We start from the raw sequence: 63,183 nt of genomic DNA, 5'->3' as shown, positions 1-63,183 counted from the left end.
CCCATTTAAGAAAATTTCATTACTATATGTAATTAATAAGAATATTTATAAGAAAAATTATAAATTTAGAAGAAAAAGCAGCTTTACAAGTTGATTTTTTTATAATACTTTTTTTAATTATGTGCATTATAGCTGTCATTAATAAAAATTTCCCTACCACATGTAATTAATAGGAATATTGATGAGAAAAATTATAAATTTAGAAGAAAAAGTGGATTGTTGAGGTCTTATATTAAAAATTAAATAAACCCTTTATTTAATTTTTATATTTAGAATCGAATATACCATATTACAATTGATTAGGTTAATGGTGAAGGCGTCTTGAATTTTTGGACTTCCATTCTAATATTTCAAAGGCATGCACGTTGTAGAGCTTATGAAAGATGTCTATGTTCAGGCACCATGGCAATATTTGAACTCAATCCTTTACTTATTCATTAACAGCCATTCCTATATTTTCTGTTTTACTTCTTTTAATTACTACTTCCACTCCTTAATATAAGAACTAGATAACTAATTTATAAATATTAAAAAATTAGTTTAGTTAGTTATTTATAATAAATGTGTATTGTCTTCTTCAAAATATTTTGTTAATCATATACATTAGAATAAAAACCTTTTGACATGTGTAATTTCCATAAAGACTATTTTGGGAGAAAAATAAATGAATATGGGAGACAAAATATATTAGAGTATTATTAAGAACTAAATCAAATTTTCAATTAATTCTTATATTATGGCTATCTTTTGTTCTTGCGATGGAGGAGGAGGAAAGAGTGGTGCTGATGGAGGAAACATAAACTGTGTCTGCCATGTAACTATTGGAATTGGCTTCTCTCTTTATTTTAATTAATTTATTTTTCTCTTTTTACTTTAGTTATGAATTATTCAAATTAAATTTAGTAGTTTAAATTTATTTATACTTTTTTCATATAAATTCAAAATAATGATTTTATAAAATATTGAATTTCAACAGTTAAAATTATAATGAATGGTAAGGAAAATGAAAATAGAGGGGTAAAAAGAGTAAAGCAAAGAAAAGAAAACCAGTTCTGTGATTAAATTCGGTCACCGAGAATGAATAAGAAAAGATGAGAATAAAAGATTGCAAAAGATAAAAATAAATCGCGTGAAATTAATGTAGACATTTTAAATTTATATTTATTTAAATAAATATAAAAACCACAACTTTTTCAAGATTTTAATTAGGTAAACATTGATCCGTTTCCATGCATTTCATGTCATTCCGTATATAATTATAAATACCAATTCCACTAATGATCCCTATTTTCTACTTCTCTAATCCTTAATATAGGACTTAATTGTTAAATTAATTTTGATCTTAAATATAAGACATATTTCTCATATTTATCCACTTTTCCTAAATTATCATACTCTCTCAACCATAATCAAGTAAGTGAGGAAGGGAGGATATTAAGAAAAATGATTATAATGTTTTAGAAAAAATATATCATATTTCTTATAATTAACTAACTTACCTAACTTTATTAATATAATTAAATTAGTTAAATAGGCCTCATATTAAATACTAGAGGAGGAGTATTGTTTTGCTTCTTCTACAATTTGCAAATTTTTTTGTATAGCTTATATAATTTTTTTAGTAGATATTTTGAATTGATATATTTCTGTCATTTAAAAGAAAACCTTTTTCTTTGCAAATTTTTGATTACTTTATTTTTTGAGCGAATTTTTAATATATTTTTTGTAGAATTTTTACCGTAATTTCTTATATCCCAAATATGTTTGGTTTTGAAATAAAAAAAAAAAAAAGAGATGTCCGGTCTCGTTCATAACATGATAAGATATTATTAGAATAGGAAAGAATACGAGACAGAAAGGCCGTCTTGTTCTAATTATCTCACAAACATTCCTAATTGAGATTCTTAAATTTATATTTATTTAAAAGCATTAACTTTGTGCATTTGCCAAGCCGATCACAAACTGACACAATGAATGTAACATTCTTTGCTAAAACACAAAAGCATACAAATGAAATAAGAACGTTGAAAAACAAATAGGAAGCATAAGAAAATAAGAAAAACCAAAGATGTTTAGTCCAACCAAGATCTTGCCTCGATATATCTCACATTTTCATCAATAAAATTTTCAACGAGCGATTGTTCCGTATATACTTACCAGTTCCACGAAGGAAGGAGGAAAGAGTGGTGGAGTCTTGATGTAAGTTGGGTCAAAGAGAAGGACATAGAAAAATGGCGGGAATATAAAGTAAACCGTGTGGGCCAGGAAAATGCAAAGCAGTCACCTTTCCCGTGGCCATGCCATCCTCACTTTTGTTTGCTGGTACAATAGTCTCTGGAAAATGCTGCATTCACATTGTAAGTTGCGTCCAAATGGGACAAAAAAAAACTAATACTCTTTTTATAGTAAACATAAAATCTATTTTATGATATAAATTATATTACAAAATAAGTCTTATATTTAAAATCAAAAAAAAATATACACATAGAGACGCACTTATATGAATTTAAACACATCCCTTTCGGGAAGACGAGGAGTGAGTGGCTGCCTCTTATCTGATCTTACGCGCAAAATATGTTTTTTCTTTAAAAAGACAAAACGGTATGCTTTTCAGGAAGAAGAAGAAGAAGACTTAATGGTAATGGATGAATTAATACGTATACTTTTTGACGGGCCCGCATCCATTAAATAAGTTTAAAGGATTCCATCACTTTAAAGCATCTTCCCCACTAAGTCAGCAAGTCACAATTCATCAAAGAGGACACTACTGCTATTGTTACCTCATCTTCTTCCTTCTTCTCAGGCATCAGATCATCCCTGTATACCTTCCAAGAACTTGAGTAAGTAACTTTCTCTCTTATTTACTTCATTCGTTTCAGAATTTGAATCGGGTTTCTTTGTTTCTCTTCATTCTTGTTTCGCCTAGTTTCGCTTTCATCAGGGTTTCCATATTCAAAGCATAAGACACACCCCTTCCAACTATATTTGTACTCTCTGTCGCGTGTGTAGCCAATCTAAATTGTTTGGTTCGTTTTGATATATATTTATTTTTGAATGAATGGTCTAGTTGGTTCGTATAATTGTTTTTGGAATCTATCTATGAAGTCGTTTGCTCAGATCCTACCATGAAAATCCTTCACCAATAATTCACTCCCGTGCTGGCCCTGAATCTCCAACTATGAGTTCCATCTGATGGAAGATGCTATATTCTTCCAAAATTTCACAAAGTAATCCATATCCACGAAAATTGACACTATCAAACAAGGAGAAAGAGGCTATTTGATTATATGGAAATTGTCAAGAATAAGGGGAAGAGAGAATCCCATAAAAAGAAGCTTGAAATTACTAAATTTTAAATCAAGTTTGGTTCTCATACTTTCTAATAGGTTTTGACATCAATTGATTTGCAAGTAACAACATATTTTTGTTAGAAAATTCCTTATTCAGGATCTTTAAGAACAAGAACATTTACAAAGTTGGTCCTTGACCATAATTTTTCTTCCTTTCTTTAATGCATTGTCATGCCCATATCATACCACAAGGAAAAGTCTTTGCAGGTGTTTATAGTTTTTCAATTTTTATTCCAAGCTTAAATGCGAGCACTACTACAAAAAAAAACATTTAATGGTAGTTAAAATGAGTTTTTTACAATGGTTTTGAGAGCAACATCTATGCTATCGACGTGAAAAGTTTTTTTTTTAGTCTACCTTTTTCCTGTTGATCAGGGAACGAGAGAACAAAGCCTCAAAGGAAAGGGTCTAAAAATCAATTAACCAATAATCTCTCACTAGTTAAAAGCATTCTGATGGAGCAAACGTAGATTCTTTTTCGCCGAATAGCACCATTTAGCTTCACCTTTAGCCACCAGATCGAAGCCACTGAGATTTAATAAAGATAAAATCAAAGACTCAGATCTGATAAAATCAAATACTCAGATCTGATAAAAATCAAATCTCTTCAAACCCAGATTAAACATCATATTTTTAACCAAAGAAAATAATCATATCAAACCACAAAAACTATGAAATCTATAGAAAGAATGGAGGTGAAAAACTCACAAATAAGAATGAAGAGGATGAGGCGATGGCGATGGCAACAGCGATAGTGACGGTGATGGAAGAACATGGTGGAGATGATAGAAGCAAAGGATAAACGTCAACAAAGGTATGAGGAGGGAGAAAATTGAGTGAAGACGGTAATAGGAGATTATGAGCTCTAACTCTGAAAAGTAAAAACTATCGCATGATGGATTTTAAAATTTTGATAGATTTTTTACAACGGTTATTTAAAAAACCGCTGTCAAAAGTATTTTTTATGGTGGTTATTTAAAAAATCACCGTTAAAAGTATTTTTTACTGCGGTTTTTAAGAAAACCGCCATAAAAAATATGCTTATAATTACAGAAATACCACCGTCATATTTTTTATAGTGTTTTTTCTAATAACTGCCGTAAATTAGCGTCGTAAAAGCTCTTTTTTGTAGTAGTGGAGTAACATAATAAATTTGACATGAAAATGAACTATGGTCCCATTTGGCGTAAAGTATTGGGAATGAGATGTGAGAATTAGAATTGAGATTTAGAAAATACATTAAAAGATTGTTTAACGTGAGTGATTGATTGTTATGTAAGATTGGACAAATCCATGTGGGTGAAATTAGGGAATCTGATGTGAGGATTGCTTGCTACTTAAGATTTGGCGCATGTAGGTGGGACTGGGTGGTATTTCCTGATTCCATATGGGTTTGCCTCTTCTATACGCAGCAAACAATTACTCACATTAAACACGTTTTAATGCATTTTCTCAGTTTCAATTCCAATTCTTATCTCTTGTTTTTAATATTTCATATAAAACGGGACCAATGTGTTTTTATTAGTAAGGGAACATTTCAAAATTTCTCCTCATATAAGTTTTTATCTGTTATTTCTTAACTGTACGTAATTTCCAATTTCATACCATCTGATTAACTAATAATGGTGTCAGTTTTCGTTCTTTTTTTTCCTTTCAAAAGACGGTCTTCCTGTACAATTCTCAAAGTTTGTTATGCTTTAAAACAATTAATTTATTTTCATGGTCCTTGCATGATTAGGGTCCACATGTTTCGAGTTAATAGAAAAGGAAGAAACTAAAGATGTCTTGACTAAACATTTTACCCCAGTCTTGGATTCCAATGCTTTTTGAAGACGAGAAGATTTCAGTCAACTCCCTCTAAACCAACTTATTCTCCAACAGCCCCCAGAAGATTATGAAACTTCATTCCACCCTTTTTGACCAAAGTGAAATTAAATGTATGGGTGCAAAGACCATAATGCTCTTGCATTATTACTACTACTACTACTATTGTTAGTCTTTTAAAAAAGATCAACCACCGTCGGAGTTCTAACCTTCAACAATCGGCCGTTAGAGTGTCATTGGCTGGTCAACAGCTGGAGCTCTAACCTCTGACAGCTGGCCATTGAAGTGCCAGTGGCTGGTTAGAGCTCTAGTTGCTAGAGAATTTTATTTTTGAAATAATTGGTCAAGGGGAAATTTGAACCCGTGATCCTTTGGTATACGAAAAAGATTATGACAACCAAGCCATCAATCCATTTAGTCATATAATGTAAGAGAAATATATATAACAAAACAAATACAAGTGTTCAACTATGAATGAACAACTAAAATAAGACAATTTACAACACAAATTAGACAATTTACACGAAGTATAAGGGAATTTATAACTCTATTTGTGGTTCAATGGAGAGAAAAGTTAAATGTTAAGGATTGCATGAACAACTGAAATAAAATAATCTACGCTACAAATTAGGTGATTTACAAGAGGCATACGAGAATTCACAACTCCATTTGAGGTACTGGGGAGAGAAAAATTAAGTGTTAAGAATTGCATAAACAAATAAAATAAGATGATTTGCAATGAAAATTGGTGTTGCCCCACTCTTTAATTAAACTTTATAGATGATAATTAAGGTGGAGTACAGAGCCAATCATATTAATAAAATTTACCCTTAGTATTTTAGTTGTCAAGCTTAAGTTGTGCTTCGTCAATCCAATTAATTCCAATCCAACACAATTGAAATTTATAAGGAAAAGAAATACGTACATAAAATTATAAATAGCAAGCAATAAAAGAAATAAAATTGCTTCGATCGTTAGAGCATTAAGGGGTTCACAATTATTTCTTTAACTAACTACAAATCAATTAGGCCATTCACAAGAACCTATTTTTGTCTAATTTTTGTTGTTAATTATCTTGTATGTTGTTAAGAATTTCCATATACCTCACATAAATCGCCTAATGTGTATTGTAAATTGCCCTATCGTAGTTATTCATGCAACCCTTGGAATTTAACTTTTCTCTCCACAGAACCTCAATTAGAGTTGTGAATTCTTGTGTACCTCTTATAAACACCTACTTTGTGTTGTAAATTGCCTTATTTCAGTTGTTCATGAAATTCTTGACATTTAACTTTTCTCTCTATAGAACCTCAATAGAGTTGTGAGTTCCCGTATACATATTGTAAATTGCCGAATTTGTATTGTAAATCACTTTATTTTAGTTATTCATGCAACCCTTGACATTTAACCCATACACGGGCATAATGGTCTTTTCACCCATAACATTTACTTTCATTTTGGTCAAAAGGGTGGAATGAAGTTTCAAAATCTTTGGAGGCTGTTGAAAAATAAGTTTGCTTAGAGGGGGCTGACTGAAATTTTCCTGATGAAGAATCACATTAGACAACCATGCTTTTCTGTTTTTCAAGTAAACTAATTAAAAGTAGTTTTGCCCAGAGGAACACGGCTAAAACGGTCAAATGAGAAAAACTTGAGCTGATAATTTCATTCTTATATTCATAAAATCAATCAAGAAAAACAAAATAATCAAAATTAAATAGGTATAAAGTACTTATAGTTTAATCTAATATTCTTCTCAATTTCTGCCTTATTTAATAATAAAAATGCATTTATATATAGTTGAGAATGCACTTTGGGATTATACTTTCCCTCTCTAATCTGTGCAAGAACCTATGTTCTATCTCAGATTGGGTTTAAAGTCGGTTCACAGTCTGATGGTTGTTTTTATATTTTGAATGGTCTAGCTTCTGAAGTATCACAATGGCACTCAATGATCAAGAAGTTGGATATTCTTCAAGCTATTGCCGTTCAAATAGAAGACACAAGTATGATGTGTTTTTAAGTTTTCGAGGAGAAGACACCCGTAAGAATTTTGCAGACCACTTATATGCTGCTTTGTGTCACAATGGACTGATAACCTTTAGAGATGAGGAAGAACTTGGGAGGGGAGAAATTATCAAACCAAGTTTGCTTCAAGCAATTGAAGAATCTTTGTCAGCAATTATTGTTCTCTCTGAAAACTATGCTACATCCACATGGTGCTTAGATGAACTCCTAAAGATCCTTCATTGTAAGAAAGAGTTAGGCCTTCATATATTTCCAATCTTTTATGGCATAGATCCGTCTGATGTTCGGCATCAAAAAGGAAGTTTTGCAAAAGCCTTTGAAAAGCTTGAACAGAAATTTGCACATGACAAAGTGAAGGTACAAAGATGGAGGGATGCCTTGAGAGAAGTTGCTGACTTGGCTGGATGGAGCTCTGAAAATTGGTATTTTCTATGACTTCAAAAAATTATCATGACTTTGGGCTACGCTTAATATTAATGTTATTATTCTGTTATCTTTTTAGGTATGAAACGAAACTCATTGAAATAGTTACTGAAAATGTGAGGTCAAGAATAGTTGATCACCCACAATTCGATTCAAATGATGAAGGTGTTGATGATGGACTTGTTGGAATTGATGAGAAAATAGCAGATTTTGATTCATTTCTAGCGAATAAATCGGAGGAAGTTCAATTTCTAGGAATATGGGGAATGGGAGGGTTAGGCAAAACTACTCTTGCTAGAATTGTTTATGAGAGAATACACAGAAACTATGAAGTTCATTTATTTCTTCATAATGTTAGAGAGGAATCTGTAAAAGATGGTGGTTTAATTTCACTGCAACAAAAACTTCTTTCCCGTTTGAAAAAATCAATCAGAATGGAAGTGTGTGACTGTTATGATGGAAGAAAGCTGATAAGAAGAATGTTATGCAGTAAAAAAGTTCTACTTGTCCTTGATGATGTGAGTGACATAAGCCAACTTGAGAATTTGGCTGGAAAGGAAGGATGGTTTGGCAAAGGGAGCAGAATAATAATAACAACTAGAGATCAACATGTGTTATTGTTGCATGGTGTAGTTTCTCAGTATGAAATGAATTTCTTAAGTCACGATGAATCCCTTCAACTTTTTATTCAAATAGCTTTCAAAGGAGATCAGCCAAATGAAGATTATTTGGAGCTTTCTAGAAGGGCGATTAATTCTGCTCAAAACCTTCCTTTGGCAATCAAAGTGCTTGGTTCATTTCTTTGTGGAAGAAGCATACCAGAATGGGAGAATGCACTCAAGAAGATTCCTTTAGATGGCCTTTTTGATATACTTAAAGTGAGCTTTGATGGACTGCGAGATAATGAGAAGAATATATTCTTAGATATTGCTTGCTTTTTCAATGGCTTGCGCAAGGATGATGTCATACAGATTTTAGAAAATAGTGGTCTTCACCCAATAATCGGAATAAGAACTCTTATTCAGAAATCATTGGTAACTGAAGCTAAAGGGCGCTTGAGGGTGCATGATAGGCTTCAAGAAATGGGCAAGGAAATTGTTTTTCGCGAATCAACCAATGATGCTGGCAATCGTAGTAGGATATGGTCCTTGGAGGATGCTAGTCTTGTGCTTAGAAATATGAGGGTAACACTCTCCCCCTTTTCTGTGATTATGCATTATTAATTTAGTAATATATTCCGTGCATTTTTCATGTTATTATTAGGTTGATTGACTTATTGTTTTATATATAGGGAACTGAAGCAATACGTGGTATAGTGGTACAATTTGACAAACCAGATGTCATATATTTGGAACCTAAAGCCTTCTCAAATATGAGTAATCTCAAGTTACTTATCATATCACATTCTTCACATGACCAATTGAATCTTCTTCATGGACTTAACTGTCTCCCCAATTCACTGAAAGTCATAGATTGGAAGGAGTATCCTTTAGATTCCCTTCCAGGTCAAACTCAATTTGATGAACTTGTTGATCTCAAAATGCAACACAGCAAATTAAAGGAACTTTGGAGGGGAGATCAGGTAATTAAGGTCCTTTGCTTAAATTTATTTGTCTATGATTTATTGCATGCGTATCACTTGCTAGTTCTTGGTTTTTGAAGGCTTTTTTTTTTTTTTGGTTCTTTGCAGTTTCCACAAAGTCTAAAGTTCATTGATTTGAGTCATTCAACAAACCTGATGAGAACATCAAACTTTGATAGAACTCCTAATCTTCAAAGATTAATTCTTAAGGGGTGTACAAAGCTTGTTGAAGTTCACTGCTCTTTCGGGCAACACAAGAATCTTGTCATTGTTAATTTTAAAGGTTGTAAAAGTATTAAAAACCTTCCAACCAAATTGGAGATGAATTGCTTAGAGACATTTATTCTCTCTGGTTGTTCAAAAGTTAAGAGGCTTCCTGAGTTTGGAAAAGGTATGACATGTTTATCAAAGCTTAATCTAAAAGGGACTGCTATATCCAAACTACCTCAATCATTGGTCAATTTGACTGGTCTTGTTATATTGAATTTAAAGTATTGCAAAAGCCTGGTATGTCTTCCAAGTGATTTTAAAAAATTGAAAGCTATAAAGAAGATCAATATTCGTGGCTGCTCAAAGTTGTCAAGGCTTCCAGAGAATTTGAATGAAAATGAGGCATTGGAGGAGCTTGATGTGGGTGGGACTGCTCTAAAAGAAGTGCCTTCGTCCCTCAATAATTTGAAAGTATTATCTCTTAGTGCATGCAATTCTTCTGCACAATCATCCTCATGGAATCACTACTCTCTTCTCAAGCGGGCATTTAGACTTCAAAGGCCTTCAAGTTCAACTAAGTTTTTGTGGTCTCCATCTTTTTCAAATCTATCATCTTTGGTCGAGTTACATTTAAATGGTTGCAATCTTGATGATGAATCACTATCCAGTGAAATAGGCAATTTATCATCATTGACAGCATTAGGTTTGGCTGGAAATAATTTTGTTGAAATTCCTTTGAGGTTCATTTCCAAACTTCGAAAGCTTGAATTTATTTATTTGAAGGATTGCCCAAGGCTTCGGTCTTTGCCTCAACTTCCAGCAAACCTGTCAGTGATACATGCTGGTGATTGTCCATTATTGAAAAATTATGTGTGTTCACAGCAACTATGGGAATTCACTGAGGAATTTGAATATCAGGTTTGTTGTAGTTCTCTTCACTATCATTTGTTTCACATCAGTCATTATAATTCCATAACATCCCAAATTTTGTTGTTATAGACTTCACGCCGATATGAATTCTCATCAGTAGACGGATATAAAGTTTACACTTTCAGTGACATGACGTCTGCATTTGTGAGACGGAACGAGTCACAAGTTGTGAGTTATTTGAATCTCTTGAATTTCTAATTTATTTGATTTTCTTATGTGACTATTTCTTACACATTAATTATTATACATCTAACATGAATAATTTTCATCACAGGATGACTTCTTCCTGCAACCGACTCGCATATTAACTATTCCTGGTAGTGAAGTGCCATCATGGTTTCACAATCAAAGCTATTTTTGTGCGAAAGATCTCTCATTTGAGGATACTCCAACAAATGTGTCATTCATAGTAAATAAGCCTGATTCATGCTGTTCAAGTGAATGGTGGGGCATAGCTGTATGCCTAGTGCTAGAAAATGATTCGGAACATGCAAACTATGATGATTTTGCCGTACTTGGTTGGACTTATAGAGTTTCTGAAGGTGAATATCCAAATTCATTCCGTCTTTACGCCACTTGTGCGCAGTCCAGATTTCGCCACCAACTATCTATCATTTACATTCGTTTTTCCTCATTTATTGTGGAAAAACCACTTCAAATGGTTTTTTTCATAGCGGATGAACCAGAGGAGTCACGTTTGAAAATAGTGCAGTGTGGGTGGCGCGTGTTGTGTAAAGAAGATGTTGAGAGATGGCGAAACACAAGCAGTGACGAAGGCTGTAGTGTCAGCACTACTGATGATAAGTTCATTGATGAATCTAGATGATGAGTTTGATGATGGAGTGCCCAGCCCTTCCAAGCAATGAGAAAAGTTGGAACAACCACTTGACATTGAGCTCAAACAAAACGGAGGCATGCGCTTGCTACAAATTAAATCTTTTATGCATATTTATTTTTCATGTTATTACATTTTATTTAGTGGCTGAAATTGACATATGCACCTTCCTTTTTGTTGTGCATTGTTTTCACTCTTGTCAAATTATAATTCTCATGCATGTATTGTAAAGTCGGCGGAGAAAAAAAAAACGAGAAGTTATGCCAGTCTACTATTTAATCAAATTATAAGACGGACAAACCATAGGTGTTCAGATATTGTTTATAGGTTTCAATCTAATCCTAAAAATTAATAACAGAATATTTTTAAATTTTAAAATTATATGCAAACAACAATTAATAATAAAAGATAACAATTAAATTAAAATTAAAATTAAGTATTCCTTAATAGTGCTAAACATCTCTGAAATAGTTAAAAATTGTCATATTGTGAATTTTGGGTTTAGAAGCTCAAGAATAAACTTGATTTCAGTGGGCTACTAAACCTAATTTAACAGGAATTCTAACAATACCATGAAAAATAAAATCATTCGTACTTCACAGGACTAACCGACTAAACAGTAGATTAAATAAAAATGAAATAGGTCATATTTAAAAGTTAAATTTTCAGGTTATCATCTAGTACACGGGAAAATCTGTAAAAAAAAAAATTGAATATATAAAATTCCAATTCAAACGGCTAAGGCTTAAAAATGACACAGAATGAAATGAGGCATGAATTGGCATTTTGAAAATATTATAAAATTACCTATATGCCCTTTTGATTCGCGACACTGCCGTGTTCCTTTCTTCAGGGGATGTTCAGATCTCTTTTCCTTCCTGTGTTTTTTCTCTCTCAGAATTCTGCCATATATGTTTGGCGCAGAATGTTGTAAAATTTGTACAACATTTGAAAGCAGAAAATGCCCAACAATCTGAAGTCGAGATATAGAAAGATCATTACCCTAGCTGCCACAACGCTCGCAAGGCACAGGATCCCCTTGTAAAAATGGAAGCAATATTGAATGCATCAATGGGTGCAATGCATGTAGCTTAAGCAAATTTTCTAAACGAGATATTGAAAGAGGGGGGAAAAAATCCCATTTTGCAATTCTAGAAGAAGTGTAAAATCCCATTTTGCAACACCAGACATGAGCTCAAAGTAAATGGGCCGTAAGAGAATCTTCTGTATAACTTCATTACACAACCCAAAATCTGATTCAGTTTCAATTTGAAACTCCGTAAGAATGAGACAGAACTGAGCACCCGAGTGATAGAAACCAAAATGGAAGAAACAGGAAGGAAACACAAAAGTTGTTACCTTAATACCAAGAAACAAGGAGAGAGCAATTGCAGAGAGAACACTAACAGTGGCGAGAAGGGTCTGGGCATCGAAATTAAAAGTGGAACTACTCACACCGTTGAACAGCAAAATGGGATTGATGATCGTCAGAAACCCTTCAGGGCGCGTTGTTTTCTTCTTGGGTCTGCTCTTAGAGAGGAATGGAGGCAGTGAGGACAATTGGAATTTGGAACGAAGAGACTGGGAGGATGTGGAAGAACAGGAACAGTGGATGGAGGAGGAGGAAGATGTGCTGAGAGAAGAGAGTAGAAGAAGAGTGGAGTGAGAGAGAGAGAAGCCATGGCCCATGGATAAAAGAAATATAATAGTCATCAAAATAAGAAACAAAGAGAAGGAAAATTGTTGCTGCCTTGCTTCACACGTTTGGCCCTGGCTCCCCGCTGCCTCTAGTTTTCCCAAGGACTATTTCGGAATATCATAACTTGGGATAATTTGATGGAAAAAAAAAATTGGAGTGATTGATATTAATATATTACCTTCGCATATTTAAGCACCTTATCCCATTATTATACGTCTAACATGAATAATTTTTCATCACAGGATCATTTCTTCATGCAACCTACTCGCATATTTAACTGTTTCTGGTAGCGAAGTGCCATCATGGTTTTACAATCAAAGCTATTTTTGTGCGAAAGATTCCTCATTTTTCTCTTTTGAGCCAAGAAATGTGTCATTCATAGCAAACAAGCCTGATTCTTGCAACTCAAGTAGTGAATGGTGGGGCATAGCCGTTTGCTTAGTGCTAGAAAATAATTTGGATGGTTGTGCGAAACGTTATGGTGCTCTTGAAATGAATATCCAGATTCTTACCGTTTCTGTGGCACTTATATGCAGTCGAGATGTCGTCATCAACTATGTATCATCTACATTTGTTTTTCCTCCTCATTGCTTGTGGTACGACCACTTCAAATGGTTTTTTTCATGCGGGAGAATTCAAACTTTCAAAGGCGTGTAGTGTGTAAAGAAGATGTTGATAGATGGCGACAACAGTGATGATAAGGTCATCGACGAATCCAGACGACGAGTTTGATAATGGACGAGTCTAGCCCCCTCCAAGCAATGCGAACAGTTGGAATAGCTACTTGACGGTGTCCAAATTAAATCTTTTATACCATCTCTCCTTCCATGATCAAGTTAGCTAATTTGAAAAAAAGTAAAGAAGTTACTAAAATACTTTAAATTATTTATGTATAATATTTTTTTAAAACTAATTTATCTTATTTATAAATTGATATATAATTTAATAATCTACATAAGTCTTTTAGAAAGATTAATTAAATAATTTTTTAATCTTTTCAAATTAGTCAACTAGGTTTTATATTAAGAATTGTAAAGTATTTTTTTTATGTTTTTAAATTTATTCAGTGGCTGAATATTATAACATACGCATTTTTTTTGTTGAGCATGGTTCTTCTCTTGTTATTACATTTTCACTCTTGGTCAAATAATGATTCTCACATATGTATTTTTGTAGAAGTTATGCTTTGAACCATGCATGGAGTGATTGGTGTAAGTAGGACTGATAGAGTATGGGATAAGAAATAATTAGGATTTAATTAGATTAATAATGATATCCATTAGGGATCTGAATAAGAATATTTATATATTAAAATCAGGATTTATTACACTAATTATCCTTTAATATTTTGTAATTATCTCTTTAATTATGATTAGGATTTGTTTTGGGATTTTATTATTATTTTATATTTCTAGAAATTTTATAAAATAAGGTTAGGGTTTTCATTTAATGATTGAATAAGAATTGATATTTTCTAGTCTCCTCTCTTTTTGTCTCTCCTTCTCTCTCTTCTTTTACATCTTTTCTCCCTTCTTTCTTGCATCAGGGACTTTTTTTTGTTGGTTGTTTTATGCAGTCTACTATTTAATCAAATTATAAAATGGAGAAAGCATATATGTTTATATATTATTTGCAAGTTTAAATCTAACCCTAAAAATAAATAGAAATCAATAATAGATTATTCTAAAATTATAAAATTAAATGAAAATCAATAATTAATGATAGAAAATAACAAGTAAATTAAAATTAAACATTTCTTAATAATACTAAATATCTAAAATAGTTAAAATTGTCATATGTTAAATTTTAGACTTAGAAACTCAAATAAACGTGATTTAAGTAAGTTATTAAATCTAATTTAGTTCAAGTTCTAACAATACCTTTAAAAAATATTATGCTTTTAATGGCAAAAAAAAAAGAATGGTTTTTAGGACTAAAGAGTAAATTAAAGAAAACAAAATAAAATATATATCATATTTAAGAATTAAATTTATTTTGATAGATGAGAATTTTTTTTGGGTTAAAGGAAAGGCGTATTTTTGAGCCGGGTGTCTGGTGAAGCATCCCTTGTTGGTGCAGAGCAGTGAGTCCTGACAGTGTCGAGTCTCGACCGCGGAGCTTTAGAGCTTCATCTGCAAAACGGGGAATTCGAAAAGCAAAGCCCTTCATTCCTCACTGCTCTTCTGCCATTGTTGAGGGAGTGTTCGCACCTAATCTTCTCCTTTCCTTCTTCCTCGTTGCTGATTTCTGTTTCGCCGCTGTTGCGGAGCGTTGTGTGGGATCTCGAGCTTCTCTTCTTCTTCCTGTTTCTCGACGCTGCCGTGTTCCTTTCTTCGGGGTATGTTCAAATCTCTGTGTTTTTTCCCCCAAGAATGCTGCCATATATGTTTGGTGCGGACTGTTGCGTCCCGCTCCCCCCCGGTTCCGTCGTGTATGTGGATTGGGAAATTGTGGTTTTCTTCCAATTGGTGCTTGGTTTCTGTTGCAAGGTTTGGTGATTATATGGAATTGGATTTATAGTTTGAATGTATGAAGTCTGGGGCTGTGATTTTAAGAGAAATATTTTGAAGTTTGTCAGATTGACTGCACAATGGGCCTTTGATAAAACGTTTGAAAAGAAAGAGGCTTTTATGGACGTGTTTCTACATAATGTTTTGATTCAGGTTTACAAGATTCGACAGATTTTTACGTTGGCTGTTGTTGAGAGCCTAACACAACCCATCTCGATTATCTAGGTTTGGGACCTGCTATATTATATAGGTGGAGTTTTGATGTTGGATAAAAATTTAGATTTTATTTTGGGTTGACTATTGTTTAAATCTTGCCAAAAATAAAATTTGGAAACTTTATAACTTCGTAATGTTGGAAAGAATATTATTGGGAAATTTCAGTGATTAAATTTGTTTATTCTTATGTTAGTCTTGGGGTGCATGGAAATTGCAAAGTGCCGGATGAAATGTCCTTGAATGGAACTTTATGGAATTGAGGAATGGAAATTATTGGTGACAGCATTGAATAATTTACAGTGGAAGAGTTATTTATTTTTCTATATTGAAATTTGGAGAAATATGGATATTTTTATTTATATACAAACTCACACACACAATAATAATGGCGAATTATTGAACAAAATCAATGTGGCATTTTATACGTGGATTGTTGAAGTAAAAAATTTTTGGTTCTCTAAATTATCCTATGTTGTGGGTTTTGGTCGTGATTCTGAAGTTGTTGGAGGCTATAGTTAAAAGATTTATGGAACATGAATTTAAGCTAGAATGTTAAGATTAGTTACGAGATAGTGAATATGAAGTAAGTGGATGCCTTTTAACTAAATGGAAGATTATGGTTTTATAAAGTTTGAAGAAGGAATTACAGTGATTTTGTTTTGGACTTTAGAGGGTCAAGGAGTGAATATAAGTCGGAATCAACACCGTATCTGAGGGTCGTTTGTGGCCTTCCCTCATTTAATTATCTATATCTCTTAATTGTTTTACATCATTGTGTTGGGATATTATTTATAGGTTTCAATCTAATTCTAAAAATTAATAACAGAATATATATTAAAATTTTAAAATTATATGCAAACAACAATTAATAATAAAAGATAACAATCAAATTAAAATAAAAATAAAATGTTCCTTAATAATGCTAAACATCTCTAAAATAGTTAAAAATTGTCATATTTCGAATTTTGGGTTTAGAAACTCAAGAATAAACATGATTTAAGTAGGTTACTAAACCTAATTTAACACGAGTCGTAGCAATACCATGGAAAAATAAAATCATTCGTACTTCATAGAACTAAAGAGTAAATTAAATAAAATGAAAAAGGTCATATTTAAAAGTTAAATTTTCAGGTTATCATCTAGTACTAGGGAAAATCCGTAAAAAAAAAAAATGAATATAAAAAATTCCAATTCAAGTAAAATCATATGGCATCGAGAGAAGAGTAAAATCCCATTTTGCAACTCCAAAGATGAGCTCACAGTAAATGGCGCCATAAGAGAATCTTTTGTATAACTTCATTACAGAACTCCAAATCTGATTCAGTTTCAATTTCATTAATAAACCGAAACTCCATAAGATTAAAACCGAACCGAACATCCGAGTGATAGAGTGATGCCGGTAGACTATAATGAACAGACCGAAACCAAAATAGAAGAAACAGAATGGAAACACAAAATCGTTACCTTAAAAACAAGAAACAAGGAGAGAGCACTTGCAGCTAGAACACTAACAGTGGCGAGAACGGTCTGGGTATCGAAATTGAAACTGGAACTACTGACACCGTTAAATAGCAAAATGGGATTGATGATCATTAAAAGCCCACAAGGTCGAGTTGGTTTCTTCTTGGGTCTACCCTTAGGGAGGAATGGAGGCAGTGAGGACAATTGGAGTTTGGAACGAAGACACTGAGAGGGTGTGGAAGAACAGAAACAGTGGAAGGAGGAGGAGGAGGAAGAAGATGTGGTGAGAGAAGAGAGTGGAAGAAGAGTGGAGTGAGAGAGAGAGGCGCCGTGGCCCATGAATAAAAGAAATATAATAGTCACTAAAATAAGAGAGAGAGAGAGAAAGGGAAGATTGTTACCGCCTCCTTTCACAACATTTGGCCATGGCGCATCGCAGCCTCTAGTTTTCCCAAAGACCATTTTGGAATATCATAACTTGTAGGATAATTTCATAGAAAAAAAATGGAGTAATTGATATTAATATTAGTATATTACAGTTAGTACAATTTTTATCCCTCAAATTTTTTCTCATCTTAGCCTTGGTCTCTCAAATCTAAAATCATAGCTTTTAATTTCTTAAGTTTCTTTCCCTTCAACATATTGATGAGTATAATTTAGTAAAAATTAGAATTATTTTACCTTTGAAGGCCCAAAATTGATAGTTTTAAATTTGACGGACGGAAGGTAAGACTTGTGCAAACTTGAGAAAGTAGAGATTATATTAAGTTAACAACCCCTTAATATTATTACTATTTCTAATCTTAATTATAAGAACTCGATTATAAACTACAAACTAAATCTTATAATTAGGATTGGAAGTAGTATAATATTATTTTTTTTGGTTGAATTACATATGATGTTTCTGTTATTTTTAAAACATAATCCCATCCTCTTAATATTTGATATGTGTGTATGTCCCTTAAATTTTTTGGTTCTTCATCTCGTCTCCATAAAATCAAGAGGTTGTTTGTGGAAGCTTTTAAACGGTTCCAAACACTCCCTAAAACAATGTTTCAGATTATGTTTGGTCTTCTAATTTTTACCAAATCTTTTTACTTTAAACTGTTGGTAAAGAATCAAACGAATGGTGGAGTAGAGAAAAATAAAGAAGGTAAAGAAAAATCTCATCTTTAAATCAGAGTTGTGATGAGACCAAATCTATGAGAGTGGAGTTTCCACCAAAGCCACACAAAGGGGCTGACGCTGTTGATTGAATCAATCACTATATCTTGTTATGAACAGTGAAGTCAGAGAGAAAATGAAAGTGATACTGGCTTGGCTAAAGATTAATTTTTACATTTTTAAAGGTATTGATTGATCGATATTGAATTTAAAAATTAGAAAATGAATGGAGGCTTTTAGTTTGTAATTAGAAAAATAAGTATATATAGTTAGTTAAATGCATATTAAGTTTCATTTTAGTTAGTTGAGTTTCAATTTATTCTTCCTTCAAAGCATAATAGAAAATCTAGAAGTGCGGCTAAGCTATTTAAGTTAAAATTGTGGCAATGATTAGGAAAACTTTATCTGGCCATTAGTTCAATAAGAAAAACACAAGCGAATCAACGTCATATTATAATATTCACTTGAAATATTTGAGCTAAAATGAGTGATATATAACGAAAGGAGCAAACTAAACATGATATAATGTGGATACTTAAATTTTTTTGCCCCTATAAGCATAAGCATCTTATTAAAAGCAAGATAAGTATTACATCACATAGCAATATGTAACATGAGGTGGAAATGACATGGATATTGCTTAATACACAAATCCAAAATGTCAACAGGGTTGAGTCTAACGGAAAGGACTAGTTCCTCACAACATGACGAATCAATGTTCGAATCCTAACTGAGAGAAGTATCCACACTTAATACCCGACAGTATCTCGAATAAAATTGCCTCCAATAAGATGATACCTATGTTTTAACCAAAAAAAAAATCCAAAATAAATATGGGCTAACCTTTACACATGAATAGGCCCCATAAACAAGCTCCCATTTCATTAATCCGCGAAGGTTGCGCTAGAGAATCACTAAGCTTTGGAGATATTTTATAAAATTATTCTAAAAAATAAATACAAATATATTATCAATTAATATTCAATATTCAATATTCAAATTGAATTAAAATATTCAATATAAAAATAAAATAAATAATTATTATAATTATAAATATATAAATAATAGAAAAAATTCTTTTTTTATATTTTATATTTATTAAATTTATTAGGAATTAGTTGAATTGGCTATTTCTAGCAAATATGTGTTGGATTTCTTAAACGTCATTTTCAATGACATGTATTGGAAGTACACTTTAATTTTGTAGGAATTTCTTACAAATAATAGGAATATTTTTTTTAAAAAATCATAAATTTTTAAGATAAAATAGATTAATATCTTATATTTAAGATTAAATTCAATTTTCAACTAAGTCTTTTATTAAAATCATGAGATAGTATATTTTATTGTCCATGCCATAATTTATATCGATGAAACATGGTTCACCTCGCCTTTTGCAAGGAGCTGTGGCATATTTAGGAGAGAGGTTCGTACAATCTAAGTCACTATTTTCCATGATCAGCCAATGATGAATATCTCTACTCGAAGGGACGTGATTGGCTTTAGCAGGGAGAGTTCGACAATGACAACAAGACTTAGATAATTCGTTGTGGCTCCATGATCAAAGGGCCCATTTTAGCTGTTTTAAGGTCCATGATTGGACTGTCACTACTTAGATATCTATGAGGACGCGATCTGTTGCCCCTTGTGCTCCCTTGTTGGTTGTACAGAAAGGTCAATTAGATTTTTTTCTAGAGTAGTATGTACGATACGCAAGTATCTTAGCTCTTATTTTTAATTTAAGAATTATTTATCTAACTTAAATAGATTAAAAAAATAATTTAGTTATTTATAATAAATACGTATTGATTTTTTTTCATAACACCCTTCTTAACTATGTGCATTATAGCTACCATTGCAGAAAATTTCATTACTATATGTAATTAATAGGAATATTTATGAGAAAAATTATAAATTTAGAAGAAAAAGCATATTTACATGTTGATTTTTTTTAATGATATCTTTTTTAACTTTGTGCATTATATCTGTCATTGATGAAAATTTTCTTACTATATATAATTAATAGGAATATTTATGAGAAAAATTATAAATTTAGAAGAAAAAAACAGATTATTGAAGTCTTATATTAAGAATTAAAATAAACTCTTTATTTAATTTTTATATTTAGAATCGAATATACTATATTACAATTGATTGGGCTAGTGGTGACGGGGTCTTGAATTTTTGGACTTCCACTCTAATATTTCAAAGGCATGCACTGTCACAAGATGTCTATGTTCAGGCACCATAGCAATTTTTGAACTCAATCCTTTTACTTATTCATTAACGGCCATTCCAATATTTTCTGTTTTACTTCTTTTAATTACTATTTTCTGTCCTTAATATAAAAGTTAGATAACCAATTTATGGATATTAAAAAATTAGTTTAGTTAGTTATTTATAATAAATATGTGTTGTCTTTCTCAAAATGTTGTTGTTAGTCATGTACGTTAGAATGAAAACCTTTTAACATGTGTAATTGTCATAAGGACTACTTTGGATGAAAAATGAATGAATATGGAGACAAAATATATTAAAGCATTATATTTAGAACTAAATCAAGTTTTCAACTAATTCTTATATTATGGCTATGCTTTGTTCTTGCTATGAAGGAGGGTGGAAAGAGTGGTGCTGATGGAGGAAACATCAACTGTGTTTGCCATGTAACTATTGGAATTGGCTTCTCTCTTTTATTTTAATTTATTTTTCCTTTTTTGTACTTTAGTGAAGAACGAACCGTTAGTCATTTTAGATTCACTTCAAAAATTAACTGAATTAATACAATATAGTGCACGATCAGGGTAGGGTCGTATTCACTTTGAGGAGTCAAAAACAAAATTAAATCTTAGTAAATAAATGCAAGCAACCTAAACTATAAAAAAGGATTTTGATTTGATGAATTGTTAACTAAATGTTATGAATTAAATTGAAATTAAAGTACTTGTTTTTTTAATGTTTTTATATGAAAATGATTAAAATGAATGATGGTGAAAGAAATGAAAATAAAACACATGAGTAAACAATAATAATAATCAATCCTTCAACTTAACAGTGCAAACAATCCTCATTTCAACAGATACGTGAGTTAAAACAATGAATTAAGAATTATAAATAAGTTTTTAATCTAATAATCAAGTTACCTCGAATTGCCACAAAATATTTTTCAAAATCCCAACTTATTAATTGCAACCAGAATAGCAAAATGGAATTAAGGATGCTAAAAACCAATGCTTAATTGTAACTCTTAAATACAAAAGAACAGAATTAAAGCTAACAAGAGACAATATGATCCAAGATTCCAAGCTATCTTAGAAAATCACAATATATTAACTCCAAAATCAATGCAAATGTCATAACCACATTATTATAGTTGAAATTAAAGCTATAAATAGCCCAATATCAAATGCCAAACAATAATCCAGTCATAATAATTTCTAAATATAATTAGATTAAACAATACAAATTTTTCAATAATCAGAAAAGCTATCCTAAGACTTAGGAATTGTTAAACAACTATTGGACATTAAAGTAACTAAAACTCCCCTATGAAGATCCCAGCTCCTGCCATTGCTATTGGATTGGAGAATCACAGAATCTTAGCCACAGATTGCCATGAGAATTGCTACAATCAATACTCTGCTACAAGCTTCCATGGAGGAGACGGTGACGGTGGTTTGGGTCGGTGGGAAGGAAGGGTTAGACTGAGAAGAAGACGGTGATGATGGTGATTCTTCCTCATACCGTCACTAGTGCAAAATATTCATTTTACTACTCAATTTTACTTCTGTTAGTTAAGGAACAGAAGTGATAGTTAATGTCTCGTATTTTTGCTTTTGTTTGACTTTGAACAGATGCTGTATATAACTTATGACTACTGTTACACAAGTAACAGAAGCTGTAAATTACTTATGGCATCTGTTGCACAAGTAACAGAAGCCGTTTGTAGAAGGACCCTCCTACTTTATGCTGTTTGGGTGAGCTTTTCGATCCCATTCTTATATTTCTTTTTCGGGCCGACTGATTTTCATGATTAACAACTACATTTGATAAATCATATTGCGACCCTTCCCTGCCAATGGCAAAATATTTTGAACCTTCATTTTCAACTATTTTTAAAATAGAGATTCTATGTAAATGTTTTTTAAGATCGTATATGTCAAATAAATCAATTGCTATTCTGTGCAACCTTTGTTAAATTGACTCGGAATTTTCAGTCAGCAAAATTTTCTTTTTCTCTTTTGTTCTTTAATGCTCTGTAGGAGTGAATTAATATTTTGAGAACCATGCAATCAGAGTTAAGTATATTTTGGATTAAGTTAAGGATTGATCAATCATAAGAAAATCTATAACCCAATTTGATCTTTCATATATTAGCATGTTTGAACATTGATTAATAAACTAGAGAAGTGAGAAGTTAGTAGTAGAGTAAGCTTTCTAAAGTGTAACGTGAGAAATAAGAGAAATGGTTGGGGCAAGCAAAAAGCATATCAAAATGTCATTGATAGAAAGCAGCAGTGACTGATGATTGGATGCTATTGACTAGGACTCTTATAGAGGTTATATGTTTTTGCTAATTGTACAAGTGTTATACACTCATAGGTACTGTTTGTTTAATTCTCTTGAGCACATAATCTTTATGGATGCCCATATAATCTGTTTACTAACACTATGGCCGGATGATTTGACAAGAAAGTTAACTAAACCTGCAAGTTTTTCATTCATGATTGTTGATTTTCACTGACTTCATTGACTGCAAAGTCAAGAAAAAAAAAAGATACATTGCTATCTTAGTGCTCTTTATACTTGCTCATAAAGAATTTCTTCCTTGATTTTATATTTGAAGGCTACAAGCAAGATACTAATCAGTGAGAAACAAATCAAGATGTCCATGAATGGTATGTCTTCAATAATTAACAAAAGTAGTGGCTTGATGTTTGGTGTTCTTTGATTGCCTTGTTTAGTGTTGATGATCAAGTGATTATTTATAATGCTTGTCTGGTTATGCTGAATGTTTAGGATTTATCAGTTATGCTGTTAAAACTATTTCTACCATATTAAATCATAAGTAAATAGTTTTTCTGCCCAATTATTAATTGTCATGTTTGTTGTGCAAACTATTTTGGTATTTTTAGGTAAAAACTCTTTTCAGGGAGGGATCCAATGCCAGCCCAGATGCACATGGTCCTGATGGTACTACTGGATAGTGAAATCAACTATGTTCTGTAAGTTACAAATAAATCTTTAACTTGCCTCCATTTCTTTTTTTTTTTCCTTGATGTGCTTTTTGTATTGATATTCTGCAGCAAAGAGACTGGCATTCAAACACCACCTTTGTAATGGTTTGGGTGATCAACAAGGGCATGGCAACAGATTCTGCAGCAAAGAATTCTTTCATTTTATTAAACAGAGTCGCTACAGTGAATATATATTTATATAATTCCTGTTGCTGTCGGAATGGATGACTATGACATATACAAATAATTTTGCTTGGGTGTGGCGTGAGGAGTGAACTTTAGAACCCAACTAATAAGTTTATAGAAGGTGGGCTCAAAGCTTACACTTTAATTTAATTCTTTTACCAAGGATGCCTTTGCATCTTTAAGCTCAAAAGATGCAAAAATAACCTCAAAGCTTTGTCTTTCCATAAACACTTATGGATATTAGGTGCTGATCATTTTCTTCCGTGATTCCTTCTTTATTCTAAGTTCTAAATAAGCCTGGGTATGCAGCAAGTGGTAAGCCCTTTTTTACTCATTTTGTTTTCTTCCATTTTTGTTAATAACCGTCATTATCATTTTTTGTATTTTGTGCTTGAAAATCTAATTAGATCTTTTAGGTACAAATTTTGTGGGGATAATTTCTGTGAATTGTTTCAAGTGAAGTGAATGAAACTTGTCTTTTTTTGTTTTGCTCTGTGTTATGGATCAAACTTGTTTTTCTGTTTTGCTTTGTGATTTTGCTACTTCTAACCAGAGTAAAGGAGTATGAGGGCCAACCTTAACTCATAAAGAGTAAACTTGCCTTCTTGTATTTATTTGGGATCATAGTGCTTTGAAGTTGAGTGAAAGTATCATAGGATTTCTTGAGTTGTAAGTGTTGTGTATAACTTTATTCCACAAGTCTTTTAGCATTTTCTTACAAGTATTTGATAATAGATCTTTGGAGATGTATTGTAAGCCAAAATGATATCAATGGGAATGTATTTGAAACATTGAGGTGTTTTTTTTTTAAAGAATATTGTTCACATTGAAAGTTCATTTGAGTTTGTAGTATTTTCAAAGTTTGGACCCGTATTCTGCCTTAGAGATGAGAGAAATACGCAATATTTGGTTAGAGTACTTCTTAAATTTAACAAAATTAGAGTAGAAGATATATTGTAAGTTGTACATGTTTATCCTTTTATAGAGCATGCTAATATTAGATCCATACTTCTGTTAACCATTTATTTGGTTTGGTTGTACATATATGCTGTGTACTGGTGGTTGTATTTAAGATTAGATATAGGTAATTGTATATAATAGCAGGATCCTAAATGAGAAGTTCATATTTAATTAATTATTTTTTGGAAACAAATGTTACCTATGGCTTCTGTTATAACTATAACAGAAGCCATAAGTATGTACCTATGGTGTCTGTTATACTATGTAACAGAAGCCATATGTGGGTACCTATGGCTTCTGTTATTTCAAAACAGAAGTAGTAGGTGATACATTTTGTTACTGTTGCTTCCACTGCAGCACATATACAGAAGCGAAAAGCTATTTTTAACAGAAGCCAAATGGGTTATTTTGCACTAGTGTGTCGAACACCCCTGATTCCTTCGTTGCGTAGCAGCTCTTCGGTCACTGGTTCTCTGCTTCCAAGCCGAGGTGAAGAAGACAATGAAGTCGACGGTGATTTCCGTCGAGCTCCTTTGGTTCTTGTTCAAGCCGTTGTCTTCTCTGGTCTGCGCTCTCACTCTCGCACCTCTGTTTGCTCTCTCCCTCAGCTGTCGAGTTTGTCCCCCTCGTCCTCGCGAATGAAGATGATGATTTTGAATATTTTAGGGCAGGTGCGTTTTACTACTTGGCCCTCTCTTATTATTATTTTTATTTCTTTCTTCTTCTTCTTTCTTCTTTTCTTTTTTTTTTTTAATTCTTCAAAGAGAAACCTGAAAGTAAAATTGAAAGATAGGTAGCATTAATTGTCTTTAAAAATCAATTAATCACAATTATGACAAATTTGTCTCCTATTATGTAATAATTCAAGTTAAAGCACTCTAATATGAATTATACTCAAATAATGCAATTAAGGACCAATAATAATGACAAAAACCCACTAAAAAGATATGAAAATACATGTGAAACATAGGTTTGTCATTTAGTTATGAATGATTCAAATTAAATTTTAGTAGTTTAAATTTATTTATACTTTTTTCATATAAATGCATAATAATGATTTTATAAAATGTTGAATTTGAACAGTTAAAATTATAATGAATGGTAAGGAAAATGAAAAAAGAGGGGTAAAAAGAGTAAAGCAAAGAAAAGAAGCCAGTTCTGTGATTAAATTCGGTCACCGAGAATGAATAAGAAAAAGATGAGAAGAAAAGATTGCAGAAGATAAAGATAAATCGTGTGAAATTAATGGAGACATTTTAAATTTATATTTATCTAAATAAATATATAAACCACAACTTTTTTCAAGATTTTTAATTAGGTAAACATTGATCCGTTTCCATGCATTTCATATCATTCTGTATATAATTATAAATATCAATTCCACTAATGATCCCTATTTTCTACTCTTCTGGTTCTTAATATAGGATCTAATTGTTAAGTTAATTTTAGTCTTAAATATAAGACCTATTTCTCATATTTATTTCGTTTTTTCTAAATCACCCATATAGATACTCTCTTAACCATAATCAAGTAAGTAAAGGAGGGAGAATATTAAGAAAGATGATTATAGTGCTTTAGAAAAGACATGTCATATTTTTTATAATTAACTAACTTACCGGAGGAGTATTGTTTTGCTTCTTCTTTAAATATTCATAAATGATATAGACAGAGTCAGAATGGATTCAAGAGAGAGCTAAGAAGAGTCCACACTTTATAAATAGAGAGACCAATAAAAGTGAAATGCATCGAAATATAGAGTTATGATTAATATGAATTTACTTGGTATCCTCCCTTTTCTGTTGGTATAAATAATTCGTAGAAAATAGTGCATTGTATTCAAATAAACACAATGTAGGTTAGATCCCAAACATGCACAAAAATATAATCAATTAAGAAAGGGATTTGTGTGTAAGGGATTAATCCTCCCCTAAATTTTGGGAGTGACAGATTTTATTTTATTTTTCATCTTGGAGTGAAAAAAGTAGTAACATCACAGAAGTGGGCAAGTTGGGGGGAAATGACAATAAAATGATCTTTCAATTTTAAAAATCCTAAATAGTCACCTTAATAAGGAAAATTCCATTTCAGTACCACAGGGCCAAATAAAAATTTTAAAATTTGCTGAAATAACCATATAACCCTTATGTTATTTGTGTTTATTTTATGAAAATATTTTGAAAATATATTTTTAATAATTGCGTTATCAAACTTGTTTACTATTACACGATTTGCCAATCATATTATAAAAGTTGAAAATTTTTTAATTTATTATGCACTCAGAAATCTCTCAAAGTCAAAACACCTCTTAAACCATTTGGTAAATAGCGTTGTTAGAGTTGTTCATATCGTTATAAGAGTTGTTAATCATGTTACTTAAGTTTTAAAAAAAAAATTCCACTTTCACAATTTTCTGAAAAATAAGTTGTTACTTGTGTTACCAAACTCATTATTATCATTACATGACTTGTAATCCACATTACAGAAGTTAAAAAATTCTCAATTTATTATGTACTCACTAATCATTGAAAACCTTTGTGATATGCAAGTGAAGTCCAAACTTATACTATTTTGGTTCTAAATATAAGATTTATTTTGTAAATTACATTCTAAAATGAGTCTTGAAGACGTAACTGCTAGCAAAACCTTTCTAAAAGCATTAACTTCGTGCATTTGCCAAGTCGATCACAAACTGACACAATGAATGTAACATCTTTTGCTTAAAAACAACAACAAAGCACAAAATCATACAAAAGAAAGGAGAATGTTGACAAACAAATGGAAAGCTCAATAGCATAAGAAAAACCAAAGATGTTAAGTCCAGCCAAACGATCTTGCCTAGAGATATCCTACATTTCCATCCATAAAATTTTTAATTGGGGATCCCCCCTCCCCCCCGGGCGGGAATCTTTCCTCCTTTATATCGTGCTTCGTTCCTCTTCTTTTTAAAATTATTATTCTGTCTATGCTTACCAGTTGCTACGAAGTTGGGAGGAAAGAGTGGTGGTGTCTACCCTGTAAGTTGGGTCAACGAGAAGGAAATAGAAAAATGATGAGAATAAAATATTACAAAGCAATCAGTTTTTCACTTGACCTTGCTACCCTCACTTTTCTTTGCTGGTACAATAATTTGTGGAAAATGCTACATTCACATGGAGACATTGTGAGTTAAGTCCCCAAACGGGCCCAAAAATTATTACTACCTTCACTCCTTTAGATAAGAACTGGTTGACTTATTTGAGTAGATTAAAAAAATTAGTTAAGTTAGTTATTTATAATAAATAAGTGTTGTTTTTCCTAAAGTATTCTTACTAATCAAGTGTATTGACTAAAACTATTATTATTACCTAGACTATCTTAGAAAAAATAAATAAATAAAAGAGACAAAATGGAGAGATTATAATCTTATATTTAGGATTAAAATAAATATCAAATAAGCTCTTATATTATGGACAAGAGATAGTACTCTCTCTCTCTCTCTATATATATATATATATATATATATAATTTTAAACACATCCATTTGTGGAAGACGAGAAGTGAGTGGCAGCCACTTGTCTGATCTTACACACAATATTTATATATTTTAGAAAGACGACAGAACGGTAAGCTTTTTAGGGAAGAAAATACTTAATGGCAAGGAAGAAAAGTTCTCTTTGCGTTTTACGCGTTTTTCACCATAATTTTGTTTCTCTTAGGCCCTACTTGTTCTTTCTCACCTGTCCTACACTCTTCTATACTTTTAATAGCTTATTTCCTAGTCATGGGCACTTTAATTTAGAGCTCTTTTTTAATCGGGAATCTTGGCACGATTAATGGAAATTCATGGAATGGATAATTGGTTTAATGGCCTCTATTGTGGTTTAGTGTTTACATTGGAGACCTCGACCAATATGACAAATCGCAACCGTTTGGGCTTTGAATCAATTCAGTGTGAAGGGTTGATATAAATCCGTGTAAAAAGGTTCACTTTCCATGTTTTTATTATAAACTTTTATTTTCGAGAATGAGATATGAAAAATGCTACTATTTGTTGTAAATATATTATAAATGTTGTGTATGAGTGTGTTTAAAAAAGAGTTGTTTTAACATTGTTGAAATATTTTTAATATCAAGGGATACATTTTTTGAGAAGTGGTGTCCTTATAAATTAAAATTTTTTTGTTGATTTATGAATCAATATATGGGGTTCATGAATCTAACATACAATTATGACTGTTAATTGTAAAGGTGTATCGCTTTAAAAGGCGCTGCGATATCACTTTATTTTCTATAAATATCCTCATAATCACTTTATTTGGAGAATAAGAAAAAAGTTTTTATCACTTGCTCAGTTTTTTTATCTTTTGCTGTCTCCTGTCACCTTGTAATTATACAAGAAAGATTTGTTTAATTCTGAGAAATACCGCTCTCTGAATTATTGAGAGGTGATGGAATATATCTCAAAAATAGTGTCCTTGGACATTACTCAAAACAAATATTTTGTTATTTTTGCAAAGTTTCCCAACACTATTCATATCCATTCAACATAAGAGTGAAAAGTGGCATACTTATTACGTCCCATCTTTTAGGTAAAAAGTGTTTACATAATAGTGTGTGTAATTCATTTTCATAGCATACGCATTTTTATTTCATAACATGTTATGATCTCTCGAGTTTAGAGAGAGGTTATCGAAGAGACGAAGAGCAGCTTTGCCGGGGAGAAGCTACAAGTATCATGTTGAGCCAAAATCAAAATAAGAGATAAGAGAAATTTACAATATTTGATAGAATACTCCATACAAGATATATAATTGCATCCATGTTTGCTATGTAAAACTTGTTAATGCTAGATAAACAGTTGTTTCAGTTTAAAATGTTGAATGCACTAAAATATAATTAAGGATGTTAGACACATCTAAAAATATATTTCAGAATATTAAATACATTATAAAATATTTTAAGGTATTAGATGTGTTTGAAAAAAATATTTTATGATGCTTGATACATTTTAATAATTGGGTGATTTTTTTTTCAATCTTTCTTAGCGTATATGGTACTTCTTCTTTTTTAATTATTATTCTGTCCTACTTTATATCGTTCTTCCATTTTCTTAAATTATTATTCTATCTGTGTTTATCATTTAGGATGAAGCAGGGAAGAAAGAGTGGGGGCACCTGCCAAGTAGCTTATAAGTATTATAAGTTAATTTGCAAACTTCCAAGTTGTTTGTAATAGCTTTCCACTAATCTAACTTATAGATTTAAAATTATTTTTTTAAAACACAATTGTGAAAATACCAAAAACTTACTTATGACTTGTGCAAAAATCAGCATTTTGAAATTAAAAGACATTTTTGTCCTTATGACTTATGTTGTTCTTATGCTTCTATTTATATATTTTTGTACTTCCCAATCATTTTTTAGTTATTTAGTTTTAATATTTTCCTAAGCAAAAATAATTTTTACCAGTTTTTATAATATTTTTATTTTAATATTGTTTTTTATTTTCTATTTATATAAATTGCGCAGAATATATCATTTAATTAATTATATAATATTATTTCATTCAAAAATTTTCACATTACTATGATTTCTAATTTAAATATATTTTATTCATTAAATAGGAATTTTTTATATTATAATAATTCAAGATTATTATATTTTGTAAATTGACATTTTAAATTATTTTTTACTATTTAATAAAGGTCATACCCATTTTGGTTATTCTACAAATTAAACCTACTTATTCAATCATAATCTAAACAATTTTTTTACTTTACAAACTAACTTTTATAAAAGTCAATCCAAATATAAATGATATTATCTAATTTAATTTTTTTTCCAATTTGATTTTTGTCATATTAAAAATAAGTTTTTTCTATATGCCAATCCAAACCGATCCCAAGTTGGGTGAAAGAAAAGGCGAATGATAAACCGTGGGGAAAAATTGGATCAAAAAAAAAAAAAACCGTGGGGGAAAATGTATAATCAATCAAGAAAGGGATATGTGTGCAAGAGACAAGTGGCAGCCACTCGCTTCTCGTCTTCCTGAAAGGGATGTATTTAAATTTTTATACATCCTAGAAGAGTACCCGCGCATCATCAGTTTTTTTTTTCCTGATATATTATAAAATGTCGAATAACTATAATAATGGTGATTGCAACTTATAAGTTTTTCTACAATTTGCAAATTTTTTTGTATGGCTCATATAATGTTTTTTTAGCAGATATTTTGAATTGATATATATTCTGTCATTTAAAAGAAAACCTTTTTCTTTGCAAATTTTTGATTACTTTATTTTTTGAGCGAATTTTTAATATATTTTTTGCAGAATTTTTATCATAATTTCTTATATCCTAAATATATTTGGTTTTGAAATTAAAAAAAAAAAACAGAGATGTCCCTATCCCGTTCATAACATGATGCGATATTATTGGAATTAGGAAAGAACACGAGACAGAAAGTCTGTCTTGTTCTAATTATCTCACAAACACTTCTAATTGAGATTCTTAAATTTATATTTATTTAAAAGCATTAACTTCGTGCATTTGCCAAGTCGATCACAAATTGACACAAAGTCATACGAATAAAATGAGAACGTTGAAAAACAAATAGGAAGCATAAGAAAATAAGAAAAACCCAAGATGTTTAGTCCAACCAAGATCTTGCCTCGATATATCTCACATTTTCATCAATAAAATTTTCAACGAGCGATTGTGTCCCCCCAATCTTTCTTACTTTATATCGTATTTCTTTTTTCTTTTTAAAAAAATTATTCTATATATACTTACCAGTTACCACGAAGGAAGGAGGAAAGAGTGGTGGAGCCTACGATGTAAGTTGGGTCAAAGAGAAGGACATAGAAAAATGGCGGGAATATAAAGTAAAGCGTGTGGAGCCACAAGAAAATGCAAAGCAGTCACTTTTCCCGTGGCCTTTGCCATCCTCACTTTTGTTTGCTGGCACAATAGTTTGTGGAAAATGCTGCATTCACATGGAGACATTGTAAGTTGCGTCTCAAATGGGATCCAAAAAATATTAATACTCCTTCCTTATAAAATTCATTTTATAATATAACTTATATTATAAAATAAATCTTATATTTAGGATCAGGATATATTCGCACAGACGCGCACAAATAAATTTAAACACATCCCTTTCAGGAAGACGAGGAGTGAGTGGCTGCCCCTTGTCTGATCTTACGCGCAAAACATTTTTTTCTTACAAGAAGACTAAACGGTATGCTTTTCAAGGAGGAAGAAGAATACTTAATGGTAATGGATGAATTAATACATGTACTTTTTGACAGGGCCCGCATCCATTGAATAAGGTTAAAGGATTGCATCACTTTAAAGCATCTTCCCCACTAAGGCAAGCAAGTCACAATTCATCAAAGAGGACACTACTGCTATTGTTATCTCATCTTCTTCCTTCTTCTCAGGCATCAGATCATCCCTGTATACCTTCCAAGGACTTGAGTAAGTAACTTTCGCTCTTTATTTACTTCATTCGTTTCAGAATTTGAATCGGGTTTCTTTGTTTCTCTTCATTCTTGTTTCGCCTAGTTTCGCTTTCATCAGGGTTTCCATATTCAAAGCATAAGACACACCCCTTCCAACTATATTTGTACTCTGTCGCTTGTGTAGCCAATCTAAATTGTTTGGTTCGTTTTGATATATATTTATTTTTGAATGATGGTCTAGTTGGTTCGTATAATTGTTTTTGGAATCTATCTATGAAGTCGTTTGCTCAGATCCTACCATGAAAACCCTTCACCAATAATTCACTCCCGTGCTGGCCCTGAATCTCCAACTATGAGTTCCATCTGATAGAAGATGCTATATTCTTCCAAAATTTCACAAAATAATCCATATCCACGAAAATTGACACTATCAAACAAGGAGAAAGAGGCTATTTGATCATATGGAAATTGTCAAGAATAAAGGGAAGAGAGAATCTCATAAAACGAAGCTTGAAATTACTAAATTTTAAATCAAGTTTGGTTCCCATACGTCCTAATGGGTTTTGACACCAATTGATTTGCAAGTAACAACATATTTTTGTTAGAAAATTCCTTATTCAAGATCTTTAAGAACAACAACATTTACAAAGTTGGTCCTTGACCATAATTTTTCTTCCTTTCTTTAATGCATTGTCATGCCCATATCATACCACAGGGAAAAAAGTCTTTGTAGTTGTTGATAGTTTTTCAATTTTTATTCCAAGCTTAAATGCGAGTAAAGTAATGAATTCGACGTGAAAATGAACTATGGTCCCATTTGGGGTAAAGTATTGGGAATGAGATGTGAGAATTAAAATTGAGATTTAGAAAATACATTAAAAGATTGTTTAACGTGAGTGATTGATTGTTACGTAAAATTGGGCAAACCCATGCAGATGGAATTAGGAAATTTGATGTGAGGATTGCTTGCTACTTGAGATTTGGCAAGCCCATGTAGGTGGAACTGGGTGGTATTTCCTGATTCCATATGGGTTTGCCTATTGTATATATAGCAAATAATTACTCACATTAAACACTCTTTTAATATATTTTTTCAGTTTCAATCCCAATTCTTATCTCTTGTTCTCAATGTTTTATATCAAACGGGACCAATGTGTTTTTATTAGTGAGGAACCGTTTCAAAACTTCTCCTCATATAATTTTTTGTCTGTTATTTCTTAATCGTACGCAACTACCAATTTCATACCATCTGATTAACTAATAATGGTGTCAGTTTTCGTTCCTTTTTTTCTTTTTCTTTTTTTCAAAAGATGGTCTTCCTATACAATTCTCACAAAGTTTGTTATGCTTTAAAACGATTAATTTCTTTTCATAGTCGTTACGTGATTAGGGTCCACATGTTTCGAGTTAATAGAAAAGGAAGAAACTATAGATGTCTTGACTAAACGTTTCACCCCAGTCTTGGATTCCAATGCTTTTTGAAGACGGGAAAATTTCAGTCAACTCCCTCTAAACCAACTTATTCTCCAACAGCCCTCAGAAGACAATGAAACTTCATTCCACCTTTTTTTTTGACCAAAATGAAATTAAATGTACGAGTGAAAAGACCATTATGCCGTTGCATTATTATTATTATTATTATTATTATTATTATTATTATTATTATTATTATTATTATTATTATTAGTTTTTTAAAAAGGATCAAACACCATCGGAGCTCTAACCTTCAACAATCGGCCATTAGAGTGTTAGTGGCTGGTTAACAGCTGGAGCTTTGACCTCTGACAGCAGGCCATTGGAGTGCCAGTGGCTGGTCATCAAAGCTCCAATTGTTGGAGAATTTTATTTTTGAAATAATTGGCCATGGGGAAATTTGAACCCATGATTCTTTGGTATACCAAAAGATTATGACAACCAAGTCATTCGATGCATTTAGTCATATAATGTAAGAGAAATATATACAACAAAACAAATACAAGTGTTCAAATTAAAATAAGGCACAAATTAGGCAATTTACAAGAAGGATAAGGAAATTTATAACTCCATTTGTGGTTTAGTGGAGATAAAAGTTAAATGTTAAGGATTGCATGAACAACCAAAATAAAATAATCTACACTGCAGATTAGGTGCTTTACAAGAGGTATACAAGAATTCACAATTTCATTTAAGGTTTTGTGAAGAGAAAAATTAAGTGTTAAGGATTGCATAAACAAATAAAACAAGGCGATTTGCAATGAAAATTAGCGTTACCCCACTCTTTAATTAAGCTTGTATAGATGACAATTAAGGTGGAGTACAGAGCCAATCATATTGATAAAATTTACCCCTAGTATTTTAGTTGTCAAGCTTAAGTTGTGGTTTGTCAATCCAATTAATTCCAATCCAACACAATTGAAATTTATTAGGAAAAGAAATACGTATATAAAATTATAAATTGAAAGCAATAAAAGAAATAAAATTGCTTCAATCATTAGAGCACTAAGTGGTTCACAATTATTTCTTTAATTAGCTACAAATCAATTAGGCCATTCACGAGAACCTATTTTTGTCTAATTTTTATTGTTAATTATCTTGTATGTTGTTAAGAATTTCCATATACCTCACATAAATCGTCTAATTTGTATTGTAAATTGTCTTGTTTTAGTTATTCATAAAACCCTTGAAATTTAACTTTTCTCTCCACAGAACCTCAATTAGAGCTGTAAATTTTTGTGTACATCTTATAAATCACCTACTTTGTGTTGTAAATTGCCTTATTTCAGTTGTTCATACAACTCTTTGACATTTAACTTTTCTCTTCATAGAACCTCAATAGAGTTGTGAGTTTCTGTATACATCTTATAAATTGTCTAATTTGTGTTGTAAATCACCTTATTTTAGTTGTTCATGCAACTTTTGACATTTAACCTTTTTAAAAAAGGGTATAATAGTCTTTTCACCCATAACATTTAATTTCATCTTGTTCAAAAGGGTGGAATGAAGTTTCAAAATCTTTGGGGGGTGTTGAAAAATAAGTTTGCTTAGAGGGGGCTGACTGAAATTTTTCTGATGAAGAATCACACAAGACAACCATGCTTTTCTGTTTTTCAAGTAAACTAATTAAAAGTCGTTTTGCCCAGAGGAACATGGCTAAAACGGTCAAATGAGAAACTTGAGCTGATAATTTCATTCTTATATTTATAAAATCAATCAAGAAAAACAAAATAATCAAAAATAAATAGGTATAAAGTACTTATAATTTAATCCAATATTCTTTTGAATTTCTTCCTTATTTAATAATAAAAATGCAGTTATATATAGTTGATAATGTATTTTGGGATTATACTTTCTTTAATTTGTGCAAGAACCTATGTTCTATCTCAGATTGGGTTTAAAGTCGGTTCACAGTCTGACGGTTGTATTTATATTTTGAATGGTCCAGCTTTTGAATTATCACAATGGCGCTTGATGATCAAGAAGTTGGATATTCTTCAAGCTATTGCCGTTCAAATAGAAGACACAAGTATGATGTGTTTTTAAGTTTTCGAGGAGAAGACACACGTAAGAATTTTGCAGACCACTTATATGCTGCTTTGTGTCTCAATGGACTGATAACTTTTAGAGATGAGGAAGAACTTGGGAGGGGAGAAATTATCAAACCAAGTTTGCTTCAAGCAATTGAAGAATCTTTGTCAGCAATTATTGTTCTCTCTAAAAACTATGCTGCATCCACATGGTGCTTAGATGAACTCCTAAAGATCCTTCATTCTAAGAAAGTGTTGGATCTTCATGTTTTTCCAATCTTTTATGGCGTAGACCCGTCTGATGTTCGGCATCAGAAAGGAAGTTTTGCAGAAGCCTTTGAAAAGCATGACCAGAAATTTGCAAACGATAAAGGGAAGGTGCAAAGATGGAGGGATGCTTTGAGAGAAGTTGCTGACTTGGCTGGCTGGAGCTCTAAAAATTGGTAGTTTCTATGACTTCAAAAAATTATCGTGACTTTGGGCTACACTTAGTACTAATGTTATTATTCTGTTATCTCTTTAGGTATGAAACGAAACTCATTGAAATCGTTACTGAAATGGTGAGGTCAAAAATAGATAATCAACCACCTTTTGATTCAAATGATGAAGATGATGATGAACTTGTTGGAATTGATGAAAAAATAGCAGACTTTGATTCATTTCTAGCAAATAAATCGGAGGAAGTTCAATTTGTAGGAATATGGGGAATGGGAGGGCTAGGCAAAACTACTCTTGCTAGAGCTATTTATGAGAGAATAAAAAAGAACTATGAATTTCATTTCTTTCTTCATAATGTGCGAGAGAAATCTGCACAAGATGGTGGTTTAATTGAATTGCAAAAGGAACTTCTTTCTCATCCGAAAAGGAGAATCAGAATGGAAGTGGGTAATTATTACGATGGAAGGGAGTTAATCAAAAGAATGTTGTGCAATACAAGAGTTCTACTTATCCTAGATGATGTCAGTGACATTAGCCAGCTTGTGAATTTGGCCGGAAAGAAAGGGTGGTTTGGTAAAGGGAGTAGAATAATAATAACAACAAGAGATCAGCATTTGTTAGTTCAGCATGGAGTTTCTCAATATGAGATGAATTTTTTAAGTCAGGTTGAGTCCCGTCAACTTTTTCTGCAAAAAACATTTAAAGGAGATCAACCAAATGGAGATTATTTGAAGCTTTTTGAAACTGTGATTGAATCTACCAAAGGACTTCCATTGGCACTCAAAGTGTTTGGTTCATTTCTTTGCGGAAGAAATACAATAGAATGGGAGGATGCACTCAAGAAGATTTCTTCTTCAGATCCCATTTTCAATATACTTAAAGTGAGCTTTGATGGACTAGAATATAATGAGCAGACTATATTCTTAGATGTTGCTTGCTTTTATAATGGGATGGCCAAGGATAAAGTCATACAAATTTTAGAAAATAGTGGTCTTCGCCCAATAATTGGAATAAAAATTCTTATCGAGAAATCATTGGTAACTGAGGTTAATGGGTTCTTGAGGGTGCATGACATGTTGCAAGAAATGGGTAAGGAAATTGTTTTTCGTGAGTCACCCAATGAAGCTGGCAAACGTAGCAGAATATGGTCCTTGGAGGATGCTAACCTTGTGCTTAGAAATAAGAGGGTAACATTTTCCCCTTTTTGTGATTATGCATTCTTAATTTAGTGATATACTACATATTATTGTTAATATGAGAGTTAATTATAGATCTAATCTAGTCATCAATATAAGACCAGCTTAATCCATTTTTTCTATCACATATATCTATTTTTTTCAAGGTAGTTCTTATGGTGATTGCATATATTAAAGAGTTTTCATCAAATGGTAATTTCAATATACATGATTAACAAGGATAATTTAGTGAAAACAATACTTATTTATTATAAATAACTAAGTTAACTAATTTACTTAATATCCAAGAATTAGTTATTTAGCTTCAATATTATCGACCAGAGGTAGTATTCCATGCATTTTTCGTGTTATTATTAGCTTGACTTATTGTCTATATATAGGGAACTGAAACAATCCGTGGTATGGTGGTACAATTTGACAAAGCACATGTCATATATTTGGACCCTGAAGCCTTCTCAAATATGAGTAATCTCAGGTTACTTATCATATCACATTCTTCACTTGGCCATTTGAATCTTCTTCATGGACTTAAGTGCCTGCCCAACTCATTGAAAGTCATAAAATGGAAGGGGTATCCTTTACATTTCCTGCCAAGTCAAACTCAATTGGATGAACTTGTTGATCTTGAAATGAAACACAGCAAATTAAAGGAACTTTGGAGAGGAGATCAGGTAATTAAGGTCCTTCGCTTAAATTTGTTTGTCTATAATTTATTACATGCGTATCACTTGCTAGTTCTTGGTTTTTGAAGGCTTTTTTTCTTTTTGGTTCTTTGCAGTTTCTACAAAGTCTAAAGTTCATTGATTTGAGTCATTCAACAAACCTGATGAGAACATCAAATTTTGATAGAACCCCTAATCTTCAAAGATTAATTCTTAAAGGATGTACAAAGCTTGTTGAAGTTCACTGCTCTCTCGGGCAACACAAGAATCTTGTCATTGTTAATTTTGAAGGTTGCAAAAGTATTAAAAATCTTCCAACCAAATTGGAGATGAATTGCTTAGAGACATTTATTCTCTCTGGTTGTTCAAAAGTTAAAAGGCTTCCTGAGTTTGGTAAAGGCATGACATGTTTATCAGAGCTTAATGTAAAAGGGACTGCTATATCCAAACTGCCTCAGTCATTGGTCAATTTAACTGGTCTTGCTATATTAAATTTAAAGTATTGCAAAACCCTAGTATGTCTTCCAAGTGATTTTAAAAAATTGAAAGCTATAAAGGAGATCAATATTCGTGGTTGCTCAAAGTTGTCAAGGCTTCCAGAGAATTTGAATGAAAATGAGGCATTGGAGGTGCTTGATGTGGGTGGGACTGCTCTAAAAGAAGTGCCTTCGTCCCTCAATAATTTGAAAAAATTATCTCTTAGTGCATGCAATGCTTCTGCACAATCATCCTCGTGGAATCACTACTCTCTTCTCAAGCGGGCATTTAGGCTTCAAAGGCCTTCAAGTTCAACTAAGTTTTTGTGGTCTCCATATTTCTCAAATCTATCATCTTTGGTCGAGTTACGTTTAAATGGTTGCAATCTTGATGATGAATCACTATTCAGTGAAATAGGCAATTTATCATCATTGACAGCATTAGGTTTGGGTGGAAATAATTTTGTTGAAATTCCTTTGAGCTTCATTTCCAAACTTCGAAAGCTTGAATTTATTTATTTGAATGACTGCCCAAGGCTTCGGTCTTTGCCTCAACTTCCAGCAAACCTGTCAAAGATACATGCTGGTGATTGTCCATTATTGAAAAATTATGTGTGCTCACAACAACTATGGGAATTCACTGAGGAATTTGAATATCAGGTTTGTTGTAGTTCTCTTCACTATCATTTGTTTCACATCAGTCATTATAATTCCATAACATACCAAATTTTTTGTTATAGACTTCATGCCGATCTGAATTCTCATCAGTAGACGGATATAAAGTTTACACTTTCAGTGACATGACGTCTGCAATTGTGAGACGGAACGAGTCACAAGTTGTGAGTTATTTGAATCTCTAGAATTTCTAATTTATTTGATTTTCTTATTTGACTATTTGTTACACATTAATTAGTATACATCTAACATGAATAATTTTCATCACAGGATGACTTCTTCCTGCAACCGACTCGCATATTAACTATTCCTGGTAGTGAAGTGCCATCATGGTTTCACAATCAAAGCTATTTTTGTGCGGAAGATCTCACTTCTCGGTACAATCCAACAAATGTGTCATTCATAGTAAATAAGCCTGATTCATGCTGTTCAAGTGAATGGTGGGGCATAGCTGTATGCCTAGTGCTAGAAAATGATTTGCAACACGCCAACTATGATGATGTTGCTGTACTTAGTTGGACTTATAGAGTTTCTGAAGGTGAATATCCAAATTCAGGTCGTGTTTATACCACTTATGCGCAGTCCAGATTTTGCCACCAACTATGTATCATTTACATTCGTTTTTCCTCATTTATTGCGGAAAAACCACTTCAAATGGTTTTTGACATAGCGGATGAATCAGAGGAGTCACCTTTGAAAATAGTGCAGTGTGGGTGGCGCGTGTTGTGTAAAGAAGATGTTGAGAGATGGCGAAACACAAGTAGTGACGAAGGCTGTAGTGTCAGCACTAGTGATGATAAGTTCATTGATGAATGTAGATGATGAGTTTGATGATGGAGAGCCCTTCCAAGCAGTGAGAAAAGTTGGAACAACCACTTGACAGTTGACAGTGAGCTCAAACAAAATGGAGGCATGCGCTTGCTGCAAATTAAATCTTTTGTACATATTTATATTTTTCATGTTATTACATTTATTTAGTGGCTGAAAATGACATTTCCACCTTCCTTTCTGTTGTGCATTGTTTTCACTCTTGTCAAATTATAATTCTCATGCATGTATTGTAAAGTTGGCGGAGGAAAAAAAAAAAACACGAGAAGTTATGCCAGTCTACTATTTAATCAAATTATAAGACGAACAAAACATAGGTGTTTAGATATTGTTTATAGGTTTCAATCTAATCCTAAAAATTAATAACAGAATATTTTTAAATTTTAAAATTATATGCAAACAACAATCAATAATAAAAGATAACAATTAAATTAAAATTAAAATTAAGTATTCCTTAATAGTGCTAAACATCTCTGAAATAGTTGAAAATTGTCATATTTTGAATTTTGGGTTTAGAAACTCAAGAATAAACTTGATTTAAGTAGGTTTTGAAACATAATTTAACCGGAGTCCTAGCAATACCATGCGAAAATCAAAAAATTTGTACTTGATAGGAGTGAAGAGTAAATTAAATAAAATGAAAGAGGTCATACTTTAAAGTTAAGTTTTCAGGTTATCATCTACTACAAGGGAAAATCCGTAAAAAAAAAAAAAATCTGAATATATGAAATTTTAATTCAAGCAGCTAAGGCTTAAAAATGACACAGAATGAAATTACCTATATGTCCTTTTGATTCGCGACGCTGCCGTGTTCCCCTGAAGCACAGCATTTGAAAGCAGAAATGCCCATTGTGAGTAAAGCACGACAATCTGGAGGCGAGATATAGAAAGATCATTACCCCTGCCGCCACAACGCTCACAAGGCACAGGATCCCCCAGTAAAAACCTCATCACATTAGCAGAAGAAGAATCAACGTTGACACACAATGTTACCAGACGCAGTATAAAGATTGGAAGCAATATTGAATGCATCAATGGATGCAATGCATGTCGCTTATGCAAATTTTCGAAAGAAACCATATGGTATCGAGAGAAGAGTAAAATCCCATTTTGCAACTCCAAAGATGAGCTCACAGTAAATGGCGCCGTAAGAGAATCTTCTGTATAACTTCATTACACAACGCCAAATCTGATTCGGTTTCAATTTCATTAATAAACTGAAACTCTGTAAGCTTAAAACCGAACCGAACATCCGAGTCATAGAGTGATGCTGGTAGACTATAATGAACAGACCGAAACCAAAATAGAAGAAACAGAATGGAAACACAAAATTGTTACCTTAAAACCAAGAAACAAGGAGAGAGCAATTGCAGCGAGAACATTGACAGTGGCGAAAAGGGTCTGGGTATCGAAATTGAAAGTGGAACTACTGACACCGTTAAACAGCAAAATGGGATTGATGATCATCAAAAGCCCATCAGGTGGCGTTGGTTTCTTCTTGGGTCTACCCTTAGAGAGGAATCGAGGCAGTGAGGACAGTTGGAATTCGGAACGAAGAGGTTAAGAGGATGTGGAAGAACAGGAACAGTGGGAGGTGGAGGAGGAGGAAGATGTGGTGAGAGGAGAGTGGAAGAGTGGAGTGAGAGAGAGAAGCCATGGCCCATGGACAAAAGAAAAAGGGTAAAGTTGGTCTTCAGTGCAATTTTATCCACCATCTATTTTTTTTAGTACAATTTAACTCAATTTCAATAGACCTCCTAACGTTTGTTAAAATTTTTTTTTAATAAGTCCACATCAACACGGCTGAGAGGATAAAAATTGACAGATAATACAAAGAAGGGAAAAAACAAACCAAGCTTGTGCACCTACTGTGCAAGCACCAGAACCCCACCTATTTGTGTGATTGGGAACACTAGCACTAGTGAAGGAGAAGGCAACAAATTCGTGCGAGGGAAGTTGTCTTGATTTGGAAGGGTAACAACCTTACTTTGAAATTTTACTTTTATTTTCCTTCATACTCCGTCTCTTTTGTTTTAGAGGAGCAATTTGACTTTGCAAGCATTGAAACCCTAAACAACTTGCAAATTCCAGTAGCGAAGGTCGTGAGGAAGACAATGAATAAAAAATCTCCATTGCTAAGGTAAAATCAACCTTAACAATCATTGGAGCCGGTTAGCCAAACATCGAGAATGGGCTCCAATTCTTGAATATATATTAGAGAACTCGTCTTCTTGAATACATATTAGGGGTCCGTTGGAATTGGGTTAAATTACACTAAAAAAATAGATGGTGGGTAAAATTGTACTGAAAAAAGATTGAGATGGTGGGTACTCCTGAAAAAAAATGATTGGGGTGCTGGATGCGGCTTTACTCAAAGAAATACAATAGTCACCAAAATAAAAGAGAGAGAGAGAGAAGATTGTTACCGCCTCCTTGGCAACATTTGGCCATGGCGCCTCACAACCTCTAGTTTTCCCAAGGACCATTTTGGAATATCATAACTTGTAGGATAATTTTATGAAAAAAAATTGAAGTAATTGATATTAACATTAGTATATTACCGTTAAAACAATTTTTATCCCTCAAATTTTTGCTCATCTTAGCCTTGGTCTCTCAAATTTAAAATCATAGTTTCTAATTTCTCAAGTTTTTTTCCATTCAAAATATTGATGAGTATAATTTAATAAAAATTTGAATCATTTTACTTTTTGAGAGGCTCAAAATTAATAGTTTTAAATTTGATGGACTGAAGGTAAGATTTGTGCAAATTTGAGAGAGCAAAAATTATATTAAGCTATTAACCCCTTAGTATTATTACTACCTCTGATTCTAATTATAAGAACTTGTTTATAGACTAGAAATGAGGTCTTAGAATTAGGACAGGAGGTAGTATAATATTCTTTCTTTTGGTTGAATTACACATGATGTCCCTGTTATTTTTAAAACATGACCCCATCCTCTTAATATTTGATATGTGTGGATGTCCCTTGAATTTTTTGGTTCTTCATCTCCTCTCGATAAAATTAAGAGGGTGTTTGTGGAAGCTTTTAAATGGTTCCAAACACTCCCTAAAGCAATGTTTAACATTATGTTTGGTCTTCTAAATTTTACCAAATCTTTTTACTTTAAGCTGTTGGTAAAGAATCAAACGAATAGTGGAGTAGAGAAAAATAAAGAAGGTAAAGAAAAATCTCATCTTTAAATTAGAGTTGTGATGAGACCAAATCTATGAAAGTGGAGTTTCCACCAAAACCACACAAAGGGGCTGACGCTGTTGATTGAGTCAATCACTATATATTGTTATGAACAGTGAAATGGTAAAGACAATGAAAATGATTCTTGCTTGGCTGGAGAGTGATTTTTACATTCAGCCTTTTATATTTGCATCAAATTTTATTTTAATTACTTAAGTTTTAATTTAGTCTTTCTTCAAACCATAAAAGAAAATCTAAAAGTGCGTCTAAGCTATTTAGGGGGTGTTTTGGTAACTAAAAAAATATTTTTAAAAAATATGTTTTTACAAATCGAGACAGACTCCTTCACAAATTATGGGTTGGTATTCATTCAAACAATCTCTAAGTTAAACTTGTGGTAATGATGAGAAAAACTTTATCAGGCCGTTAGTTCAATAACAAAAATACAAGCAAATCAACATTATATTATAATATTCACTTGAAATATTTGATTTCAAAAGGGTGAAATATAACTAAAGGAGCAAAGCTAAACATGATATAATGGGCATACTTAAATTTTTTTTGGTAATTATAAGTATCTTCTTATTAAAAATAATTAATTATATTTGAGACTGTGGCAAATATTAAATCACGTAATAACATGTAACATGAAGCGAAAATGTCATGGACGTTGCTCAGTACACAAATCCACAATAAATATAGGCTAACCGTTGCGCATGAATAGGCCCAACAAACGAGCTCCTGTATCATTAATCCGTGAAGTTTGTGCCAGAGAATCATTAAGCTTAATACTCTTTCAGTCCTAAATATAAAACTTTACTAGTATAAAAGTTTTATATTTAGGACTACAGGAGTATTTACTATTTTCAATTTTTAATATAAAAATTAAATAACTAATTTAGAGATATTTTATAAAATGTTCTAAAAAAATATAAATATATTATTAATTAATATTCAATATTTAATATTCAAATTCAATTAAAATATTCAACACAAAAATAAAATATATAATTATTATAATTATAAATACATAAATAATAAAAAATCTTTTTTCATATTTTATATTTTATTAAATTTATTAGGAATTTAGTTCGATTGGCTATTTATAACAAATATGTGTTAGATTTCTTAAACATCTTCTATGATCATGTGTATTGGAAGTATTCTTTAATTTTGTAGGAATCCCTTACAATCTTTGAGAAAAAATTATAATTTTGGAGACAAAATGGAGTAAGATTTTGTATTTAATATCAAATTATCAAATTTAACTCTCAACTAGCTTTTATATTAAAAAGAAGAGGTAGTATATTTTATTTTCCATGCCATAATTTATATGGATGAAACATGATTGAAAACAAAATGAAGTGACATCTTATATTAGCTCTTTTAAGGTCCATGATTGGACTGTCACCAGTTAGATGTGTATGCATGAGGAGGCTATCAATTGCATAGTGCGCTCCGTTCTTGGATATACAGGTATAACACGCCAGTGTATTTTCTACTGTTCAGGTCAACAAGTATATTATCTGCTGTCTTTTTAATGTGAGAATTACTTATTTAATTTGAATAGATTAAAAAAATTAATTAAGTTTGTTATTTGTAATAAATGTATATTGATTTTCTTATAGTACTCCTTCAGTTTTTAATATAAGACCTATTTAACTAATTTGATTAGATTAAAGAAGTTAGATAAGTTAGTTAATTATAAGAAATATGATATATTTTTCTTAAAATATCATAATTATCTTCCTTAATATCCTCTCTCCCTCTTTTACTTGATTATGGTTGAGAGAATATCCATAGGGGTAATTTAGGAAAAATTGATAAATATGAGAAATAGGTCTTATATTTAGGATCAAAATTAAGTCAACAATTAGGTCCTATATTAAGGACCGGAGGAGTATTATTTTTAACCATGTGCATTATAGTTGTCATTGATGAAAATTTTCTTACTATATGTGATCAATGAGCATACTTAGGAGAAAAATTATAAACTTAGCAGAAAAAATGGATTATTCAAGTCTGATATTGAAAATTAAAATAAATCTTTTATCTAATTTTTATATTTAGAATCGGACGAGTATATTACAGTTGATTCGGTTAGTAGCGATGGGGCCTTGAATTTTTGGACTTCCATTGTAGTATTTCAAGAGCATGCATGCTGCGGAGCTTGTGGAAGATGTCTATGTGCATTCACCATGGCAATCTTTGAACTCAATCCTTTTAATTTATTCATTAACGGCGATTCCTATATTTTCTGTTTTACTTCTTTTAAATATTACTTCACTTAGATTATTAATTTCTAAATATTAAAAAAATTAGTTTAGTTAATTATTTATAATAAATGAGTGTTGTCTTTTCTAAAATACTCTTATTAATAATGTAAATTAGAATAAAAACCTTTTAACATGTATACTTGTCATGAGAAGGACCACTTTTGGGAAAAATGAATCAATAAAGGAGACAAAATAGATTAGAATATTATATTTATAACTAAATTAAAATTTTAACTAGTTCTCATATTTAGAATCAGAAGTAGCATTTTTTATTATCACTATGCTTTGTTCTTACTACCAAGGAGGCAGGAAAGAGTAGTGGTGGTGGAGGAAACATCAATTGTGTCTGCCATGCAACTATTGGAATTAGGGGTGGAAACAGGCCAGGCGGCCTGTCAGAGGCCTATAGCCTGGCCTGGCCTGTTTCCCAAAAAAGACAAGCTCAGGCCTGTTTGAAGGCCTGTTTAGTTAAACAGGCCAGGCTTAGGCTTTTTAAAAAGCTTGTTAAGCCTGTTAGGCCGGCCTGGGCCTGTCAGGAATTTATAATCATAATATATGAAAAAATTAATTAATGCTATTATTGTTAATGTGCTCTTTTAATTTATTTTTTAATTTTAATATATAGTTAATAGCTTAATCTTTTCTTAGATTTTGAAGTTTAGATGACAAGTGAAGATAAAAATATAATTTAAAATAATAATATCAATAAATAATGTGATTTTTAAATCTTAAAAATATAAAGAAAATAGGAAAGAAAAATTTTGTTCCAAGAATGATAAATTAACTAACTTACGTATAATGTTAATTTAAGTATGATACCCTCTTTATTCATTATAAAATTAGTATTTTTTCCTCTTTATTTATTTGTCTTAATTTTAATTTTTTGTGTGTACTTAAATGTAGTCTTATTCCAAATTTTAACATATAATTACAATTAGTTTTCAATAATATTCTTATAAATTATAATTAAGATTTAAAATAGTACTTATGATACTAAAATTTAAATAAAAGACAAGACTAAAAATTAAATTATTATGTACGTTTTTTTTTATCTTAGCTTTTTTAAAAAAATTAATTATTATAATTTGAATTTTTTAAAAATACAGGCCTTTTAACAGGCTTCAAACCAGACCAGGCTCAAGCTGAAAAGTAAGCCTGTAACAGGCCACAGGCCAGGCTTAGGCCAATAGGCTCCAAAACAGGTCTGGCCTGTTAAGAGCAAAGCCTGACTTGGCCTGGCCTGTTTCCACCCCTAATTGGAATTGTTTTGATCTCTCTTTTATTTAAATTTCTTTTTCCTCTTTTTCACTTTAGTTATGAATTATTCAAATTAAATTTTAATAGTTTAAATTTATTTATATTTTTCATATAAATTCATAATAATGATTTTATGAAATATTGAATTTGAAAAATTAAAATTATAATGAATGGTAATGAAAATGAAAAGGAGGGGTGAAAAGAGTAAAGTAAAGACGAGAGAACGTAACGTGATTAAGTCATCGAGAATGAATAAAAATAGATAAGAATAAAAGAATGCGAAAGATAAAAATAAGCTGTGTGAAATCAACGGAGACATTTTAAATTTATATTTATCTAAATAAATATAAAACCCACAACCCTTTTCAAGATTTTAATTTGGTAAATATTGATCCATTTCCACGCATTTCATATCACTCCGTATATAATTATGAATACCAATTCCACTAATCAAAAGGATCCCTATTTTCTATTGTTTTGCTTCTTCTTTAAATGCTCATAAATGATATAGACATAGTCAGAACCGATTCAAGAGAGAGCTAAGAACAAGAGTCCACACTTCATAAATATAGAGACAAATAAAAGTGAAATGCATCGAAATATAGAGTTATGATTAATATGAATTTACTTGTTATGCTCACTTTTTTGTTGGTACAAATAATTCATAGAATAAAGACAATGTAGGTTTGTTGGAAATTGTGCCATAGGAACCAATCATTATGTTATGAACATTGTTGATTTATGAATTTCTTAATTATGTTAATCATATTATTTGCATGTTTACTGTGATGACTATCCTTGGATAACTTATGATTTTATCCTAAATGTCCCTGGTCGGCCATCTATGTGGGAGCAGAGATGAAATAAGACCAGTATGACTTTGAAGATATATAAGATATAAATCAAAGTCATAGACACATGTAAGAATACAAGGTATTGGACCGACCCGCTATGAGAGAGTTGCATGGTTAAATCATAAGCTTCTCTCATATACAAACCATGTCACTATGCCCTTTGACCTGAGATCATCATGGATTCCTACATGAGAAACGCTCAGTTTTGACCTAGTCAAAAGTCACTTTTGACCGAGTGATCATAAAGACTATGTTCAGGCTTAGTGGTTTTTCATATGGAGGAATGTGAATGGTCAAGATGGAATTTGTCCCTCACATTCGTAGAGAGATATTGCTGGGCCCCTCGATGAGTGAGTCTGAGAAATGTATGACCATACTATAATGGAAAGGTAGTTCTATTTCTATACTCAGACTACTTAGGGATCGAGAAAGTAACGGTCAGGAATAGGAGGATGACGTTCTCCATGCCTCATCCATGACCAAAATGTCGTGTGACAAAAGGGACGTGATATGGTTGTATGAAAGGTTACATCGTTCATCGATCCTCATATGATTTGGGTAGTCATAATGTCTTGCTAAAGACCGCTTACAACTTGTGAGTCATTATAGTAAATGGCTTACTGTCAATTTCATATGGGCCTACAGGGTCGCACACAAAATAGCCCAACACGAGCTATGATGTCCAGATTCATTGAATTTAAGATATGTTCAGATTCAATGGATAATCTAGGATGGACGTGTATATATATATATATATATATAAATTCGTGTATATATATTATATGATATAAGAGATATTTATAAGATTTGATTTATAAGGATAAATTAAATCTATATCATTTTTTAAATTGATAAGGTATAATATCTCAAATTTGATTTATTAGAATAAATCAAATATAATTCTATCATATCTTTATTTTGAATTAAACGAATAGGTGAATTAAATCTGTACGACGAATTTAATATACAACCGTATTTATTTAATTGATTTCTTATCAAATTACGCAATATATGATATTGTATTAATTTCGGAATTAATTTAGGATTAATTCCGAAATCCAATGTCCTTCATAATACCGATGACATCCTATATATTTGATATTAGGAGCTAGGGTTTTGTGTGTGTGAGAGTGCAAAAGGTTTGCAGATAAGAAACGGCCAAAATAGAGACGATGAGGACGGATTCTTGGAAAAGCCCTAGAAGGACAAGAGGCGCTAACACGTCATTCGTGATTGGAATGCTGTTCGTGTGGATACCGGTAGAGGAAGCGGATCTGAGTTGTCGACTTCTCACGAACAAAAGGAGAGCATAGGCATCCCGAACATTGGAATCCCTGAGCCACCAACGATTCAAATACCGTAAGTAACACTTCTTACTACTTGACTTAAACACAATCGGCAGATCCGGGCAATGGATTGAAAATTTTAAGGTTTTTATTTTCCGCTGCGTATCTTTCAATTCTTTACAAGGTTAGCTCCCAAACATGCACAAAAATGTAATCATTTAGGAAAGGGATTTGTGTGTAAGGGATAGATCCTCCCTTAAATTTTGGCAGTGACAGATTTTATTTTGATTAGGGGTGTTCACGGGACGGATCGGGACCGGGACAGGCCCGTCCCGGTTCCGTCCCGGTGAACAGTAACGGGACAGATTTTCTGTCCCGTGTCCCGATCCGTCCCGGGGTTGTCCCGGTCCCAGTCGGGACGGGACGGATCCGGGACGGGACCGGGACGTCCCGAAACAATTTTTTTTATTTTTTATTTTTTTTAATTTTTTTTAAAATTTTTTTAAAATTTTTTTAAAAAAATCTGATTTTTTTAATTATATTTTTTTGAGCTTAAATCTTATAAAAACATCTTTTTTATTTGTTTGGGTACTCTTAAACAAAAGCTCAAAATATTACATATAATAGTCATTAAAAACTCTAAACAAAAGCTTTTAACACAATAAAAACTTGCTAAAAATTCTAATCATCAATAATCTCAAATCATTAACAAATATAAAAACTCTAAATAAATATATTTATAGTTCCATACAATAGTTTCAAATCTTAAAAAAATATGAAAAAAATGATATTATATAAAAAATTAAAAAAATTAAAAAATTAAAAAAAAAAAGGGACCGGGACGGGACCGGGACGGGACGACCCCGTCCCGTGTCCCGTCCCGTCCCGGTTTGTCCCGTCCCGAAAAATTTCGGGACGGATCCGTCCCGTCCCAATAAGACCGGGACCAGAACGGGCCGACCGGGACGGGCCGGCCTTGAACACCCCTAATTTTGATTTCCATCTTGAAGCGCAAAAAGTTAAAACATGATCGGAGTGGGTAAATTGGGAAAAACGACAATAAAATAATCTTTCAATTTTAAAATCCCTAAATAATTACCTCAATCAGGGAAATTTCATTTTAGTTCCACATGGCCAAACACATCACCTTTTTCTAGTTCCACATGGCGAAACACGACCTTTATGTCATTTGTGTTTATTCTATGAAAATATTTTTAAAACATCATGTTAATAATTGCATTACCAAACTTTGTTTACTGTTAAACGATTTGCCAATCGCGTTATAAAAGTTGATAAAATTTCAACTTCCTAGGCACTCAGAAATCTCTTAAAATCAAAATATCTCTCCGGTCATTTGGTGAATAGTATTATTAGAGTTGTTAATATTATCACAAGAATTGTTAACCGTGTTACTAAATTGAGAAAATCCCACTCTCACAATTTGCTGAAAAATATATTACCAATATATACCTTATCACCCACGTTATCAAAGTTGAAAATTTTCTAATTTATTATCCACTCATTAATCCCTGAAAAACTTTGTAATGTGCAAGTGAGGGCTAAATTTATAACTCCTAATTTACTTTTACATTATAACAATAGCGAAGCCTCCCTAAAAACATTAACCTCGTGCATTTGCTAGGCGATCAAAAACTTACACAATTTGCTGAAACACATCAAAGCACAGAATCATATAAATGAAATAAGAACGGGGAAAAACAAATAGGAAGCAGAACAGCATAAGAAAAACCAAAGATGTTAAGTCCAAGCAAACGATCTTGACTCAGGATATCCTACATTTTCGTCAATAAGATACTTCTTTTTCTTTATTTTTAATTATTATTCAATCTATGCTTACCAGTTACCACGAAGTTGAGAGGAAAGAGGGGTGGTGTCTACCGTGTAAGTTGGGTCAAAGAGAAGGAAATAGAAAAATGATGAGAATATAATACTGCAAAGTAATCACTTTTTCACTTGACCTTGCCACCCTCACTTTTCCTTGCTGGTACAATAATTTGTGGAAAATCCTACATTCACATGAAGACATTGTAAGTTATGTCCCAAACGGGCCTAAAAAAGTTACATGGAGGAAGGGTCACGGGGATGGAGTTAGGACAGGGGAGCCACTCTGGCTCCAGAAATGCAATTGTTCTCTCTCACAATCAACAATCGTTGTTAGGGAATGAGCTCATTGGACGGCTGGAGGTAGCGAAAGAATTGAACAGGGGAATGGTAGAGTCGATGATACAGAAGGGTTGGAATTTGAATGGCGAAGGGGAAGTGCTGGACATTGAGAAGAACGTCTTCGTTTTTCAGTTTTCTGATAAGGATTATTATATGAAAATCTCACGAGGAAGACCGTGGGCTATTCAATCTCGTCTCCTAAACCTCCAACTGTGGGATGATGAGATGCTGGTGAAGGAAGTTCAGTTCGATAGATGCCCCTTTTGGGTTCAGTTTCATGGATTACCTTTTAAGTTCATGAATCAGGAAAATGCTATTCGTTTGGGTTCATCAATGGGAGAAGTAATTACGGTGGAAAATCCCATTAGAAGTGGCAAAATGGTCCGAAATTTTGTGAGAGCTCATATTTTGACAGATATCAAAGTTCCTTTGATTACAGGATTCTGGGTTAGAAGAACAGAAAAGAAGGATGTCTGGATTGAAGTCAAGGATGAACATATCCCAAATTTTTGTTATAGATGGGCTATTATTGGGCATGACCAGTGCATTTGCTCTATTTCTCCGATGCCGACTGATGATGATGCGCGGTTTCGGAATTGGCTTAAAGCATCAACTCTAGAATTCATGGAGGATTTGATTATCTTTGTCGATGAATGGTGGTGTGAGATAAGAAGGACAATGGCTAACTCAGCACGTAAGGCTAGTGTCATAACATACCAACACATATTACAAATGCCAGCGTACGGGATAGTGGGCATTCCTCCCATCAAGGTGGGAATAACAGATTTGGCAGCGCAGCTCTTGCTGTACAGAAAAAGACAAGGCCATGTGACAGATTACCTGTGGATAGCTCCACAAAGGGGGCGATAATGATAATGAAAGTTTGTACGAGGGTAAAAACCCCTCATCTCTTGCTGGACATGGCCCATAAAACTTTGACTATTGGTTCTCCTATGAAGCATTTTCTTGCAAAAAGCCCAAATAGGAAATCCAGGTCAGAACAGGTCACAGACCCAATTGCTGAGAAATCAACTATTAAGGTATCGGGTGGAAGAAGTGGGTTTATCATTTCGCTCACTCCCTGGTTTATCATTTGGACTATAGCCCCTTTTGTATCAAGCTCTCCAATTTCAGATGTTGCAGGGAAGTTAGGAAGTGTGAAATTAAAGCAAACATCACTACCCATCGAGTCTCCACAACAAGAAAAATGAAGAAGGGTGGAGAAGATATCAATTGATGAATCTTTGTCTAATTTAAACTTTAAAAAAGGTGAAGACGAGAAGAAAATCTCTAGCAGAAAGAAGAATGTATGAAGAACAAAATAGCAACTTCATCATAAGCTTGCTTATTCCTCTTCTCATACTTTTGGTGTTGACTCTATGTCTAATAAAGAGGAAAGGGAGATGTTCAGTTATGAGATTGCTGAAGGCGCGAGTGGCTGGCCTCAAACAACCCTCAAGGCGCCATGAGGACCATTTTGTGGAACTGTCAGGGTATTGGGGTGGCTCTGACAATAAAAACCTCAAGGAAGTTTGTAGGAAAAATAAGCCCCATTTTGTCTTTCTTATGGAGACCAAACAAAAGGAAATAGATGTTAAGAGATTGAGACATCGTTGCGGCTTTGATGAGGACTGGATTGTAGACCTTGTGGGTTTAAGTGGTAGCCTAGCAATTTGGTGGAATTCGGTATTACTGTCAATGTGTTACATTCTTCCCAGAATATTATTCATTGTGCCCTTTATTCTGATTCCATTCCTATCCCAAATTATATCACTCATGTTTATAGTCATTCGAAGGAACATAAAAGGAGGAAAGTACAGGCTAAGCTGTTAATGGTTTTACAAAGTATTAAAGGGCCCTAGTTATGCATGGGAGACTTCAATGATCTCACAAGCCAACAAGAAAAATGGGGAGGGAAGCCAAGAGCAGTTCAGAAGATTTTGAATTTCCAAAGACAAACCTCAAATTGTGGCTTTCTTGACTTGGAGTACAAAGGTGCTGATTTTACCTGGAGCAACAAGAGGTTGAATGAAGCACATGTCAAGGAAAGGATTGATAGAGCTTTGGCGAATGCTAACTTCTGTGAAGTATTTCCCAAAGCCTAGGTTTTTCATCTAGAACTTATGGGCTTAGACTATTATATTCTGTTGATTGATCTCTGTTTTATTTGCTTGAAAACTCCCTTTACTTTTAAATTTGAGAACTTTTGGATTGAACACTTTGAGTATCAGGTAGTGGTGAAAAATAATTGGAATGACCCTGTCACTATGGGTACTAGTAAAATTGATGATTTTCTGGTAAGATTGGAAAATTGTAAGAAGGCTTTGATGTGTTGGAGCAATTGAATTTTTCCAAATGGCCATAAACTAATAGAAAAATTGAAACTTCAACTTTCTCAATGTTATGAAGGTGCCTTTACTCAAAGCAAATCAAAAAGGGCGGAGGAGATAAATTCAAAAATTGAAAAAGCTTGGGACATAGAAGAATCCTATTAATGCTAATGATCCCGTGTAAGCTGGTTACATAAAGGTGATCGTAACCCCCACTTCTTTCACTTAACTACTGTCCAAAAAAAAAAGGAGAAATGCTATTTTGAGATTCAAAAAAGATGATGGCTGCTGGGTGGAAGAAGAATATGAAATTGCCCATTGTGTTGTGGATTATTTCACTATCTCTTCACAGCTTCAGAGACTCGTGATTTTTCTGATATTCTGACTTATGTTGACCGAATAATTGATTATGCTGGAAATTCTATGCTCATAGGACCTATTTTTGATCCTGAGATAAAAAGAGGCGGTTATCTAATTGGGTGGATCTAAAGCACCAGGGTTGGATGGCTTTAATGGTAAATTCTATCAAAGTAGCTAGGGGTAGATCAAGAGTAATATATGTGAAATGGTTAAAGAATTCTTCACTAGCCAAGGAGATATCAATAAGCTGAATGAGACTAATCTTGTCTTGATTCCTAAAGTAGAAAAAGATGAAATGGTAAGTCATCAAGAGTAATATATGTGAAATGGTTAAAGAATTCTTCACTAGCCAAGGAGATATCAATAAGCTGAATGAGACTAATCTTGTCTTGATTCCTAAAGTAGACAAAGATGAAATGGTAAGTCAATTTCATCCAATTGGACTTTGTAATTTCTCTTATAAGGTTATCTCTAAGTTATTGGCAAATAGTATGAAGCTGTTATTGAACTACTGTATCTCTTTAAATCAGGGAGCCTTTGCTCCGAGCTGTCTTATACAAGATAATGTAATCATAGCCCATGAAGTATTTCACTACCTGAAAAGAAAAGCTAGTGATGGGAAATTCGAATTTGCTTTGAAGATGGATATGGCAAAGCCTATGACAAGATTGAGTGAGACCTTCTAAGGGCAATGATGCTTAAGATGGGATTTTGTTTAGACTGGACAAACTTGATTATGGCTTATGTTTCATCTGTGCAACTCAACATATGTTTATCTAGCCAAAGAGTAACTCTATTTATCTAGGAAGAGGTTTAAGGCAAGGAGATCCACTATCTCCTTACCTCTTTATCATTGTTGCTGAAGTCTTTTCTCGAATGCTAAACAAGACCATAGAGAGCAAATTGTTAAAAGTTATTAAATTATCTAACCAGTGCCCTATGTTGTCCCAAACCTTAGGTATACCAATAGCAGACAACCCTGGACGCTATCTAGGTACTCCAAATGTATGGGAAAAGTTAAAACATGAGGCCCTTGTTTATGTAAAGGAGAGAGTTGGAAGGAAAGTACAAAGCTAGAGATAGAATTTATTGTCGTATGCAGGACAGGAAGTGATGGTAAAAGCTATCATTAACGCAATACCAGTCTATCCTATGTCGTGTTTCAAATTTCCAAAAAAGACCTATAAAGAACTTGACAAACTCATTTCAAATTTCTGGTAGGGGGCAATAATGGAAGCAGAATTCGCTGAAGAGCTTGGGACCTCATGAAATCACCAAAATCTAACGGAGGCATGGGATTCTGTGACTTTGAACTCTTAAATGACTCCCTCTTAACAAAGACAACTTGGAGACTAACCCAAGAGGAAAACTCTCTTTGGTTTAAAGTCCTCAAAGGAGTGTATTTTCCAAACACTAGCTTTTTGGTTGCTGAGAAAGGTTACAAGGCCTCCTGGATTCGGTCAAGTATTATCCTGGGTAGATCTTTCTTTCAAAAAGACTATCAATGGCTGATTGGAAATGCTAAATACATTTCTCTGGGGAAGGATTACTGGGTTCCTGGCTTAGATGGTAAGTCTATTAACATGTGCTTGGATGTTACTGTACACTCCAATGAGACCGTGGACTTGCTAATAGATAATGGCTCTTGGAATTTCAGTAGTATCTCTTCAGTTGTTCTAGCAGACATCCTATCCCTCATTGGTAATATCTATCTAAACTTGTCATCGTATCAGGATCAATTTGTTTGGAAGAAAGCTCGGAATGGTATTTATACTGTCAAACAAGGTTATAAAAATGCCATGTTATCTCTTGATCCCAATAGATCTCCTCCTAGCACTTCTTTTAGATTCCCTAAGGAATTTTGGACTAAGTTATGGCACCTCAAAACAATTGCTCGCATCATTCATTTCATATGGAGATGTTGTTCTAAAGCAGTACCAACCAGAGATGCTTGTTTTGCAGACATTGTGCTCAACACCCTCTTTGCCCTGTCTATCAAGAACAACCAGAAATAGTGGAAATTTGGTCTTTTTCTGCCCTTGGGTTAGAAACATTTGCTTTGGCAGCTAGCTCTCAATGCGTATAGACCAAATTAATATTCATTCTTTTGAAGAATTGTTATACCGATTGCTCTGTCATCTAAATATCCTAAGGAAGGGCAACTTCTCGTTGCTGGCTTGGCTCATTTGTTACATTTGGGAAGAGCGTAATGATGTTGTTTTTAATCATAGAAGTCCAGATACTTGTGCAGTTATTAACAGAGCAAAGATTGTAGTTAACAAGTTTTGGACTACTAGGGATGATGCTCACAATACTGGTAGAAATACTAACTCTAATGAATCTATTAGTTGGCAACCTCCTCCCTTTGGGATGGTCAAAATTAACCGTGATGGTTCTTTTTTGGAAAGTGATAATTCAGCAGCAATGGGTATTGTCTACAGAGACAACCTTAGAAATCTTTTATGGGCTTTTGGAGAATTGGTTACTGCTAATTGTGCTTTCATCACTAAATTACTGTCTCTTTGTAAAGCTATTATACTGAGCAAGGAACTTAATATTGATTCAGCTATTATTGATAACGAGGATCTCTTTTCATGTCTCCAAACCAACGCTATGATGAGATGTGATTGGAGTGGCTGGCACATCCTCAAGGAGACGCTAGATTTGGCTTCTTCACGGTTTGAATTGTCTTTCTCATTCTCTATCGTGCTGCTGATTTTGTAGTAGTTATTGTTCACTGGAAGGTGTGCCTTCCGAGGGTGGATGTCTACATCAGCACTTTCTTTGTCTTCTATGATCTCCCGTAAGGCCGTTGAGTCTAATAGGCTATTTTCTCCTAGCAATACTGATGTAGGTTTGATTGATGCTCAAGACACAGAAGGAATTGGCTGATAACGCTAGGCTCCTGTTGCTTTTTAGCTTTTTCTGCTGTTTGCCTTAGTTTTTTTGTTTTTCAGCTTCAGTTGTCTTTTTTTAGTTTTTACTAACTCTAGATGTTTGTTCTGATTTGTTTTGATGTCTCCTTTTCATAATATATAAAAAATATTTTCAAGGTAAGAAAAAAATACTTTGTCTCTCATATTTATCTATTTTTTTAAAATAGTCCTTATAATAGCTGAATATATTAAAAGTTTCTATCAAATAATAGTTGTAACTAATACATATATTAATAAGGGTATTTTAGGAAAAATAACACCTAATTATTACAAATAACTAACTTAATAAATTTCTTTAATCTACTCAAATTAGTCAAATAGCTTTTATATTGTGTACCAGGAGTAGTATTATTAAGGTTTATATATATATATATATATATATATATATGTATAAATTTACCCTTAATTTATTGTCGTGTAAATTTTGTACTCTTAAAATTGAGGAAATATTAAATATGGATAAAGTTGAAAAGTTAATAAATTGTAAGATAGAACTAATGAGATTTAATGTTTTTTTATTCTGATTAAGTATATTGAAAGTGACTTATAAATAAAATTAAATGAGCATATAACTCTGTCTCATACATACTTCTCTTATTGTTACATTGCCATGACTCTTGATAGGTTAAATTACATGATTCTCACGCTTGTTATTGTTTTTTTGTTTTGCAAAGGTTATGCTTTGAACCATGGCGTACATGTGATTGTTGTAAGTGGGATGTTTTCTTCTGTCATGCCCCTCTGCTAACCTTTAGAAATTTATGCCCTATGCTTTTAAAGTTTCATGGGTGGCTGAATATATACTCTTTCCGTGCTATTTATAGGTAGAGAAGGATTTTTTTATCCTATTTATAAGTCACATTATTAAATTTTTTTTAATTTTTTAAGTTTGTCCTTAATTTATTATTGGGTAACCTTTGTACTCTTGAAATATAGGGAAATATTAAATATGGGTAAAGCTAGAAAGTTACTTCTCTGGTTCTTAATATAAGACCTATTTAACTAATTTGATTAGATTAAAGAAATTAGTTAAATTAGTTAATTATAAGAAATATGACATGTTTTTCCTAAAATACCATGATCATCTTCCTTAATGTTCTTCCTCACTCTTCTACTTGATTATGGTTGAGGGAGTATCCATAGAAATAATTTAGAAAAAATTAATAAATATGAGAAATATGTCTTATATTTAAGATCAAAATTAACTCAATAATTATGTCATATATTAAAGACTGGAGGAGTATTAAATTTTAAGACAGAACTACGGAATTTAATATTTTTCTTGGTTCCTCTAAAACATGTAAGAAATCATTTATAAATAAGATCAGAAAGCTGTGTAACTTTTTTGTCATGCATACTACATTGTCATGATGACTCTTGATTGGTTAAATTATACTACCTCTGATCCTTAATAACTAATTTGCGGATATTAAGGTAGTTATTTGTAATAAATAAGTATTGTCTTTTCTAAAATATCTTTATTAATTATATGCATTAGAATGAAAATCTTTTAATATGTGTAATCATCATGGGGACTATTTTAAATAAATAAATAAATAAAAGAGACAAAATTGATTAAAACGTTATAGTTAGAACTAAGTCGAATTTCTAATTAGCTATTATATTTAGTAAAATCAAGACTATATAACACGCGCATTCCAAGCACAAGTTGGGTATAAGCATTTCTTGTAGCTGGGGAACTTTTGGAGGGAGATTAAAATCAATAATTTGTTGATTTTACTCAATTGATAGCTTAAGAATTATACTTTTACTCAGTTTTCACTCAATAAGAAAAATTTTATTTTAGTCACACATGACCAAACAGAAATTTTGATATTTGCTGAAATGATCACATTACCCTTATGTTATTTGTACTTATTCTATGAAAATATTTGTAAAAACATGTTGTTAATTGTATTACGAAATTTGTTTACTGTTACATGATTTGTCAACCATATTATAGAAATAAAAAAATTCCCACTTTGTTAGCACTCAAAAATATCTCAAAGTCAAAATATCTTGATATAGTGAATAGTGTTACCAGAATTGTTAACTATATCACTGAAGCTGAGAAAATCTCACTTTCACAATTTGCAAGAGAATAAGTTGTCAATGCGTTGTCAAACTTGTTATTACTATTATATGACTTATTAATCACGACACAGAAGTTGAAAAATTCTTAATTTTTATTATGCATTTACTAATCTCTTAAAAACTTTGTGATATGTAAATGAAAGCCAAACTTATAACTCCTAATTTACTTTTGCATTATAACAATACAAAACCTTTCTAAAAGAATTAACTTCGTGCATTTGCTAAGTCGATCGCAAACTGACACAATAAATGCAACATCCTTTGCTAAAACACAACGACAAAACACAAAATCATACAAATGAAATAAGAACGTTAAAAAACAAATAGGAAGCATAACAACATAAGAAAAACCCAATATGTTAAGTCCAACCAAGATCTTGCATCGATATATCTCACATTTTCATCAATAAAATTTTCAACGAGGGATTGTTTTTCCAACCCCCCCAATCTTTCCTACTTTATATCGTATTTCTTTTTTATACTTACCGGTTACCACGAAGGAAGGAGGAAAGAGTGGTGGTGTCTACGATGTAAGTTGGGTCAAAGAGAAGGAAATAGAAAAATGGCAGGAATATAAAATAAACTGTGTGGAGCCACAAGGAAATGCAAAGCAGTCACTTTTTCACATAGCCTTTGCCATCCTCGCTTTTGTTTGCTGGTACAATAGTTTGTGGAAAATGCTGCATTCGCATGGAGCCATTGTAAGTTGCGTCCCAAACGGGACCCAAAAAATATTAATATACACACAGACGCACGCATATAAATTTAAACACATTCCTTTCGGGAGGACGAGAAGTAAGTGGCTGCCCCTTGTCTGATGTTACACACAAAATATTTTTTTCCTTAAAAGAAGACAAAACGGTATGCTTTTCAAGGAAGAAGAAGAATACTTAATGGTAATGGATGAATTAATACTATATACTTTTTGACGGGGTCTGCATCCATTAAATAAGCTTAAAGGATTCCATCACTTTAAAGCATCTTCCCCACTGAGTCGGGCGAGTCACAATTCATCAAAGAGGACACTACTGCTATTGTTACTTCATCTTCCCCCATCTTCTCAGGCATCAAATCATCCCTGCATACCTTCCAAAGAACTTGAGTAAGTAACTTTCTTTTTATTTACTTCATTCGTTTCAGACTTTGAATTGGGTTTCTTTCTTTCTCTTCATTCTTGTTTCTCCTAGTTTCGCTTTCATTAGGGTTTCCATATTCAAAGCATGAGACACACCGCTTCCAACTATATTTGTACTCTCTGTCGCGTGTGTAGCCAATCTAAATTGTTTGGTTCGTTTTGATATATTTATTTTTGAATAATGGTCTAGTTGGTTTGTATAATTGTTTTCGGAATCTATCCAAGAAGTCGTTTGCCCAAATCCTACCACGAAAATCCTTCGCCAATAATTCACTCCCGTGCTGGCACTGAATCTCCCACGATGCGTTCCATTTTATGGAAGATGCTATATTCTTCCAAAATTTCACAAAATAATCCATATCCACGAAAATTGACACTATCAAACAGGGAGAAAGAGGCTATTTTTAAAATCAAGTTTGGTTCCCATACTTTCTAATAGGTTTTGACACCAATTGATTTGCAAGTAACAACATATTTCTACTAGAAAATTCCTTATTCAGGATCTTTAAGAACAAGAACATTTACAAAGTTGGTCCTTGACCATAATTTTTCTTCCTTTCTTTAATGCATTGTCATGCCCATATCATACCACAAGGAAAAGTCTTGGTAGTTGTTGATAGTTTTTTCAATTTTTATTCTAAGCTTAAATGCGAGTAAAGTAATAAATTCGACGTGCAAATGGACTATGGTCCCATTTGGCATAAAGTATTGGGAATGAGATATAAGAATAGAATTGAGATTTAGAAAATACATTAAAAAATTATTTAACATGAGTGATTAATTGTTACGTAAGATTGGGCAAACCCATGTAGGTGGAATCAAGGAATCTGATGTGAGGATTGCTTGCTACTTGAGATTTGGCAAACCCACATAGGTGGGACTGGGTGATATTTCCTCATTCCATATGGATTGCCAATTCTATATGTAGCAAAGAATTACTCACATTAAACACTCTTTTAATGTATTTTCCCAGTATCAATCCCAATTCTATCTCTTGTTCTCAATGTTTCATATCAAACGGGACCAATGTGTTTTTATTAGTGAGGGACCATTTCAAAATTTCTCCTCATGTAAGTTTTTATCTATTATTTCTTAACCGTACGTAATTACCAATTTCATACCATCTGATTAACTAATAATGGTGTTTTCTCCTCATGTAAGTTTTTATCTATTATTTCTTAACCGTACGTAATTACCAATTTCATACCATCTGATTAACTAATAATGGTGTTAGCTTTCATTATTTTTTTTTTTGGCCAAAGGATGGTCTTCTGATACAATTCTCAAAGTTTGTTATACTTTAAAACGATTAATTTCTTTTCATAGTCCTTGCATGATTAGGGTCCACATGTTTCGAGTTAATAGAAAAGGAAGAAACTAAAGATGTCTTGACTAAACACTTTATCCCAGTCTTGGACTCCAATGCTTTTTGAAGACGGGAAGATTTCAGTCAACTTCCTCTAAACCAACTTATTCTCCAACAGCCCCTAGAAGATTATGAAACTTTTTTTTTTGGCCAAAGAAGATTATGAAGCTTCATTCCACTCTTTTTGACCAAAGTGAAATTAAATGTATGGGTGAAAAGACCATTATGCTGTTGCATCATTATTGTTGTTGTTGTTGTTGTTGTTGTTAGTCTTTTAAAAAAAAGGATCAACGACTGTAACCTTCAACAATCGGTCATTAGAGCGTTAATGGCCAATCAACAGATAGAGCTTTGATCTCTGACAGCTGGCCATTGAAGTGCTAGTGGCTAGTCATCAGAGCTCCAGTTGCTAGAGAATTTTATTTTTGAAATAATTGGCCAAGGGGAAATTTAAACCCATGATCCTTTGGTATATGAAAAAGATTATGACAACCAAGCCATCAATCCATTTAGTCATATAATGTAAGAGAAATATATATAATGAAAAAAATACAAGTGTTTAACTATGAATGAACAACTAAAATAAGACAATTTACAACACAAATTAGAAAATTTACACGAAGTACAAGGAAATTTATAACTCCATTTGTGGTTTAGTGGAGAGAAAAGTTAAATGGTAAGGATTGCATGAACAACTGAAATAAAATAATCTGTTACAAATTAGGTGATTTACAAGAGGCATATGAGAATTCACAACTCCGTTTGAGGTTCTCTGGAAAGAAAAATGAAGTGTTAAGGATTGCATGAACAAATAAAACAAGGTGATTTGCAATGAAAATTGGTGTTACCCCACTCTTTAATTAAGCTTGGATAGATGATAATTAAGGGGGAGTACAGAGCCAATCATATTAATAAAATTTACCCTTAGTATTTTAGTTGTCAAGCTTAAGTTGAGGTTCGTCAATCCAATTAATTCCAACCCAACACAATTGAAATTTATTAGGAAAAGAAATACGTATATAAAATTATAAATAGCAAGCAATAAAAGAAATAAAATTGCTTCAGTCGTTAGAGCATTAAGGGGTTCACAATTACTTCTTTAATTAACTAAAAATCAATTAGGCCATTCACAAGAACCTATTTTTGTCTAATTTTTGTTGTTAGTTATCTTGTATGTTGTTAAGAATTTTCATATACCTCACATAAATTGTCTAATTTGTATTGTAAATTGTCTTATTTTAGTTATTCATGCAACCCTTGAAATTGAACTTTCTTGATCTTTACAGAACCTCAATGACAGTTGTGAATTCTTGTGTACCTCTCATAAATCGCCTACTTTGTGTTGTAAATTGACTTATTTTAGTTGTTTATGGAATTCTTGACATTTAACTTTTCTCTTCATAGAACCTCAATAAAGTTGAGTTCCTGTATATATCTTGTAAATTGCCTAATTTGTGTTGTAAGTCACTTTAGTTTAACCTTTCTGAAAAAAAAAAAGATAATACAAGGGCATAATAGTCTTTTCACTCATAAGATTTAATTTCATTTTGGTCAAAATGAAATTTCAAAATCTTTGGAGGCAGTTGAAAAATAAGTTTGCTTAGAGGGGGCTGACTAAAATTTTCTTGATAAAGAATCACATAAGACAACCATGCTTTTCTGTTTTTCAAATAAACTAATTAAAAGCAGCTTTGCCCAGAGGAACACGGCTAAAAGGTCAAATGAGAAACTTGAGCTGATAATTTCATTCTTATATTCATAAAATCAATCAAGAAAAACAAAATAATCAAAATTAAATAGGTATAAAGTACTTATAATTTAGTCTAATATTCTTCTCAATTTCTGACTTATTTAATAATAAAAATGCATTTATATAGTTGATAATGCATTTTGGGATTATACTCTCTTTCTTTAATCGTTGCAAGAACCTATGTTCTATCTCAGATTGGGTTTAAAGTCGGTTCACAGTCTGATGGTTGTATTTATATTTTGAATGGTCCAGCTTCTAAATTATCACAATGGCACTCGATGATCAAGAAGTTGGATATTCTTCAAGCTATTGCCGTTCAAATAGAAGACA

General features: G+C 32.4%; 2 protein-coding genes and 1 long non-coding RNA gene across 3 annotated transcripts; all 3 read left to right on the top strand.

The window, feature by feature from the left end:
• Positions 1 to 2,763: 2,763 nt before the first annotated feature.
• Positions 2,764 to 38,746, top strand: LOC114760948 (TMV resistance protein N). The gene is made up of 6 exons (XM_028950267.1): positions 2,764 to 2,840; positions 35,475 to 35,999; positions 36,080 to 37,181; positions 37,571 to 37,861; positions 37,969 to 38,638; positions 38,739 to 38,746. The coding sequence occupies exons 2-6, from the start codon at positions 35,491 to 35,493 to the stop codon at positions 38,744 to 38,746; spliced, it is 2,580 nt and encodes an 859-aa protein (XP_028806100.1). The 5' UTR covers positions 2,764 to 2,840; positions 35,475 to 35,490.
• LOC114760949 (TMV resistance protein N-like) lies at positions 7,116 to 11,260 on the top strand. Its single transcript, XM_028950268.1, has 7 exons — positions 7,116 to 7,624; positions 7,705 to 8,809; positions 8,917 to 9,207; positions 9,316 to 10,335; positions 10,417 to 10,515; positions 10,622 to 10,889; positions 11,055 to 11,260. Exons 1-7 carry the CDS (start codon positions 7,116 to 7,118, stop codon positions 11,171 to 11,173), a joined length of 3,411 nt encoding a protein of 1,136 aa, XP_028806101.1. The 3' UTR covers positions 11,174 to 11,260.
• A 124-nt stretch (positions 38,747 to 38,870) lies between the features above and the next one.
• LOC114760950 (uncharacterized) lies at positions 38,871 to 39,477 on the top strand. The gene is made up of 3 exons (XR_003742101.1): positions 38,871 to 38,988; positions 39,069 to 39,167; positions 39,274 to 39,477. It is a non-coding gene; the product is annotated as an uncharacterized LOC114760950 (long non-coding RNA).
• The last annotated feature ends 23,706 nt before the right edge of the window (positions 39,478 to 63,183 follow it).

This window comes from Neltuma alba, unplaced genomic scaffold (genome assembly GCF_004799145.2).
Source record: "Neltuma alba isolate B1F8T4 unplaced genomic scaffold, ASM479914v2 tig00011056_pilon, whole genome shotgun sequence".
NCBI lineage: Eukaryota > Viridiplantae > Streptophyta > Magnoliopsida > Fabales > Fabaceae > Neltuma > Neltuma alba.
The sequence above is the reverse complement of the archived record's forward strand: the minus strand, read 5'-3'. Positions and strand labels throughout refer to the sequence as shown.

Excerpts from the sequence above, each read along its gene's own strand:
- LOC114760948 (XM_028950267.1), top strand. The coding sequence starts at position 35,491 with ATGGCGCTTGATGATCAAGAAGTTGGATATTCTTCAAGCTATTGCCGT. Across the intron at positions 36,000-36,079 it reads GGCTGGAGCTCTAAAAATTG|GTATGAAACGAAACTCATTG; the intron begins GTAGTTTCTATG and ends TTATCTCTTTAG. Across the intron at positions 37,862-37,968 it reads AACTTTGGAGAGGAGATCAG|TTTCTACAAAGTCTAAAGTT; the intron begins GTAATTAAGGTC and ends GGTTCTTTGCAG.
- LOC114760949 (XM_028950268.1), top strand. The coding sequence starts at position 7,116 with ATGGCACTCAATGATCAAGAAGTTGGATATTCTTCAAGCTATTGCCGT. Across the intron at positions 8,810-8,916 it reads TTGTGCTTAGAAATATGAGG|GGAACTGAAGCAATACGTGG; the intron begins GTAACACTCTCC and ends TTTTATATATAG. Across the intron at positions 10,336-10,416 it reads CTGAGGAATTTGAATATCAG|ACTTCACGCCGATATGAATT; the intron begins GTTTGTTGTAGT and ends TTGTTGTTATAG.